We start from the raw sequence: 72,089 nt of genomic DNA, 5'->3' as shown, positions 1-72,089 counted from the left end.
ATAAAAGATACTTTTATATCAAACTTTTAAAACGATAAATATTTTAATTTTAATAAGAACGATTAGTATTATGGAGAGGGAGAATACTATCAGTAATATCATGAGAGTATAATAATACTCCCCAAGTATACTTTTAGGGTTTGTCTTCTTTCTTTTGGGGATTTCCTTTACTGTCTTTATATACCTTGTGTCTTCCAATTTCCAAAACATAAAACAACACCTCATGTCTCTCGGTAAAAACAGTGTTTGTACTTTAAATTACAGAAAACACCATATTGACTCATATCCAATTCAATTCCTTGGAATCAATACATTTTTTTTTTTTCGGGGAGGAGGGTTATTAAATTTGTGAAAAAATTAAAGAAAGAAGAAGCCTGTATGATCTATATTGTCTCAACAATAACAATATTGTTTAGAGAATTATAGACCGACATTCTCTTTTGTTCCTCCCAAATGTTTCCTAAATTATAACGTAGCAAGCAAACCCCACCCAACACTTCCTCGAAGTATGCCCCAAACTGGACATGTTCCATTCACCAACAAACAGACTTGAACCATAAGAATTAAGGGGCCGTTTACATCGTTTGGTGTGGAGTGTGTTGGAAAAAAAATAATGTACGTAATGGTGTTGTGTATTATTTTTGTATCTTCTTTGTTATATTTTCGTTTAGCTGTATAGTATTTTATTTGATATTAAGGCATGTATAACTAATAAATGAAAATTCATGATATTCGTAATGCAATGAGTTTTAGTGTATGCATTAGTATAGTTAAAGATATAATTTTCTATTAAAAAATTTTCACATCTTTGCACCATATTTGTGGAGAGTGTTTTGTAAACAATTTTTTTTTTTAAAGAAAATTATGTAATGCATGTTATTTTTCATACACCAAATCAAATATTGATACGAAAATTCTCAGCATAACTGTATTGAAATGCAAGTATAATTAATACCAACATCAATAATGCATCATATATATATATTCTGCATTATTCTTATACACCTAATTGGCAAATAACCTCGTGAAAAAGGATTTACAGTGTGAAAATTATTTATACAATTAAATCACTAAACATATAACTTTCTTATAAATATTAGTTACGAATACGGTAAAACTAATATTCTATGATACATTTTACTTTTTAATTTATCTTACATCTGAGTCGAGGGTCTTTTAAAAACAATCTCTCTATCTCTACAAGGTAGTGATTATAAAATTTGTATATTCTATTCTCTCCAACCCTCATTTGTGGAATTTCACTCGTTATATGTTGTTGTCGCTATAATTTATTCTAGCAATTAACATGTCACATTTTCATAATCTTTAAAATATATGGTGATCGAAACACGTACTACAAAATTAAATTCATCGAACTTAAATCATAAATGAGAAGCACATCAAACACACATTAGTGCGTGCGGGAGAGACTAGGCATATGGATCAAAACAATAAATAAAGGCCCCTCTTACTGCATTCCAAAAGGTATAGCAGTACATATTATTGTCATTTAATACACGTCCAAAACTATTAATAGAGAAAATAAAATGCTTCCCACTTTCTCCAAAAATTTATTTAATATAATACCACCCCCATGGTCCCCTTGACTGATGTGATGATCAAAGTACCTTTCATCTGCCCATGCACGTAACTTACTCATCCTTCCATGATCAAATCTCTTATTAAAAGTTGTTGTTGCACCTACATATTATTAGATAATATTAGTATATGCATGTTTGTATATGATGGTTCATTAACAGTCACCACACGGTTACAATAATGCAGCTGTGTTACACCCAAATCTTCCTCTGGTTAAAAGCAGCAATCATGGCTAAACCCATGCAGGATGATGCAGTCAAACTATCTTTTCTTATTGACGCAACTGTGACGTACGTCTTTTATTACAGTAATCCTACGGCCCTTATTACGCCCCCTACGTTTTCTTTATATTCTTTGAGATCATTTATTCCATTAATAATTAGTATTCTTTGTTTTAATTTACGTGATATTGTTTGATGTTGTTATAAATTAGAAAAACAAGACTTTAAAAATTTGTAATTGAAGATATATAGAGCTCATTTGATAGAAGAGATAAGGAATAATTAATTTTAAAATTATTTTTTAAATAAATTATTTATTTTATTATTATGATGTTATTTTTATTCTACATTAAAAGCGAAGTAACAATATTCAAACAATTATTTTTAAAATAATTAATTTCAAACGAGTCAATCATTATGTTAAGATAAAAATTAAATTTTTAAATTAAATTATTTTTAGTTATAAAAAAATTACTACATTTATTTTAGGATAAACCATAAAAAAATTACTACATTTATTTTAGGATCAACCAAACAAAAGTGTTACACGTAAATTTTGGACATAGGGAGTAATGCCCACCCCGTTTTATTATTATGTCCGTATCTGATTATTTCGTATGAGTCAGTTTTCCCACAACGACATTTAAGTCCCTGCATCAGATTTCCTACTTATTCAAGTCACATTTTATACTATACTTAATGATATTTTTAGTTCAATCCGTGACAATAATATTTTGAAAAAGATTCTATTTAAAAAATTTTATTTCATTGATACTAATACTCTGTTCTAATTTTTTTTTTTTTTTTAGTTTGCTTCAAAAAAATTATATTATTATCATTATTATTTAAAACCAATTTGATACATTGAACGCTATAAGATTCATAAACATTTTTTTTAAATTTATATTCACTAAGCTAGAATTAAACTCGTAAACTTGAGAGGAAGTATAATTCATTAAAAATTCTACAAATGTATTTGTTGGATTCATCCCTCCTTGAAGACTGTTTTGATCCAAAATTTGGTTAGATGAGAATTGACGAGTCACCCGAGGAGGGGCTTCAATGGCAGTTTGGTCCTTTTAACAAGACAAGAGGTAATATATCCCAACCTCTGCAGCAAGCTAAGTAAAGACAGGGTCATTACAGTGATAATTAATAAACATGACCGATTGTTGTCTTATCCTACTTGCTTCATTTCAAATTATCCGTTTCAAATTAACACACATAATTTATCATAATATCTTTATTAAATAATATTTATATTTTAATTTATAAAAAAAAAAATTACTATAAAAGTTTTTTATTTCTTTTTAATTAATAACAAAAATAATTAAAAAATTTAGAACGAATAATTTAAAACAAAAAGAATATTTGACACCCATATCAATAAAATCTAACACCCCCTAATAATCTTTCCGTTCATTTTACTTCCCTTTTTAATCCTTCCTTTATTTTTACTTATTTATTTTTTTATTAATATATAAATTAAAAAATAATAAATAATAAAAGTAATCTTATCATATTACTCTTTAAATATATTAAATTTAATATTTTAAAATTATATTAGATAATAAATTATATTTAATATTGAAAATAAAATTAAATAAATTATCTAATTTTATAAACTTGATAAATATTATTAAAAATTTCAAAATAAAAAAATAAACAAAAAGAATTAAAAATAATTATTTCTATTTGTTAATACTTTTGAAAAATAAAATTGCTTTATTATCATTTTCTTGTTACATCTTCAGTATCAAGTAATTACCTAGCAGTTATCCAATTTAGAATTTTAACAATATATCCTCAGTATTAAGTAATTATGTAGTAGTTATAAAATTTGAATTTTATATCATTGTTAAATAGTGCATCAAGTAATATAAAATGAAGGAGTGATAATTTATCTTTTTTTTTCTTATTTTATGTGATTTAATTCAATTGAATACAGAATTTAAAGAATAAAGATTTAACTTGAAAATATTTATTATATTATCCTTTATCATTAAAAATATATTTATATTAATGTTTATTTAAAACATAAAAAAATAATACATTCACTTTTTAGTTAAATAAGATCAATAAAAATAAAAGAGTAATTATGTATTTAAAAAGTTATTTAAGAAAAAGAGAAACGACATTATTTCCACCCTAAACTATATTCGAAAATTTGAAGTCATACCTAAACTATACTAGTGACCTATTACACACCTAAATTATAAAAAAGTGAAACTATTTACACCCTGTCAGGCTATCATCACTTGCATGTGGTGTAGTGTTTTACACGCGCTGCCACGTCAGCACCACCTCAGTAAAAAGTATCACTTTTTTATAGTTAAGGTGTATAATAGGTCACTTATATAGCTTAGTTGTGGATTCGATTTTTCAACTATAATTTGGGGTGGAAACGATGTCTTTTTCCTTAATAATTTTTAGCCATTTACATTTGTTATTTAATAGGCTGGATGCGCCTAAAATAAGTGTAACACATGCGTCTTAGAATGAAAATTGCGGGGAGGTAATAATATCATTTTTATATAATTGAGGTGTGTAATAGGTCATTTATATAATTTAGATATGACTTAGGCTTTTCTTGTATAGTATGAGGTGAAAATAATTTCTTTTTCCCTTAAGAAAAATGTTACTTACTACATTGTTTTGGGAAAGATTAAAACAGAAATGGAGGGAGTATTATTTAAAAAATAAAAATAAAAAGGCAATGTCGTGAGATTATAAATTGTTGAACTGGGAGTTATGGTCATCATTATAGTTGTAAAATCTCGGTTTTTGTCTTACTCTTGTGCACCTTCCATCTTTAGCACAATACAATGTATAATTCCCATACCGAATTCCTTCGAAAAGCTGACCTTTTCTTCCTCCCTACTACTCAAAAACCCCATCACCTAAATGAACCAACTGATCACCAATTCCCCCATAATTATTTCTACACTGATGATAATACCGCTAATCCCCTCGACTCCTCATTTTCATCAAAAGAAGAAAATGAAAAATCCCCTGTTCTTGAAGGTATTGCTGCGGTTGTTGGTGAACATGTTCTTTTCGGTAACAACAATAAAAATAGTGAAAACAAGAATCATGATCAAATTTCTGAAGAAAGTGGCCATGCAGTTTCAATTCTGAAGCGCACGTGTCCTGCTGAAAAATGTAATAATAATAGTAAAAATGTGGAGAAGAGCTACAGAGGAGTGAGGAAGAGGCCATGGGGGAGGTGGTCAGCGGAGATACGCGACCGTATAGGGCGGTGCAGGCACTGGTTAGGGACATTCGACACCCCGGAGGAGGCGGCGCGTGCATACGACGCGGCGGCGAGGTGGCTGAGAGGCTCAAAGGCCCGAACCAACTTCCAAATTCCTCCAGTTGTTCCATTGCCTTTAGTAGGGGCTACTTCAAATACATCCACAACGTCATCATCTTCTAATTCATCTGATGCTGAAATGAAGAAGAAAAAGAAAAAGAAGAATAGTACCGGAGCTTCGTGTGTTAATAATAAAAGGAAGTGTTCAGTGGTAACTTCAACTGCACATCTATTCAGCCCAACTGAGCACCAGGTGAATCATGAATTGAGTAAAGGGGTTAGTGTTACTGTGGAGCTTGATCTCAAGCTCGGATTTGGGAAGAAGTAGTAATAGCTGGCTCCGAAAGGTGGTCTGATGCATACACTTCACTGAAAAATTAGGTGGTCCAGAAGTAATTTTGCACACAATTAGCGGGCTAGTTCTAGTTTGGTGTTGCTTATGTTCGTGTCTGGTTGTATAATTACTATCATAGTGCTTCAATATTAGTAGTAGTCATGTGTAAATGAAACATTGTCATGATCACTGAATGACTCTGTATTTTGGTGCTTAATGCAATGCATATGCGAGAAGAAGTAGTGTTTTTATTTTGTTGTAAGGTTGAGAGGGAAAAAGGTTATGTTAATTGTAGTTACTAGTATCTTCTTGCATTCCAGGTTTGATCGCCTGTGGAATGACTTGTTTTGTTTTTATCGGTTACAATGTTCTAGCTTAATTAAGCACTAATTCGCATGCATATGTGTCACTAAAGGCCCCGTTGTTTGGACTTCTAATCATCATATATTGTGTATGTTAATTATGCGTTTCATTAGTTATTTCTGATGGCTGATTGAGGAAATTACATCTTCTGATCAAGCATGCGCATGTAAAGACTTGGCTTGTTTAATTTCATGGACATGAGATAGGAGTAGGGTTTGAGTTCTATATATCCTTTTTTCTATCTTATTATTTGATGAATGGAAAGGATTTCACAAAGACAATTACATTCCGAAGCAATTGTAGGGAGGGAGAGTATATATGTGAATGTGATTGTAGCAGCGGATGGGATGAAAATAATGGAGGAGATGTAGGGGGACTGATCGACTTCAATTTGCTTTGCTACTCGATCTGTTAATAAATGACGTACGTTGTTAACGCATAAAATGATGCCCGTGAAACACGGGGTTTCTGATCAACTGTAAGTTGAGAACGATGATCATTGTTAGTACTAAAAACAACTTACCTGCACTCCAAATTAATGTAGTAATTTACTTTTACCCTACTTGCTTGTATGACCTATGTGAAGTTTTTATTTTATTTTACATTGGAAAGGAAAGGAAAGGAAAAAACTACTAACAGCCTGATAGGATTGTTGTATTGTATTTGTATCGTATGGTTGGTTTTAATTGTATTATAATTGTCACTAACATTCACATCTATTTCGTTTCGGAATTAATTATCTATCGATTAACTTAGTTATGCAACAAAATGGTGAGTTTGATATATATTGCGGGTATGCATGGTTTCGAACCTTAGGCATGGACTAGAAGTATAATGGCTTCTAGCTAGTTTATAATGCAATGCCGGAAGCCTCTCCGATTGCATTGGAAGATGGGAAAGGCGCTTCTAACACTTTTGTCTCTCTACCGTTGAGTGACATCCATTACAATTCCTCTGCTATTACGCATAGTTTGTGGGAAAAACTGATTGAATACAACTTTGTAGGGCTGATTGTCTTTCGGCAGACAAAAATTTATCGTTATATTTTGAACACTTGATTTAATGTGATTACGTCCTTGTCTATTTGTTTTTGCTTATTATTTAATAACCTCATTTTAGCATTTTTTATCGTACATTTTTATGATAACTTTATTCCAAGCCTTACTTTTCTTTATAATAATACTATAAGTTAATTTTATAGATTGCTTATGTCATAACAACGAAAAATGTTAACCCCCTCGCCTCCCAAAAAAAAACAAAAAAACGAAACAAGATTTAATCTATATAATTTTTACATTTTTTAAAAGAGATAATACATCAAAACACCCCTTAACCTGCCAGCAAAGCTTACTTTAGACCCTAAACTAATCAGACAATTATTTAACCCCCTTAACAATTTTCATGTGAATTAATTTCAACCTAAAATCAAAATCTCACTCTCACAACGGAGAGTGCACTACACATGCGCCATGTCATTGCCAAATCAACGCCACATCAGTGTTATGTCATTGCTATGTAAGAAATTAGAATTTTTTTAAAAAAAAATAATCCCACACACATACTATTTTTATATATATTTTTTTAAAAGTAAAATATATACTATATATATATATATATGCCCCCCCTCCCCCTTTCTTTCTTCTTCACAACCCCATCCCCCTCCAACACAAATCGACAATCTACAAATCTTGAAACAAGAAAATCAGCCATACCACATCAAGAAAATCAATCAAAATTTAATCTTGAACACTCCAACGATCACCCAAAACAACAAAACAGATCAATACCCAACAAAACAAATCAAATTCAGAATCTAACTGAAAAACACATAACAAAACATACCCAAATCAAGAAAAACGAACTCAAAAATAAAAAGAATATATATAGTGGAGACCCGTTTGATTAACTGTTTATGGTTGAAAATTGATAGCGGTGATGAAAATTAATTGGTAGTGATCGTCGATTTGTGTTGAAAATGGGGAAGAGAGAAGCCTATGAACTAAAAAAAAAAAGTTTCAGTTTGGAAAATAGAAGAAGAAGGGAGTGACAAAGACTAACGGCATGTGTTGTGCTTTACACAATGACTTTTATGTATTTTTTGAGTTTATTTTGTTGATTCTTGGTTTTTATATGAAAGTTTATTTTTGTATAATTTATGAATTTTATTATTGTGTATTTGATTGAAGATTTTGGCGAACAGAAGTGAAAAAAAAAAAGAAATAAAGGAAGAAGAAGAAACGGGGGAGGTGGGGTGTGAAGAAGAACAAGAAATAGGGGTGTTGGGGTGTGAGGAAGAAGGGGAAAAATAATGTTTAAAAATATTAAAGTAGGCTCCACTAAAAAAAAAATAAAAAAATTTATACTTTTTTTTTTACTAAAACGCACCTTTATTTATTTATTGTCACGTCAGCTCTTAAGAGAGTAAAATAATACATTTTTAAGTTCATAAGGGATAAATAATTACTCAATTAGTTTAGAATCTAAAGTAAATTTTGCTAACAAGTTCAGGAATGTTTCGATATATTATCTCATTAAAAATATAGCATAATATAACCCGAAGGAAGGTAATAAACATAGCAAATGGTAGATAATAAACATCCAAACAAGCAGTAAAAAATTTTTATGTGTGTATTTTTCATGACACATAGGAAGTAGAGAAATTGTGTTAAAGAGGCGAGAGGAGAAGTTAATGATGAAGAATTTGTTGTTGATCCGATGGTTAGATACTCACAAATTTCAGAGTGTGACAGACTGAACAAAAGGGGAAAGTACAAATTGGTGGATGACCAGAGACTACTTTAACACTTCACAGTGAAGTACGATGGAGAACTGTAACTTCAGTCTTCTGTCCGAATGTACCTTTTCGATTTGATTCAATATTTGTACCCTTCTCCTCCTCTCTATGTTACTTTGCTTCGACATTCGATGTATACATCAAATTAATATTTTTTATTATAATTAAATTAAGTAAAATATATGTCAATTAATCATGATTAAGTAACATGAACTCTAAATATAAATAAATGACTTGCATATATTGACTTGTTGTATATACCTAATTCATGTAAGTTTTAATCCTACAAACTTTAGATTTTTGTGGTACTCCATGCTACTTTTCGTTATCTAATCTTGCTGGTTTAAAAAAAAAAAAATTTATGAAAATAAAAAAGTTTTAAAATTTTGTGATCTTAGGTTCAAATATATCAAAATGTCCCTTAATTTTATGGTTTTAAACATCTCATGTGGAAAATTAAAATTAAAGTACTATAAAAGAAAAAATATTCTTTTTTAAACGGACTACAAAAAATAGGTCCTTTTTAAAATTATTATATTTATGTGGCATACCTTCTTTTTTATTTGTTCCTAAAAATATGTCATTTTGCCATAATGAAAAACAATTTACCTTTAAAATTTCTTTTTATCCTAAATGAAATGAATTACTACAATTACACAATATCTAAGCATTATTTTCGACAACAATTTTTAAAATTCTTCTTCTCTTCCTTAAATACCGTGTAAAGTTAAATGATACCACATAAAATGAGATCGAGGGAGTACATCATTTTTAAACGACCCTAGATGTTTGTATGTTCATAAATTATTTCATTAAAAATAAAAAAAATATTAAAGTAATTTTTTAAAAATTATATAAGTAATCTTTTTTAAGGACAAAATACATGAAAGAGAGATTTTGTAATGTGTATTTTTAAGTCTCATAATTCATGTGGTTATAAAAGCATGTCATGAATAGTAAATGAGAAATTTAAATTAGAATTTCTTTCATAATATATGTCATTTTTCTTTGTGGACGAGCAAATAAGAAAACAGATTCACCTAATAAAACACACACTTTTCTTCTTAATTTATCCAAAAAAAAAAAAACATGTTATATCTAAATTTTAAACTTTTTATTTGGGGAATCTTAGTATTTAGTTGGTTAGTTACCTGAACTTTCACCTTGTTGGTGAATGTTCGATTCCTCGCATTATAATCTCCTCCCCCGTTCCCCTTCCCCTACCCCCATTTTTTTTTTTTTTTTAATAAAAAACTTCTTATTTTCCTCTTATTCTCTTAATGATACGCATAGCATCGTAGAGCCACGCCACTTTTTATGATTAGTGTAAGTGATAAAATTTTAAAAAGGAAAAATCTTAAATTTGGTGGCCAATTAAACTCTTCAACACTATATTGAGATGGAGTGAGTGGGAATATCAGACATAACAGAAAAAAGGAGAACTTTGTTTGCTTACCATTTCGAAATCCGTATTACCAATATCATCTATTATTTATTCTATACTATCAAATTCTTTACAATATTGAATATGTACATGATTAATTAGCTATTATACTAAGACAACGAAATATAAAACGATCCAAATGACAACCACATTCCTTTCCTTATACATTTGAATAACAAGATTTCTTTATCCAAATTTAAAAAAAAACACATGTTAGCGATGTGAAGATTTCACACCATACGTTCCATATTTAATCCAAAAAACCTAACCCTCCGCGAAGAAATGCATCTATTCACAAAACACAAGAATTATTAGTTCTTGTATTACAATTATATGTATTGCATTAACTTGACTGTCAACCAAAAAACCCCTTATTATAATCGGAATATATTTTCTATTAATTTTCGGAATAAGATCCTCAAAGTACAAGTGTGTAACTGAAAATTCGAGACAAACATAATAATATATGCTCATCTCTCTTTCCTAATTTCTTAGTTCAAACATGATCGACGAGTAAAACATGCCAATGTATCTTGGATTATCCATATCTCAAGATCAGGCGTCGATATGTAGCCGATAACCCACACAGTCCATATGCAAAAACGCAATTACCATAGGTGCCAAGGAAGAACGAGAAGAAACCTAGTATTACATTATCAAATGAATTAAAAATAGATAAGAATCAAAATTTCAAGTAGGGTTGTGTTATGAAATGACAGACTTGTTTTCTTCTTAGGTAATAGTTATGAGTAAACAGTGATAAACAGAAGATATGCAGCAGAATCCAAGCATGATATCCCGGATGGATTCATCATAATCTACTGATTGAGCCACTTTCTGATATATTCATGCTACCTCCACTTGATTGATACATATTTTGATTCCTTTCTCTTAATTAATTCCTTACTAAAATATATTTGTGCATACAAAATACTTTATCTTCTAAAACAACATTCAAGTGCTTTTTCTTTGACAGAAATTGTTCGAGAGGCGCTTATTCGAGTATTTTTTTCCAGGAGAATCTTAGTAGCTTAGTTGGTTAGTTACCTGAACTCCCACCTTATTGGTGAGAGTTCGATTCCCCACATTATAATTCCCTCCCCCATTCCCCTTCCCTTACCCCTAATTTAAAAAAAAAAAAAAAAAAAAGAGTATTTTTTTCAAGAAAATTAGTGGACATAAAATGAAACTTTAAAATAAATAAACAAATTTTGTGTTATTTTCACATTTCTTAGGTGTAGAAATAAAGATGTATAGTAAAAAAGACAAAAGATTAAAAACAAATTTGCTTAGGACTGCAAAATCAATTGAGTTGCATTTTTGTGTGAGAAAGCAATGGCAAGTGCAAACGTAGGCTTAGCTATGCCTAGTAATTGTGATTTGATATTTTCTAATTCACTTAATTTATTTTTATTTTAGAAAACTAGATGGCTCGAAGGGGAACCTTGGAGTAATTGGTAAAGTTATTGTCATGTGTCTGGAAGGTCACCGGTTCAAACTTTAGAAACAACCTCTGGAAGAAATGCAAGGTAAGACTGTCTACAATAGATCATTGTGGTCGAGTCTTTTCGCGGATCCTGGCCATAGCAAAAGCTTTAGTTCACCGCATTGTCCCCCTTTTTTTTTTGGTATAAATAACATAAATACCAACCCTTTTGAAAGTAATTACACTACTATATGACCCAAAGAGATTGGGCCGTTGTTTTTTCCTAGTAAATGACATTTTCTATCGACTTGCTTAGTAAGCCTAAGCCGAAGGCCCATCTAATCCACTCATATTAGGCCTATTTTTGGTGGTCCAATAGTTGTTCCGTCTCTTGAACTAATTTGCTATTTCGTGGTTGTCTCAACAAAACTCCCATGCTCAGGACAATGTTTATTTTGTGAAATCAAAATAAAAATGGATTTGTTTATTTTGATTTTTTTTTTCTTTTGCAACAAATACAATACTTCACCAATCAGTTGTAGTTTGTCACTTGCGTAAATTACAATAAAAATTTATTTTCGTTACTATAAAAAAATTGTTGGAAACAAATTGACACGCCTAGTGGGACCAAATCTGCCCTTCATCTCTTCTCTCAGAAATCAGATCTGCAAATTTGTAGCCGCCGCATAAAGATGGAAGCTCTATTGGTACTTCAAGACTCGTTATCAAATCTACCCTTCGACAAGCCTTTGAAGTGGGGGTATTTGTAGACATCTAAAAATTTGTGGGACTCTTTAAGAAGAATCCAAATTCTGTTAGAGTTCCAGGAGGCTACTTTATCCTAAATCCCGCCTATTTAAAGGGTGACATATTCCATGAAACAGACATCTTGAATATCCCATAAACTGATGGGTATTCGTAAAAAAATCGGGATCTCTAATATCCCATAAAATCATGGATATTCATAAAGAGATTATCTTATGTTATACGCCACTAACGGCCCTCAAATTACATCGAGAGAAGAATCAGGGGAGGAGAAGAACCACTAACGGCCCTCAAATTACATCGAGAGAAGAATCAAGGGAGGAGAAAAACAAAGGGAGGAACAGATTTATAACCACCTCTTTTATCAATAAAATTGTTGTTTCTTCATTTTTTTTAATTTGTGGTTGAAATTAATTTTCCATGAATTAAATTATGTTGGAAACAAATTGACACGCCCAGTGGGACCAAATCTACCATTCATCTCTTCTCTCATAAATCATATCTGCAAATCTGTAGCCGCAGGATCGTAAAGATGAAAGCGGTACTTTAAGACTCATCTTTGAGTTTCATCAAGTCTATACTCTGACAAGCCTTGAAGTAGGGGCATTTGTAAACATTGAAATTTTCTGGACTTTACAAAAAGAGTTCAATTTTGGTTAGAGTTCTTGGGGCTACTTTACCCTAAACCCTAAATTACGCGCCTATATAAAGGGGCAAATATCTTTTAAAGAGACATTTCCAATATCCCACAAATTCACGGAATAATCACAAAGAGATCAACGATCTTTAAAATCCCAATAAATTCATGGGATATTTATAGATCAAAATCCTTTTTTCTTGATAATCAAATACATTAAGAAGATCCACAAAACCTCCTAATTACGGAGAAATCTATATCAAATCCTATGTTCGAGAAATACGCTATCGAGAGCCCTCGAATTATGGAGAAAATCAAGAGATCGAGAAGAAGGAACAAATTTGTAACCACCTTGTTTATCAATAAAAATTTTTGTTTCTTCATATTTTATTTGTGATTACAATTTATTTGTGTAACTCTGAAAAATTTGTTGGAAACAACGCCATGATTTATTTAGTATGAGCAAGAACGAAGAACCAGGTTGAAATTATGTGTAAAGATAATGATCTCATAACATAACCCGTCACTTGTCCATCTGTATGTTTTTTTTATGCTAATCGGAATAATTAATAATTTAAGGTGGGGTTATAGGGGAAAACAGGTGCCAGTCAACACAACCATGGCAACCAAAATAAAGGAATGTGTTTGTGGCTTTGCCCCACTGGTCGTTGCTCTTATTAGAAGACAAATACATTAGCTTTTAAGATTAGTATTGCGATCGAATATGAGAATGAACAGTTTCACCGTTGTTTGATTTTGAAGGCTACGAAGATGAAACTATTGTTGTTAGGCCTAAAAAGCCTGTGTAATTTCGTTTGTAACACTATCAAGACTCCAACACAATCTCATGCTAGCACTATTATAGCCAGTACGTATGCTTATAATGATGCATAATACTAAATAAATAAAATTTTATATTCCAAAAAAAAAAAAAAAACACTACAATATCCTGGTTCTCCTCTATTTCACAACACAAGAAGACAATATAAATAGGATGGTGCCATATATAAACAGATTCATTGACATGTACTCCTCCTTTCTGAGTTTCATCACAAGGCAAAAAAGGTCAAAATATAAGCTATTGGAACAATATATTTCCTGAAATGGTTCATAAATTAACCATATACTCTATTTCCTGCTATCATTGAAGATGAAAAGGTGATATTTTGGGCCACCAAAAAGTATAAATTACTATATAAAGTATATGACGTGGGCCAACATCTGTGACTGCGTCCGCCACAACGAAATTCCTTTGGGAATATTACAATGTCTCAACGAAACTTCCAGGTTTAGGTGGCTAAAATGCACCTCTTCACTTTCTGTTTTCTTCTTCTCGACTACTGATCATATCATCAACAACCCTTCTTATTTTATTTTATTTATTGCTTTTTGCTTCTTCTTTTTTAAAACTTGTTTAAGTCATGAGATGTTAGTATAAAATTATGGTTCAAACAGGGATGACTGCCTTAGAACCTACATCTCCCGTTAACCGTGTCCGGGTAATTAATTGCAATATGCTTAATATGTGGTTTAATTAATATAACTAATTATACTTAATGAAGAACAAATCTCGTACATTATATAGACTATTTGATAGACGATTGGATGTACCAGATTAAGTCACATATATTCTCTATAAACTGATCCTCCCTCCATGAATGATGTAACGAATCATAATTCTCTAGTAGTGTTATATAATCTGATAGCCAAGTTACAATGACCGCACTTGGAACCACTGAATTATAATGGACATATTGAAATGACAAGTAACTAAACACGGAGATAAGAATGGGATGATGAAAAAAAACTAGATTCTCAGAATTAAGATGAGAAAAATCAATTTCTTTACTCAACAATACACATAAATTCCCGAACCGCAGACGCACCTCTTTCGTCCTGCTAAACATGAATTCCAAACAAATCTATTGATTGGATGTCCAACTCTGGAGCCTCTTCATGGTTTATAACCAGGCCCAACAACTTGGCTAGCCTCCGCCCCCCGTGCTGTTTTCACAATAGATTACAGTATAGTCATGTTTTCTAATTATTATATTTCTCTCTTATCTTATTGTGTTCAAGATTTCAATATGCATTAAATTCATGTCCACAATACTATCAAATTAAATAAATAGACTTACAACAATAAGTAACTTTTCATAACGACTTGATAACGTCCTCTAGGAAATATATTGTAAACGAGTAACCTCAATTATATTGAACGAATTGTGTAATATCTTTTTTAATTATACTACAGTTCCTTTAAAGTAATAATAATAGCATTAACGAAATTCAAAGTGTATACACTATGGTTCTCAACTAAAGCGAGATTCGCTCGGCTCGTTTCCATATGCTTACTTAAATAATTAACGATTGTGGAGAAAAATAGGAGAAAATGGGGAATACTAGTCAATATATTCATGGATTCTTCCCAATCTTTTCTGTTGCAAAACAATACAATGAGGCTATTGCCATATTACTCCCAATGCCATTGACATTTTCTTTTTCTTGACCTGGGCATGTGGAGCAGTTGACAAACGTGTCGTTAATTAAAATACTATATCTTCAGTCCAGTTGTCTTATTTCTTACCAACCTAGATGTTAATGGACCTTCTTTTTTCTTATGTTTATTACAATAGGTATTCGAAATCCACATATACTTTTTGTGCTTTATTGACATACCATGAAGGAAGAACGCTTTTCTTAATTTCAGAGTTCGAACTCGATAAGTCTCAAGGCTAGTTACATTTGGCATCAAGCTACAATTTAACCATGGACTCTTTCACTGGCATTTTAATTGAGGGGGTTTAAAATTAAAAAATGTAAACAAAATAATTAGTCGAGGGGGTTCAGCGTTAATTATATATACATGAAAAATAATTTTAAACTTGTATACATATTATGATTTTCCGCCGAAAGGGGTTCATCCTGAGCTGGATCTGCCACTGGACTCTTTAGCCATTACGCGTATAGAATCTTAATTAACTAATGATGTCAGTAGGATATCAGTTGGGCCATTAATGGCTCAAAATATACCTTGTGTGAGTAGAACTAAAAGTACTTAGAAGGTGAAATAGAAGTAGAAAATATACAAATTTCAAGGTGCCGAATTAATTTGCCAAATACAGAAACAGTACGTACGAATGAGTCCTCGGCGGCACCGAAGAACTTAGTCACGCGTAATGATTGACTATTTTGGATTTTAAAAAGTTTTCCTCACGCCAATACTATTTCAAGAGCAAGATTTTCCAATTCACAAGAAAAAAAATGGTGTCCAGAAATGGCACTATATATGTAAACTAAATTCATATTTGGCCATAAATTTTGAAGTTCAAATTTGAAATATTGAAATTTGAAATGTGTGACATGCATAACTTGAAAAACAATTGAAGTTATTAGAAACTTTAATATTCGAAGATCAAATTTATGACAAAATAAGTATTTAAAATCAAATTTACAATACCTAATTCGAAATCTATGACCAAACATTAGCTAAAGCATTGTGTCCGCTTAGCTAAAGTTCCTCATCACTTTTAACAAAATACAAAAAATATTTGCTTTTATCCAATATTTATACCCAATCTATCGTTTTAATTTTTAAAATTGAAATAAAATTGCATATGATTTAATTATTATTCAATAATATCTATGACACATATATCATATTTATAATTTAATGTAATGAGCTCAATAAAATTTTACCGAAAGAAGCAGCGGCGGTGGAGCGGGTAGGGACGGAAGGAGGAGACAATGATTCACGCGTTAGTTCATAAAGGGGAACCATATTGAGTAATAATATCTTGATGAAATATAGGAAGTGCCCATAAGTATTAATAGACAAATAATCACACACACAAAAAATAAAAAAATGGATGGGGCTCCTAATACGTGGAGACGCATGAAAAGTGGGTGAATATAATTTCAAATTTTATCTCAAGATTAATATTTTTATCGCATCGAGTAAATGATTCCTTATTTCTTTCAAGTCTTTATTTTCACCTTATCACAAAACCTGCCTTTCATTTTTAACAATTCATTAGTCACTTGTCTTGCTTTCTTTTAGCAAATTTTAGCTTATACATATCTTAGCTTTGCTAGTTACTAATACTGTTTATTTTGATTAAGTGTTAAGAAAAAATAAATTCTAGGAGTTTTTCTTATAGTTGAATCTAGAGGTCTGAACATTCTATTTGGACAAAAAGAGGAAGGCATACATATGTAGTGTGAAATAATGAGTCAAAGTGGAGAAGAGTTGAATAACCAGAAAAGTTTGAAGAGAAAACTAGCTAGCAAGCAAAACTAAAAACTAAAAAGTTTACTATATTCTCTCCACTTCACTTTGAGGTAGTGGTATAAATTGTGTACATTTTATTCTTATTCAATCTTATTTTGTGGAAATAAACTAAGTATGTTGTTGTATGTTTAAAGCGATATATATTTGATTGTTCTAATTTAATGAGCCGTCGTCATAAGATTAATTTTCTTTGATACTCCATCTATTTATTTTTATTTGTCGTATTTTGCTTTATGAAAGTCAGTTTGATTAAATTTTAACGTTAAATTAAAGTAGATTATTTTTATATTTAAAATTTAAATATTTAAAAATTCTATAAAAAATATTATAAGTTACAATCTTTCTCATATATATCTAATTCATGTGTAGTCCTAATCTCTTGAGGGTTAAAGGGGAATTCCTCAAATCAAACTTGCATGGAAAGAAAATAGTAAAACATTATTGGAACTCTTTACAATTTTGTTGGCCTAATAACTTTGTGTTTGTATTGAATGACTATACTAGTCCGTATTAGTTAAAGACGACTTTTTTGCCCTCTTCATCATCATATTAAACTTTTATATTCTGTTACATAAGCCAGCTATCACGTGAAACGACATTATGCTTTGGTTAACAATTAACTCTAAGGTACTATATTTAAAAGGTAAACTAAAGTAGGTAACCCATCTTTCATAAAGGCAAGTAACATGCTTATTCTTTTGCCTCGCGCGCGCGCGTCATCACCCCTTACATGCATGTCTTTCTTTCTTTGGATCACACTTTGAAATTCATCCCTTTTTGTTTCAACAATTTCCTCGGTATTTGAAACCAATTGATCATATATACATATATCAATGTTTATACTTATCCTTTCACTGAAGCCTTAAGGTGAAAATTTTTCACACTAGTAGTTTGAGTAACTTGCTCCTTTTGTCATGCAACACGTGTTTATCGTGAATTTGATACAATTAAATTTTATAAATAAATTAAAAAAGACGTTATAATATAATTTATTTTATATATGATTTGCTAATAATCTGATTACCAGATGACAAAGAAAAATAGCTAAATATAAAATAAACAGAATAAGTAAGTAAATCAGATAAATCTAGACAAGCTAAGAGCGTATATGAGTGCAATCGAGAACATATCAGAGATATGCGAGACATCTACAAAGCTTAACCAACAATTAGCTAGGTAAATGACCCAGAACAAAAGAATAATGCTTGAAGATCAAGTCAGAGCAGTTGTACTGAGCAAGAGGATGAAAGAGCAGATGTCTTTGTGAGTGAGGAAATCCAATTTATTTATAGGGTACAATGCCGGGCCTTGACCAATCTGATTTTGACCCTAAATAACTAAAACCTATTAGGTTTGGCCACACATCCGGTCTATTAGAGATGGTGCTAGCTATCAGTGGTGTGTCATTCAATCTGATACAAACTTGTTCACGTCTCTGATTATTCTGACAGAGCCTGTCTTCCACTAGTCCTTATCTGGTATTTCATCAAGCGGACACCTTGTCAAATACTCCTACGTGCAGGAGGGGGGATCAAGGTGCCTCGGAGACACCTCTCGGGACTCCTCACCATGTAACAAGGGTCACATGTTCTTAAGCTAATTTTTTTATCATACATACACCTGTTATTTAATTAGGGCAAAATGGTTCGGTAGACCCTTGTGTTATGTTCGTTTTGTAATGTGGATACTCTTACGTACATGTTTGTCATTTGAACCCTTAAACACATTAAAAAACAATATTTTAAACCCTATTTTGGTGTGTGAACACATTCGCCTCCACGTCAGCTGCCACGTCATTTTTAATTATTGTATTAAATTCCACATCAGCTTTCACGTTATTTTAAATACTACATTAAGTGCCACATAAGAAATTAAACATTTAAAAAATCAAAAAACTAAATTTACCTTTTTTGAAATAATTATAAATTTAATAAATAAATAAATAATTTTTCACCTTTTTCTTCATTCCCCCTCTCCGTCCTTCATCCACCCCAGCCCCTCTCCCCCGTCCCATACCCCAGCTCCCCCACCAGTTCCCCAGCCCATTTACCCTGTCCCCACCCCCCACCCCCGCCTCCACCAGCAACAACAACCATCCCCGACTCTTCATCGTCTTCGTCCATTCAAACAAAACAACAAACAACCACTCTAACTCCTATCTTCCTTCCTTACCTCTGTAACACCAACAACATACAAGACAACAATTAAGAATTTGAATTGAGAGAGGACAACAGAGAGAAAATCAGTAAAAAAATAGGAAAAAATAGGTTTCTTCAGGTGAGATTTTTGTCGAAATTATAGCTCCGTCATAAAATCCGGCTACTATCTCCAAAATTCGATCAAAACAACCACTAAACAACCACCGAAACACCATTAACAGCCTCACTCCCATTTGCACTATTAGAACTTCGCCGGAAAAGCTCACCTAAGCTGCAGTGAAGCAAACACATATTGGTTCCATCCAAACACACTAAGATATATACCACAAAAAAATATGTTCCCACCATGGCTCTTTCAAGAACTTACAGCTCCAAACGCAAAAATTTCTAACCAACAACCTGTTGACACCCAATTTTAACTCGTCCTTTTTCCTCGAATTACTTTTCCGATGCTTCTTGACCCTAAATAATTTTTAAAAAATTAAATAAAATAAGATTCGTATTTTTGTTTCTATTTCTACAAGTTTTAATAAAAAGATAATTTATTTTTATTTATAAAATTACTTTAATTAAATATTTTGACATCAAAATCACAAATATATATCTTTGATCGTCACATTCGGATTCTTTCTAAATTTATTTTTTGAGGGTAATATTGTGACCATATATGTATATCTTTACTACATAAAATATATTTTAAGATGTATATATACTTTTTATATTCTTGATCTTTATGTATATTTTGTTACATTCTTATTTCTACACGCGTATATATATTGTTAATATCAAATCACAAAAAAAAAAAAAAATATTAAATTGGACACTTTAAGAATTACATTTGTAATTTATTTACGTTAAAACCAAAAATAATTTTAGGGTAGCAGGAAGCATCGATAAATTTAATTTCAGTAGAAAAAGAATATTCGGGTTGATAATAATCCAATTTCATTTTTATTTCGCCCGAGCCCAACTCTTATTTTATGGATTTCAGCCAAGAGCCTGAATATCAGTCCGAACGTAGTATAATTTATACGTTCGCTTGTCATTCCACCTTAGCAAATACGATTTAATCTGATCCATCAATTTATTTTGAAAACCTAAAAGGTCCTAAAATGTTTGTTTAACTGTCTATTTATTTGTATATTTGTTTTTCTCTTTTTTCCTTCTCTTTAAATTATATTCGAACCGTTCAATCGAATATCGAACGGATAAAAAATAGTCGTTTTGAAATCGACCTTTCTCATATTTATCCATACGTACATACATTGTATTTTATTTGTTGTATTATTATTATAAGGATAATTTCCTCAAGATCGTCTGATCAAAGATCAAGCGGATCAAGATCAGTCCAAAATGCCCGACTGACACAAATTGATCCAGTTCGTTAATTCTTCTTTCTAATCTAAGGGTTCTGAATTTTCAAATATTTATATCTCTCTCTATATATATATTGATATTATTATTCCACTTTATATATATATATATATATATATATTTGAGTTTGAACTGTTTCGACCAAGATCGAACAGATCAAACAAATAATTAAATTTAAATTAATTTTTTTTCGTATGTTTACATATATGTATGATTTTTTTAATTTTTTTTGATGTATTATTTTTAGAAAGATCGGACGGATCAAAATTGGTCAATATCTTCAAACCAGGGCATTAATTGCTCCTGCACCACCTAGCATCACAACCGGCTTTAATTTTTCTCTTTCCAACATACAGATGCTTAGATCACGCGTATCTTATCCTCTTCCCCAAAATTAGCTCCCATTAACGTCCAATTTCCCCCAAAAGAGCCAAAATCATCGCCCTTCTTTTCTCTCTTTCCATCCATCTTCCCTTTCATGCCAAGGACGACCAACTAATAAACCTAGCCGCATCAGTGTAGTCTGCTGCTAGTCTATTCAATATTCGCCCATTTTTGTCCGTCCAAGCCCGTGAATCCGCAAAAATCAGAAAAATCAGCCCCTAAATCGTGATACAACGGAAAAATCTTTTGGATCCGCCATTATTGGCTTCTCAGAAGTTGTTTGTTTTTCAAAAATTTGAGATTCAAATTTTAAAACTCCCCCTCATTTCTTTAAAAAAAAACTTGTTTCAAATTCGGACTTTGAAGTCCGAATTTTGGGCTATAAGTAGCCATATTTACGTACCATTGAGGGGAGGGGGGGGAGGGGAGGGAAGAGATTGAAAAACAAAGGGGCTTAATTTTCAAAGCAAAAGGGAGAAGTTTGAAAAAAAATTGGAGAGAAAAAAGAAAAAAAAATCGTGTGAGCAAATTCGTGAGAAGAAACTAAAAAAAATCTAGCAAAACAGAGGGAAATTTGGATTGAAAAATCTCGAGTTCGCTATTCTCTTTTCGATTCGGTCCAAATTCGGATCTCAGTGGTTGAGTGCGAAGTCGTCGGGAAAACATTGACGTCAACGCACAATTTAGCTGCACCAAACAAGGTGCGAACCCACCCCCCTGGCTGCATTTTGCCTATTTTTTCTTCATCTTTTCTTTTCTCTGTTGAATATATTTATTGAATATGAGGCTTGCTTTGATTTCGAATTGTGTTGTTACTGTCTTGGCCTTGCAAGCAGAAGTTGTGGGTCTCTAATCTGAAAAGTCAGTTGGTTTTGAATTTATTAAATCCATACATGTGGTTATCTTATTTGTTTATCATAGACTTCTGGGAATTTCGTTGATAAGCATAATTTAGATATGGAGGTTTATTTCGTGTGTACGAGGATCTGTTGACACTTCTTATCACTTTTAGTTTCTTTTCTTAATATATAGCTGATCTGAATTTTCAGTAACCACCCGTTGGTGTATAATGTGTGGCTTGAATTGAATGGATCTTGGAGGAGAAATTAATTTGTTTATTCGGGAGGTATATTAGGTAAGTCAAGAATACTGTGTTAGACTTTCATTTTCTTCTTACAAGCAGTCAAAGTATGCTAAAATGATGTTTTCTATTTTCCTTCATCATCTTGAAACCGTACGGATCGTCTATTTTATTTTCAGTCTTCCTCGGGTGTGCAAAGCATAGTGTTCGGTCGAGTTTCGTTTAAACTTGTTTGTTACTGTTTTATTCTAAATAGGTGGATTATGTTTCGGTCGTAAGTGATTTTCGATTAAAATGATGCTATTATCGATTTTTGGAATTTACTCGAAGGGAAACGTATGGCATTATTGGTATTTCGTTTGGTTATTATATCGTTGCTCCTTAGTCGTAAATTGATGTCCCAAATTTAGATTTGTTTCTCTCCTACTTTTTACAAGAGTATATTATATATTTAAGTTTGATCAAGTATTTTCTCAAGTTGTTGCGAGTCAAAATATTTTCTTTAACCCAAATAGTCATTCGTGAATTTATCTTTGACCAAATTCTTGTTTGAAGTAGAACTTTTCTTTTGCCTCAAGATGCCAGTTTATGTTTTTTTTTTTTGTTGTTATGATAAAACTTTAGTTAGACTTTCTTGCATTAACTGGGCATTTGGCTAAATGGATCGGAGAATGCGCACACTTTAATGTTACCTTCTCTACTACATGTGTGTGCCTTTGCTATGTGTACATGAGAATGATGAGCTTTAAAAGTCAAGGTTGGAAAAGGTGCAAAAGAAAAAAAAAATAGTAACTTTGTTGGATTGCATTATGGTGTGAATATATGTTGGTTTCCTATAATAAAGGAAATGGCATGTTGGTAGAGTAAATGTGCAGGAGAGGAGTTTGTGACAATTAAATTGAATTCTTCCCATGCTTTTGTCAAATTTTTGTTTATGCTTGTTACTCTATACTTTGTTTGTCATACCAATAGTAGGTTGTTTGATTTAATGGCTCGAAGTTAGGATTTATCTCTCGTGATTAACTCTATTACAATGGAGATTTTAATCACGACATGACCTTAAATCATGTATCATCTTAATATGTTATTTACTCTCATTGCTTAAATTTGAGTCTCTAATCCTTATTTTTTGTGTTTCATGTGATTTTGAGAGTTGGAGTTTCAATTGAAACTCGCCTTAACCCAACATTGGATCAACCACATAGGATTACAGAGCTTCGAAATTCCGCAAAATCAGGAGTCTAAACCCCCGAGGAGTCTAATATTCCCCATCTCCATTAGATTTAATTTATATCTTTACTATATTGAGTTTTTTTTTTCTGACCAACTCTTGTTGTCTATTTCGCTTAAGATAGTTTTATTTGATGTTTATGATGCCATATTACTTGTTGACCCGTTCACATACCTTTAACCTCTCAATTTTCGCAAATAGCGCATGATTCGTACTAGGTAAAAAATTCATTTTATATTCGGTTATTTTGAAAACTCATCACAAACATTTTAAAACGGGCATAGCAATCATCCATGTTTTTAAAATAAATAAATCCATAAAATAATAAAATGAAGTTTCAATGTAATTTATTCGAAAAAAAAGTCGCCAAACTTAAACTTTTCGGAATCACCAATCTTAATTTATTAAATAATATCAATGTTCTGCTTCTTTATTTTTCAACATCCGCTTCGGTTTTTCTCCAGATTTCAAAGGGACATGAAAGTCGTGAGGTATATATTTACATTATTATACATGAGGTATATTCTACCGCTATTAGAGTCATTTACTTATTATATCCTGATACGCACATACATTCGGTATATTATATTGGTATATTTTATATACCTCGAACCTTCCCCTCTCAAAGATAATAAAAGTTTTCTTATCATTGTTTTAAGCAAATAACAAAATTAAGTTTTTCTAATATTTTTTCTAAACTAAGCGTAAGGATTATCTTCGGATAGGTCCTGAGAGGTGCCTAACTCCTTCCTCTCGGATAACCAGAACCCTTAGAATCTCTAAAACATTTTTCGATTGACTAAAATAGAGTTTTTAAAATAAAAAAATAATTTTTCCTAATTTTTCCTAAAAGTTAGGTGGTGACTCTAAATATAAATTTTTAATCCCAAGATCATGACATACCACCATACGTCGTGTCCTGTTTCGACCGGTTCGAAATAGGCGCGACAGAATGACGACTCTGCTGGGGATCCTTTGAACTTAGGTTTTAACCTTAACATGCTTAGTTTAGGATTGCGTGCTTTACTGTGTTATTTGCTTGCTTATTTTTCATATCATGCCTTCTGTGAAAGGATGCGAGCCAAATCCGAACTCGCGTTCCTTATTTGTTTGTATAACACTACTTGTTATCGCTTTATCACTTGCATTATTCCTATCGATTCTTAGTCGTACACAATCCACACATTGAACATGCTAGGGGTGTACCTGCACTCCTCCGAAACCTCTTTGGATTCCTTAGTTTCAGAGTTGGAGCAGTTAGGTTAGTGTACCTTCTCGCAGCTATTCAGTTCCACTCTTAAACATTTAGGATAAAAAGATCCTACTCTAGTGATAGGTCATATTGCATACACCTTAGGTGGAACGGTCCAGTGTATCATTCCGCAGTTAGGAAACCACCCTTAGTGTCAACGAGTCCTTCACGAACCCAACGACGGTATATGTATGGAATGATTAATTGATCCAAACATTAAAAACGTAATAAATTCAGGATGTTGAACTTACCATACCCTTTTCTTTGCACAGATGGAAATCAACCAGAATCTCGCCAACATCTATATGCTGATTGACATTCCCCATATCCTAAGACACTGGTGGGGAAATATTCGAGTGGCCATGGAGGAGAGTTGTTTGCGCATTTGGGATCTTTGATGGATCTAATGTATATAAGGGTAGATAGGCTACTGATTCGATTCCTAGTCAAGTTCTGGGACCCGACTACAATTACTTTCAGATTCAGGGACTTCGAGATCACACCCACCTTAGAAGAGATCAACCAAATGGCTAATTTGCCATTGACAAGACGGGTACCTTTGGCCCCCTGTATTACTGCAGGTAGCCGTTTTCTTCGCGACATAGGGTTGAAAATTGGCACAGGCTTGAGAAAGGTTGAGGCAGACTGGGTAAGCCTGGTTATCTCTTCGAGAGGTTCGATAGAAGAGAAAGTTATGATCACTTTCGAGAAGAGTTTTCCTTCACCAGGGTCTACTGGGAGAGGCATAGAGCCATTGTATTTATGATGGCTTTTCTCGGTATTATGGTGTTCCCAATGAGAGGGAACTGGATCAGCATTCACATACTCCCCATGGTCTTATTCATGTGTAGGGGACCAATCAGGACCACGATCGTGCCGATGATTCTAGCGGAAAACTTTCGGTCTTTGTCCGCACGCTCTAGGGGGCACAATTTTTCAGAGGCTGTAACCTAATGCTCCAAGTTTGGGCATTAAAGCACTTTTATTGTAGGTATGGTGTCGGAGAGGCTGGCTCTAATCTGATTCGCAGCCACATACTTAGAGTGTCCATGTGGGAGATGCCAGTCAATGAGGAGCAGTGGCGCGACTTCCTAATCCATCTCACCGGTAACCTCATCCAGTGGAGGCTACCGTGGGTTAGTGGTCGAGTAAGGCTAAGAAGGCATTACACTTACTTTCTTGAGTTGATTGGGTTGGAGGGATTCCAACCATATGCGCCTTTGATAGTTCTAAGACAATTCGGCCTGATTCAGAACGTGCCTCTATGGTCAAACATGGCATTGTCGGAGATTGATTATAAGGGAAGAATCCCTGTAGAGAGGCTTGACAACCTAACCCATGGGTGGGGATAGATTTTTAGTTTAGGAATGGGGGGTAACCCATACTGCACTCCCGATTACTACACCTGGTATAGGTTGGAAATGATTCTAGCTCAACCGAGTTTTATGTCACTTCAAGGGCTTGTCGACATTTATAGAGCAGACCAGATTCGAGAGTAGCTGCTTCATCTTAGGCCGGTAACCACAGCCATGTATGAGAAGCTGATTCCTGGATCTATAGATCACCTCATCCCTGCTGTAGATGATGAACCCGAGGAAGAGATGAAGGAAGATCCTGAGGAAGACCCAGAGAAAGATCCCAAGGAAATGGAGGAAAATCCTGAAGAGGACCTAGAGGAGGATCCCGGGGAGGACCCGGAGGAAGATTCGGAGGAGGAACCAATGGAAGAGCAGGATGGGGAGATGACAGAGGAGATGGAGGAAGACCCTGAAGAAGAAGAGTATGGGCCTATAGACTTCAATGGAGCAGACGAAGACTTCCAAGGGCAGTAGTTAGATGGATCCCCAGGGTATCACCCTGGCCCTATTATGACCTCGATGATGATGATGATGATCCCCCCAGCTGGACTTAGGATCCATCTTGTTATTATAGAGGATCTTGTACGACCTATTTGTACTTTTGTCTTACATTTTTGTTTTTTCTAAAAAGGGTTTTGCATGACCTCTATCGATATTGTCATAGGCTACCATGATGTAATCTTTAGTTTAAAACTTTTCTTTGTAACCCATGACTTCACTCCTTGCCTTTTTCATTAATCAAAATCCCTTTGTTCTGAATTTAATTACAATTTAAAGCTTTGGATTAATTAATCGTGTTTGCAGCGTAGGCCTACCACTAGCAAAAGGAGGCTCTATATAAGAACGCATTTGAATGTCGCCAACTTGGTGTATATATGTGCTACTTACTTGTTGCATTTACGTTATCACCCAAACTAACGTAGTTTCCTTTTTCTTTTTCTTTCTATCTTTTTTTTTGCCTATTAATTCCCCGAAAAAAGAAAAAGTTGATTTGTGTCGACTTGAAAACTAGCGGAATCCCAATACAACCTTCGATCAAAAGACAAAATGACTAACAGAGACAAGGCCGCGATGATCCCAGTGGAGATACAGAGAGCTCTCAAAGGCCTTCAGATACTCAGAACGATGATCAAATGGCCAATATGGCACAGAAAATTGAGGTCCTGAAAGAAGAAATCCGTTAAATGCGGGATCTAACCAAGCTTACAATAACTAGCTTTCTCGCTCAGCTGCAGGCTCCAAGTATTGAATTACCTCCAGGTGCTTCCGCTAACCAAACAAGTATACCACAGGCTCAAGCACCGCCTTCTTTCTAACCCACTGTTGGAACGGCGCCTGGTTATCCATTTCCTACTCACAACTTTACTGTTCTAATCTATCCAGAGATGCAGCACATACCCGAGGCACATGTCACTTGTGAGATACCTGTGCCACCTGTATACGCTATCGAAGCTCCTACCTTTGCAACATCTGTGATTTTTAAGGTTCCATATAAGGATGATCGGTATACGGGGCTAGGAAAATATGTCTAGTTAAGTGAAGAAGGGTCGATAGCAACCCAACTTGAGAGTCTAAAGAGAGCATTCAGAAATATGCAAGTTACCAGAGGGACTGAAAGCTTGGACTACGATGACTTATGCATTCATCCAGACATCGACATACCAGCGGGATATAAACCACCAAAGTTTGATATGTTTGACGAAAAAGGTGACCGACATGTACACCTGAGGGCCTACTGCGATAAGTTGGTTGGAGTAGGAAGAAAAGAGAAGTTAAGGATGAAGCTATTCATTCGAAGTTTGTCGGGAGAAGCTTTGACTTGGTACACCCGACAAGAACCCTGTAAGTGATGTGACTCGAGGGCAATGGCTGAAGACTTCATGAGTCGCTTCAGGTTCAACAATGAGATTGCCCCAGATAGGTTTTCATTGGCCAACATACAGAAGAAACCATTAGAATCATTTCAAGAATACACATGGCGTTGGAGAACCGAGGCTGCTAGGATCCAGCCTCCACTAGATAAAAGTGAACTCTCTAAGTATTTTATCCGAGCTCAAGAGTAAGTCTACTTTGACAAGATGATGTCGATGATGGGCCAAAGGTTCGCAGAATTGGTCCAAATAGTAGATTTCATAGAAGAAGGCATTAAGTTGGGGAAGATCCAATCTATGGCTGCATTACAAGCTGCGAGTAAGGCCATGCAGACTGGTTCCATTAATGGTAACAATAAAAAGAGTGAAGAAGTCTCAGTCGTCACACCATACTACCAACCTGGAAATCCTTCTTACCGTTACCCAAACAACCCCCAAATTATTGCACATGTCCTAGTATAAAATACTCAACCACATTATAATCCACCTTGAGCTCCATCATACCAGAATCCACCAAGACCATACGCCCTTGTCCAAGCTCTAGCTCACCAAAATAGACCAGTCTATGCACTCAGACCACGTCCAAACTTTGAAACCAGAAATACCCACACCTACACACCGATTGCAGAACCTTTAGCCCAGTTGTTCGAAAGATTAAGGGCTGTCGATTTGTTACATCCAATTAAGGGAAAGGCCCCTGATCCGACCTCTTAAAACTTTGACGGTAGCAAGCGGTGTGCCTATCACTCAGGAGTCCAAGGGTACGACACAGAAGACTGTTATAGTTTGAAGAATCAAATTGAGTCTCTGGTAAGAAGGGGTATTATCAAATGCACCGTCTCAACTCCCAATGTGAACAATAACCCCTTTCCAAATCATAGAAATTGGGAAGTCAACATAATTACTCTAGAGGAGGAGTATGATGTGGATGAAATAATTACACCCACATGGAGTGCAAAGGAGATCGCCATTGCATCACCAGCATAACCATTTATCACAGTTCAGTTGAGGAAGCCTATAACTATTTAGACCTACCTACCGAGAGTTGTAGTGACCACATTAGCCACTGGGAAGACCGACTATGACACCAAGGCAGTCCCATGGGACTATCAATCTTAAGCCAAGGGAAAAATGATAGACGCTGCTGCAGCTTAAAAGATGACCAGGTCGGGAAGGTGTTATGCACCAGAGGAACAAAATTGTAGAGTTCTCGGGAAAGATCAAAACCCGAGGAGAAATATCATAGATGCTGAAGCTGCAGAATTTTGGAAGAAGATGCAGCCCAAGAACTATTCAATCGAAGATCAACTCAAAAAGACACCGGCCCACATATCCGTCATGTCCTTGCTCATGAGTTCTGAAGCCCATAGAAATGCTTTGATGGAATTTTTATCTGGGATTAGCATACCAAAGGAGACAACTAGCAAAACTTTGGCTGCAATAATCAGGCGAGTGGTAGAGGCAAATAAGGTCTCTTTCCATGACGATGAGTTACCATCAGAATGGGCTGCACACAATAAAGTGCTCCATATTGCGGTGAGATATCATGACAAGATTGTGAAAAGGGTCTTGATCGATAATGGTTCGGGTTATAATATTTGTATATTCTCCACTCTGAGGGATTTGGGTGTGAATATAGAAGATATAAAGGAGAGTTGGGTTAAGGTTAGAGCCTTTGATGGGTCGCAAAAGAGTGTCATCGGGGAAATTTACTTAACACTACAGATAGGACCAGCAGAATTTCCTATCCTATTTCAGGTCATGGATGTGTCATCTAGCTACAACTTATTGCTAGGGAGGCCATGGGTCCATATGGCAAAATTCATTCCTTCCACTCTCCATAAGTGCGTGAAGTTTGAATGGGGTCGCATAAAAGTTACTATTCATGGAGAACTCAGTCATCCCATTTATTCTGTCAATTCAGTCCCAGTCATCGAAGAGTTAGATGGAGCCATTTTCCATACTCTGGAGATCATGCAAGCTGCAAAGATCAATGAGAAGGCAATGCCAGCTGTAGTGAAAATGTCGAATGCTGAAAAGATGGTTGCGTCGGAGATGTTGAAATATAGGTATCAGCCCAAGATAGGACTAGGACCCAGAGCCGATGGTATAGTCTAGCCAATTCAATTAAAGCAGCAGAAGGCTACTACAGGGCTTGGATATGAGCCTATTTTTGGAGCAGCCTGCGGTAAAGGATTTGGAATGAGGATATTTGTGCCAGCCCAAGTCCTGGTTTCAAAACAAACGGATGATGAAGATATCACAGATGGAATAGGAAATTTATTTGTAGCTGTGATCGAAGAAGAATCAGAGATGGCTTTCCAAAAGCTCACCATCCGTGATGCCGAGCCTGGAAAAGCCTTGCAGAACTAGACCATCAGCCCATCCCTGTTTCGTCAGGAGTCTTGGTAGTGAGGAGTGCTGTTTTTTTTTAAAAAAAATTATTATTTTGTTTGCATGACCAATTGAGGCTTGAGTCATGCCGAATTTCTTTTGCCACTTACAACTTGTCAGAGCCCAATGCTTTTGTTAATAAAAGTCCTTATTTTCAAAACTTATTTCCCTATTTTCTATATCTATTTACATTACTCACTTTTTATACTTTTAGCACAAATATTAATAAAAATCCTCATTCAACGATTATGACATGTAACGAATCTGTTGAGCAAAATGCAAGCGATGAACAAGATTACGAGGATTACGATGAGAGCATGATGCCTGAAAACTTACCGTAGGAGATCGAACAACTTGAGAGTCAGAAAAATCCTAATATAGATGAAACTGAAGTCGTCGATTTGGGCAATGAAGAAACGGCAAATGAAACACGAGTCAACATTCACTTGGAGGCTAAAAGAAAGCAGGAATTGATAAGTCTGCTTAAGCAATACATTGATGTACTTGCTTGTTCTTACGACGACATGCCTGGTCTAAGCACTGATATCATCTCACATCGACTATCGACTAACCCCGCATGCCCACCAGTGAATCAAAAGACGAAGAAATTCAAACCTGATTTGAGTTTGAGAATCAAGAAGGAGGTGAACAAGCAGATAGAAGCCAACGTTGTGAGGTTCACAACTTACCCCACCTAGCTAGACAACATCATTCCTGTACTAAAGAAAGATGGAAAGATAAGGATATGCATAGATTTTTGGGATCTCAACAAGGCTAGTACAAAAGATAATTTTCCTCTCCTAAATATTCATATTCTCATCGATAATTATGCAAAACATGAGTTACTGTCATTTGTTGATTGTTTTGCGGGATATCATCAAATCATGATGGATGAGAATGATGCAGAGAAGACAGCCTTCATCACTCCATGGTTAGTATATTGCTACAGGGTAATGCCATTTGGACTCAAGAATGCCGGTGCGACGTACATGAGGGCCATGACTACTCTTTTCCATGATATGAATAACAAAGAAATCGAAGTGTACGTGGATGATGTCGTCATCAAATCAAAAAGGACTTCAAACCATTTTGATGATTTACGAAAGTTTTTTGAAAGGCTGCAAAGGTATGACCTAAAGTTGAATCCAGCTAAATGCGCCTTTGGAGTTCCTGCGGGAAAGTTATTGGGATTCATTGTTAGAAGGAGATGTATAGAGTTGGACCCATCCAAGATAAAAGCAATCCAAGACTTACAACCTCCTAAGACTAAAAAGGATGTAATGAGCTTCTTGCGAAGACTCAATTATATCAGTCGGTTCATAGCCCAGTCCACTATAATTTGTGAACCAATATTTATGATATTGAAGAAAGATGTCGCCACTGGATGGATTGAAGAATGTCAGAAGGCTTTTGACAAAATCAAGGAATATTTTTCTAACCCACCAGTATTGGTTCCACCAGAACCTGGAAAGCCATTGTTGTTATATCTATCTGTTATAGATAATGCCTTTGGATGTGTGTTAGGGCAGCATGATGATACGGGGAGGAAAGAGCAAGCCATTTACTACCTGAGTAAAAAAATCACACTGTATGAAGCTAGGTATACATTGTTGGAGTGAACCTATTGTGTATTGACCTGGGTTGTGCAAAATTTAAGGCACTACCTTTCCGCATATACCACGTACCTAATTTCGAGAATGGATCCACTCAAGTACATATTTCAGAAGCCAATGCCTACTGGAAAGTTTGCAAAATGGCAGATCTTGTTGAGTGAGTTTGACATTGTGTAGGTGACACAAAAAGCTATTAAAGGACAAGCTTTTGCTGATCATCTCGTAGAAAATCCAGTAGACCAAGATTACAGGCCGCTCAAGACCTACTTTCCTGATGAAGAGGTGTTGTTTGCAAGAGAAGACATCTCAGAGTCATATGATGGATGAAGGATGTTTTCCGATGGAGCAACGAACTTCAAAAGAGTCGGAATTGGAGCTGTCCTAGTTTCAGAAATAGGTCAACTCTACCCAATCTCGGCGAAGATTAGGTTTCCTTGCACAAAGAACATGGAAGAATATGAGGGTTGCATTCTCGGGCTTAGGATGGCAGTAGACATGGACATTAAAGAGCTATTGGTGATAGGAGATTCAAATTTACTGATCCATCAGGTGCAAGGAGAATGGACCACCAAGAATGTCAAAATACTTCCTTATGTACAATGTGTTAAGGAATTGAGCAAAAGGTTTACGAAAATCAAAATCAAGCATGTCCCTTGAATTCAAAATGAGTTCGCTGATGCCTTGGCGACACTATCTTCAATGATTCAACATCCAGATAAGAATTACATTGATCCCATCAAAGTGGAGATACATGACCAACAAGACTACTATTTCCATGTAGATGAAGAGCCAGATGAGAAACCGTTGTACTATGACATTAAGAGGTTACTTGGAGTAGGAGGATATCCAGAAGACGCTACTGACAAACAGAAGAGAACTTTAAGAAGGATGGCCAATCACTCCTTTCTCAATGGGGAAATCCTATATAGGAGGACTCCAGACCTAGGATTGCTACGATATGTCGATTCCACGGAGGCCACGAGATTGTTAAAGGAGATACATGCAGGAACTTATGGACCCCACATGAATGGTTTCATGCTCGCGAAGAAGCTTTTGAGAGCTGGATACTTTTGGATGACCATGGAGAGGGATAACATTTGATTCGTACAGAAGTGTCACTAATGTCAAGTTCATGGAGACTTTATACGAGTTCCGCCAAATGAACTCAATGTGATAGGTTCTCCTTGGCCGTTTGCTGCTTGGGGCATGAATGTTATTGGGCCTATAGAGCTTCTTGCATCCAATGGACACCGTTTTATCTTGGTCGCTATTGATTACTTCATAAAGTGGGTTGAGACCTCGATACATAAGGCCGTAACCAAGAAGGTGGTATTAGATTTTGTTCGCAACAACTTAGTCTATCAGTTTGGAATTCTAGAGTCAATCATAACAGATAATAAAGCCAATCTTAATAGCGCCCTGATGAGAGATATTTGCAAAAAGTTTAAGATCTCTCATCGAAATTCCACGGCTTATCGACCACAAATGAATGGAGCGGTTGAAGCTGCAAACAAGAATATCAAGAGGATCTTGAGGAAAATAGTGGACGATAATAGGGAATGGCATGAGAAGTTGCCATATGCTTACTTGGATATCGCACCACAATCAGAACTTCTATTGGGGCAACTCTCTACATGTTGGTTTATGGGTCAGAAGTAGTGATACCTACAGAAGTAGAGATACCTTCATTGAGAGTCATTCAGGAGGTTGGTCTAGACGACGCTGAATGGATTCGTAGCAAGATCGAGCAGTTGATGCTCATTGACTAGAAGAGATTGGATGCAGTCTGTCATGGTCAACTCTATCAAAATAGAATGACCAAGGCGTTCAATAAGAAAGTCAAGCCTAGTCGATTCACACCGGGACAGTTAGTATCGAAGAAGATATTCTCTCACAAAGGTGAAGCCAAAGGAAAATTTGCGCCAAATTGGCAAGGTCCTTACATAGTCCACCGAGTACTCTCAGGATGAGCAGTAATACTCGCAGAAATGGACGGCGCAGTAAGCACGAAGCCGATCAACTCAGACGCCATCAAGAAGTACTACATTTGAAGACATTAGGACTAGTTGTTTCTTTGTACTTTTTGCATTTTTCTCTAATATAACAGAACTACGTATTAGCCTGATTTCCCATGGCGGGACACGTAGGCAACCCATATAGGGTTCGGTTCTCCTTAGAAAATCCAAAAACATCATCCTTTCATGTATTTAGAACCACGCTCGACCTGACTTCCCACAGCGGGATACGTAGGCAATCCACATCGGATTCGATCCTTACATATTTTTACCTTTTCATTGTACTGAACTACGGCCTGACCTGATTCTACTTGGATACGTAGGCAGCCTGAGTCAGGCCGGTCATTGCATTATTTTACTTTATCTTTTATATCGAATTACGTTATGATCTGATTCCTATTCTTAGGATACGTAAGCATCCTGAGTCAGGCTCGGTCATAACACTACATATCTTCACTTTTCCCATTGTAATTGAACTATGTACAAACCTGATACCACTTGGATACGTAGGCAGTCTGAATCAGACTCGATCGCTGCATTTCATACTTTATTCTTCACCCTCGAACTACGTATAGACCTGATTCCACTTGGATACGTAGGCAACCTCAAAGGTTCGGTCTTACCTTTAGTAAAATCCCCTTTCGCTCGTAGTGTAGCCCCAGAATATGAGCGATCTCACCTCCCAAGTCGTCCTAGCATCGACAAAGTCAGAAGAGTTCCATCAGAAGGATAAAGCTACGAGAATCACAACGAGGAGCTGAGGCCAACGGATTTCGAAACATGTCATAATCTAAAAATGACAAAGCATTACTATATATATTCAATATATACATAATATATTTGTGAAAGCATATATACATAGATGTATTTTTACTATACTTCCCAACTTTCCCACCTACGGAGACTCCAGATTTGGGATTGATTGAGCAACCGAAGAAGTGTTGGAGGATTCCAAAAACAAAGCCAGGATCCCCACGTCAACACAAATCAACACCTCCTCCCAACTATGAATTTTTCTTTGAGCGCAGGAAAACAGGAATTGGAAGGCTACGTCAAGTCAAGCTTTGGGATAGGATCAGGGGCATCATGCAACTTTCCACCGCGACAAGACCCAAATATTCTTCCCTTTCTTTTGTTCACTTTACATATATTTATACTAATCCTCACAAGCTCTAAGAGTTTTATTAAAATTCTTTTGTAGGTACATTTTGAAGACCTGGGTCGGAAACTAAGAAAAGAGGATCCTTATAGGAAGATTAGGCTATTTACTTCTCCCAACAAAATCCGCAAATCGGAGAGTGTCGTCTGACTTCAATAAAGTTGAGATTCCGCAGGGCAAGGACTGTATATAATCAAACAAAGTCAAGCTTCCACATTCCAAAGGACTGTACATAAGCAAATAAAGTCGAGCTTCCGCATTCCAAAGGACTGTACATAAGCAAACAAAGTCGAGCTTCCGCATTTCGAGGACTATATATAAGCAAACAAAGTCGAGTTCCACATTTCAAAGACTGTACATAAGCAAACAAAGTCAAGATTCCGCATTTCAAAGGACAGTACATAAGCGAACAAAGTTGAGTTTCCGCATTCCGAGGACTGTATATAAGCAAACAAAGTTGAGTTCCACATTTCAAAGATTGTACATAAGCAAGCAAAGCGATCCTCTGCCATATTGAAGGATGCAAATGAGCAATATAACTCTCCGCCATATCAGAAGTTATGCACCAGCAAGGGGGATGCCCCACCATAAATCAAAGAATGTATATAAGCAAAGTAACACTTCGCCATATCGGAGAATCGTATTTCAGAAAACAAAGCATGGACTACCAATCAGAGGCCCATACCATAGCAAGTGCGCAAGAAAGCCACTATCACAACAACATTAAGTTCCAGCAGCAATACCGTCATCTCGTTTAGACTGAGGGCCGCCTTGACAAATACGAGGCAGTCTACCTTTGGGCAAATATCCTGCCGTCAGAGTCTATTTATATTTCAGCCGACAGAGGCTATTTGCATTTCAACCGACGGAGGCTATTTACATTTCAGCCGACGGAGGTTATTTACATTTCAGCCGACGGAGGCTATTATATTTCAGCCGACGGAGGCTATTTACATTCCAGCCGACGAAGGCTATTTATATTCTAGCCGACGGAGGCTATTTACATTTCAGCCGATGGAGGCTATCTACATTTCAGTTATTGGCCCCGCCAGTCGAAGGCCTCCAAAAATGGAGACAATACTAGTTTGAATATTTGAACTCTACTCTTTACATTACTATTTCAATTTACAAATTTTCAAACAAAAGGTACTTTTCACCCTGTTATTTGTTTTGTAGGACCATGTAGTACAGCGTGGAACTACCCTCTTAGCAGCAAACTGGAGCAAGCTAGTGGAATGTCAAGCATCCCCAGCTACGTCAAGGATTCCGACAAAGAAACTCAACTCAACTCGACTCAAATTTTTATTTTTATTTTTGTCATCACTTAGTGCCGTATTAATTTGGCACTGGGGCAATTTTTGAAAATTTATTATCACCTTTTCTCTCAAGATCCTCAGCAGATATCACTATCCAACGTCTTCTCATCCCTAACTACTTCTAACAGTCCGTTTTGGCCTTGCACCCATATCCATTTCATTCGTGCTAAAAGTTTGTTACCATCCCAAAGTAACCAGTGTTACCATAATTCTATACTGGGTCAAATTTTGATGAATATCAAAATTTTGCTACAATTCAAACTACAAATGGCCTAATTTTTCACGGAGCCCGAGATATGTAGGCAGCTCAAAAATCGGAGCCCGGTCATAATCTTTCAAACATTTTGTTTTGCCTGAGACAAAATTGATTACGTTAACGTGAGTGCCCAAAGATTTTCACACAAATCTTCGGTCCCTCAGGGGCAACAGTTGACACCCAATTTTGACTCGCCCTTTTTCCTCTAATTATTTTTCCGATGCTTCTTGGCCCTAAATAATTTTCAAAAAATTAAATAAAATAAGATTCGTATTTTTTTTCTATTTCTACAAGTTTTAATTAAAAAAAAATTATTTTTATCTGTAAAATTACTTTAATTAAATATAATTAAATATTTGACATCAAAATCACAAATATATATCTTTGATAGTCACATTCACATCCTTTCTAACTTTATTTTTTGAGGGTAATATTGTGACCATATACGCATATATTTACTACATAAAATATATTTTAAGATGTACATATACTTTTTATATTCTTGATCTTTACGTATATTTTATTACATTCTTATTTCTACACACACATATATATATTGTTAATATTAAATCACAAAAAAGAAAAAAGATATTAAATTAGACACTTTAAGAATTACGTTTGTAATTTATTTATGTTAAAACTAAAAATAATTTTAGGGTAGCAGGAAGCATCGATAAATTTAATTTCCGTAGAAAAAGAATATTCGGGTTGATAATAATCCACTTTCATTTTTATTTCACCCGAGCCCAACTCTTATTTTATGGATTTTAGCCAAGAGCCTGAATATCAGTCCGAACTTAGTATAATTTATACGTTCGCTTGTCATTCCACCTTAACAGATACGATTTAATCTGATCCGTCGATTTATTTTGAAAACCCAAAAGGTCCAAAAATGTTCAGTTATTTTTTATATATAATTTATTTTTGTTGAACTGTCTATTTATTTGTATATTTATTTTTCTCTTTTTTTCTTCTCTTTAAATTAAATTCGAACCGTTCAATCGAATATCGAACGCATAAAAAATAGTCGTTTTGTAATCGACCTTTCTCATATTTATCCATACGTACATACATTGTATTTTATTTGTTGCATTATTATTATAAGGATAATTTCTTCAAGACCGTCTGATCAAAGATCAAGCGGATCAAGATCAGTCCAAAACGCCCGACTGACACAAATTGATCCAGTTCGTTAATTCTTCTTTCTAATCTAAGAGTTCTGAATTTTCAAATATCTATCACCCTCTCTCTATATATATTTTGATATTATTATTCCACTTTATATATATAGATATTTGAGTTCGAACTGTTCCGACCAAGATCAAACAGATCAAAAAAATAATTAAATTTAAATCAAATTTTTTTCCGTATGTTCACATATATGTATAATTTTTTTTTATGTACTATTTTTAAAGATCGTCCGATCTTTGATCGGACAGATCAAAATTGATTAATATCTTCAAACCAGGGCATTAATTGCTCCTGCGCCTCCTAGCATCACAACCGACTTTAATTTATTTTTCCAACATACAGATGCTCAGATCACACATATCTTATCCTCTTCCCCAAAATTAGCTCCCATCAACGTTCAATTTTCCCAAAAAGGGCCAAAACCATCGCCCTTTTTTTCTCTCTTCCCATCCATCTTCCCTTTCATGCCAAGAATGACCAACTAATAAACCTAGCCGCATCAGTGTAGTCTGCTGCTAGCCTATTCGAGATTCGCCTATTTTTTCCCATCCAGGCCCGTGAATCCACAAAAATTAGAAAAATTAGTCCCTAAAACGTGATACAACGGAAAAATCTTTTGGATCCACCATTAATGGCTTCTCAGAAGTTGTTCGTTTTTCAAAAATTTGAGATTCAAATTTTGAAACTCCCCCTCATTTTTTTTAAAAAAAACTTATTTCAAATTCGGACTTTGAAGTTCGGATTTTGGGATATAAGTAGCTATATTTGTGTACCATTGACGGGGGAGGGAGGGGGGGGGGGGGAAGAGATTGAAAAAAAAGGGGCTTAATTTTCAAAGCAAAAGGGAGAAGTCTGAAAAAAAAATTAGAGAGAAAAAAAAATCGTGTGAGCAAACTCGTGAGAAGAAACTAAAAAAATCGAGTGAAAAAAAATCGAGCGAAACAGAGGAAAATTTGGTTTGAAAAATCTCGAGTTCGCTATTCTCTTTTCAGTTCGGTCCAAATTCGGGTTCCAGTGGTTGAGTGCAAAGTCGCCGGGAAAACATTGACGCCAACGCCCAGTTTAGCTGGACCGAACAAGGTGCAAACCCATTCCCCTGGCTGCATTTTGCCTTCTTTTTCTTCATCTTTTCTTTTCTCTGTTGAATATATTTGTTGAATATGAGGCTTGCTTTGATTTGGAATTGTGTTGTTACTGTCTTGGCCTTGCAAGCAGAAGTTGTGGGTCTCTAATCTGAAAAGTCAGTTGGTTTTGAATATATTGAATCCATACATGTGGTTATCTTATTTGTTTGTCATAGACTTCTGGAAATCTCGTTGATAAGCATGATTTAGTTATGGAGGTTTATTCCGTGTGTACGTGGATCTGTTGACACTTCTTATCACTTTTAGTTTCTTTTCTTAATATATAGCTGATCTGAATTTTCAGTAACCACCCTTTGGTGTATAATGTGTGGCTTGAATTGAATGGATCTTGGAGGAGAAATTAATTTGTTTATTCGGGAGGTATATTAGGCAAGTCAAGAATACCATTTTAGACTTTGATTTTCATCTTACAAGCAGTCAAAGTATGCTAAAATGATGTTTTCTATTTTCCTTCATCTTCTTGAAACCGTACGGATCGTCTATTTTATTTTCAGTCTGCCTCGGGTGTGCGAAGCATATTGTTCGCCCGAGTTTCATTTAAACTTTTTTGTTACTGTTTTATTCTAAATAGATGGATTATGTTTCGATCGTAAGTGATTTCCGATTAAAATGATGCTATTGTCGATTCTGAAAATTTACTCGAAGGGAAATGTATGGCATTCTTGGTATTTCGTTTGGTTATGATATTGTTGCTCCTTAGTCATAAATTGATGTCCCAAATTTAGATTTGTTTCTCTCCTACTTTTTACAAGAGTATATTATATATTTAAGTTTGATCAAGTGTTTTCTCAAGTAGTTGCGAGTCAAAATATTTTCTTTAACCCAAATAGTCATTCGTGAATTTATCTTTTACCAAATTCTTGTTTGAAGTAGAACTTTTCTTTTGCTTCAAGATGCCAGTATATGTTTTATTTTGTTGTTTTGATAAAACTTTAGTTAGACTTTCTTGCATTAACTGGGCATTTGGTTAAATGGATCGGAGAATGCGCACACTTTAATGTTACCTTCTCTACTACATATGTGTGCCTTTGCTACGAGTACATGAGAATGATGGACTTTAAAAGTCAAGGTTGGAAAAGGTTCAAAAGAAAAAAAATAATAACTTTGTTGGATTGCATTATGGTGTGAATATATGTTGGTTTCCTATAATAAAGAAAATGGCATGTTGGTAGAGTAAATGTGCAGGAGAGGAGTTTGTGACAATTAAGTTGAATTCTTCCCATGCTTTTGCTAAAGTTTTGTTTATGCTTGTTACTCTATACTTTGTTTGTCATACCAACAGTAGGTTGTTTGATTTAATGGCTCGAAGTTAGGATTTATCTCTCGTGATTAACTCTATTACAATGGAGATTTTAATCACGACATGATCTTAAATCATGTATCATCTTAATATGTTATTTACTCTCATCGCTTAAATTCGAGTCTCTAATCCTTATTTTTTGTGTTTCATGTGATTTTGAGAGTTGGAGTTTCAATTGAAACTCGCCTTAACCAAACATTGGGTCAACCGCATAAGATTGCAGAGCTTCGAAATTCCGCAAAATCAGGAGTCTAAGACCCCCGACGGAGTCTAATATTCCCCATCTCCATTAGATTTAATTTATATCTTTATCATATTGAGTTTTTTTTATGACTAACTCTTATTGTCTATTTCGTTTAAGATAGTTTTATTTGATGTTTATGATGCCATATTACTTGTTGATCCGTTCACATACCTTTAACCTCTCAATTTTCGCAAATAGCGCATGATTCGTACTAGGTAAAAAATTCATTTTATATTCGGTTATTTTAAAAACTCATCACAAACATTTTAAAACAAGCATACCAATCATTCATGTTTTTAAAATAAATAAATCCATAAAATAATAAAATGAAGTTTCAATGTAATTTATTTGAAAAAAAAGTCCCCAAACTTACACTTTTCGGAATCACCAATCTTAATTTATTAAACAATATCAATGTTCTGCTTCTTTATTTTTCAACATCCGCTTCGAATTTTCTCCAGATTTCAAAGGGACATGAAAATCGTGAGGTATATATTTACACTATTATACATGAGATATATTCTACCGCTATTATAGTCATTTAATTATTATCCATACTTGATTCTAACTATACTTGTACATTTTATATTTTTATGTCTTAATATCTATTTCCACCCATTTTTCATTATTATATCTTTAGTTTCATCTACTACTCAAAAAATTTATTTCGACCCACTTTTAGTTGTGATATTTTATCTATTATTTGTGCTTTTAATCCACAAAAAAATAAAATTATATATATATGTGTGTGTGTGTGTGTGTGTGTGTGTATGGATATACATATATAAGCTAACATGTGTGATCCCTTTACGATTTCATAGGATTTCATCTTATTTTAACAAGTAAATTTTCTCATATTTTAAAGATTATATTTTCTTTATTTTTCAAAGGATACATTTACCCAATTTCATACATATGTTCTTGTAAAATTATAAATCTCTTATTTTCCCACTCAACATATACATATCACTTTCTAGATTTCTTCTTTCCTATTTTTATAACCTGATATGCACATACATTCGGTATATTATATTGGTGTATTTTATATACTTCGAACCTTCCCCTCTCAAAGATAATAAAAGTTTTCCTATCATTGTTTTAAGCAAATAACAAAATAAAGTTTTTCTAATATTTTTTCTAAACTAAGCGTAAGGACTATCTTCGGATAGGCCCTGAGGGGTGTCTAACTCCTTTCCCTTGGGTAACCAGAACCCTTACTCAGAATCTCTACAACATTTTCGATAGAGTAAAACAGAGTTTTTAAAATTAAAAAATGGTTTTTCCTAATTTTTCCTAAAAGTTAGGTGGCGACTCTAAAGATAAATTTTTAATCCCAAGAGTCACGACATACCATCATACGCCGTGTGTTATTTCGACAGGTTCGAAATAGGGCGCGACACAACCCACTATTTCTTTTAATCATCATCACTTTCAATCAATTTCGAATCACCCGAATCAATTCAAGCCAAACACCACAAATTGAGCAATTCCAATATCTCATTAACCAATTATCCACACAATTCACATGGAATAAATGTCCACAATCGAACAATTTCCTTATAAAATTATCATCCTTAAAGCACTGCAAACAAATCACACAATGTTGCTCCTTTTGAGACCACGACAGTTATGACGGCGACGGTGACGGTGGTGGAGGTGATTAAGAATTTCTCCATTGTTTCTTGGCAATTAGTAACCTGTACTTGTTTAATACTTAATCAATAACAGTGAAAGAATAAACTAAGTTTTTTTTTTTTATTAGGAAAAAAAAAAGTTTAAATGGAAAGGAAAATCTCAATTTAAGAAAATGAAAAGAAATAATGTCAATTACCATTTTGATGCATTTCATGAAAAGGAAAATTAATTTTTTCTTCCTTTTTAATTAATTTTTCTTTTAAAAAGTCGAATGTTGGGGTCTGGACATGCCTTTTATGCCTGCATTGCACGCTCCTATGTGGTTTATGCCACATAGGATGCCATGTCAAAAAAGGGTTTAAAATATTCGTTTTTTACTGAGTTAAAGGGTCCATATGATAAATGTTTAAGTATAAGTATCCACATTACAAAACAAGCATAGTACAAGGGTACATCGAATCATTTTGCATTTAATTAGTCTAAAAATAATGATATATTTTTATAGTTAGTAATAATTTATTTTTAAATTAAATATAAATTTCATTTTTAATGAGATAATTTATACTGCTATTGTTAAATTAATAGAGAAACATACCACAGATTCACATAAACCAAGAACACTAAGTAACGGAATATGAGGGAGGAAAGGTGCGTACCTTTGTCCGCCATTGCTTACACATAACTGAAGACGAACTAGCCTGAGTCTTACTCTCCTTTGCTTATAGCGGTTGACAGCTTATGGAAATGTATCTTACATGTTAAAATCTGGAGAGGGGACCTAACCTTATATTTATAGGCTTAACATCCTTAACCTAGTGCACCCCCATTATGGGCTCACAGGTCTACTACAGGCCTACACTATTGCCAACCCACACCAATAATATGAAATGGATACAAGCCCATATGGAATCCGCATGAATACACGGTCTGTGTCTTGTCCACCAACTAATAACATCAGCCAATTTTACTTTAATGTAATAATAAGTTAATGTTAAGTCCACATAAAATAAATAATTTTAACATTCCCCCACTTGGACAACGTTAACTTTTAAAGAAAAATTTTGGAAAACTTATTTTTTATGAAAATGACCCTCGAGCTGAATAGACAGTGGCCATAAATACTTAGTGGTGGAACGCCATTTCCAACGTAGTTCAGTCAAGCAAAACATCACTGTTGAACTGCAGCGGTATTTTCATCAAGCAACGATACAAGTCCAGTCCACAATTACTAACACTGAAGTTTTGTAGACATAAACCAAATGATGTGGTAGTGTAGCACGAAATAGTCAACATGGACTCCAAATCGAGGCTATTTCATTGTTAGTCCTTCAAATGATTTTTCATATCAACATGTACACTTAAAATCAACATGTGTACCATAGAAAAATCGTCACCGCGATTTTCTGTTATAACATGTGTGAGCACTAAAACAACATGTGCTCCACCAGAAAATCTTGATTTTCAAGATTCAACATGTGCAACATATTATATTGTGCAACAACTAGAAAATCCACAAGATAGAATGATATACCATATATGTCTCCAAAAGAAAGATCCAATAAAACAATAATATGATCTTATCAATATGAGACAAAGCCAACACGTAAGGCAAGAAAGCCTTAATATTATAAAATAATATTAAAGTGTGCACAATAATAAGCAACAACATAAATGATAGAAAAATCTACCATAGCATAAATGTCAATTCAAGAGATAATATCACCATACGCCCGAAACAATAAGGTGAATAGTCTAATGACAAATGAATAACTATATTAAATACTCTCTCTAACCCAACAAATCAAATGGCTCAACAACACCCATATTCTGAACATATTGCATAATAACTATGGGTCTTAGCCCCTTGATTAGTAGATCAGCAAGCATCAAATCGGTAGGTATATGTTCAATCACAATATCCTCCCCTTAAATCATATCTCTCACATCCAGGTATTTTGTTTCCATATGCCTAGAAGCTGAAGAAGATTTATTATTTTTTGAATAAAACATAGTTGCCTTGTTGTCACAATAAATCTTCAAGGGTCTAGAGATGGAATCAACTACCACAATTCCTGAAATAAAATTCTTAAGCCAAATGGCTTGTGTAGCGCTTGTGTAGCTGCACCATAACAAACCATGAATTCTGCTTGCATAGTGGAAGATGTTGTAAGAGTTTGCTTTATACTCTTTCAAGATATCGCACCCCCTGCAAACATAAAGATAAAGCAAGAAGTGGACCTCAAATCATCAAGACACCCAGCAAAGTCTGAGTTTGTGTAACCAATTACCTTAAGATCGTCAACCCTTTTGTACACTAACATATAATCTCTTGTCTTTTTTCAAGTACCTCGTTACTTTCTTAGTAGCAACCCAATGACTTCTTCCTGGATTAGTTTGATAACGTCCAAGAGCATTGACAATGAAAGCAATGTCAGGACGAGTGCAAACTCGTGCATACATAAGACTTCCAACAACACTTGGATAAGGCACATCTTTCATAGAATCTTTCTCAAGATCATTTTTGGGACACAAGTCTAGGTTTAACTTATCACCTTTCACCACAAGGACATCCCTGGTCTTACAATTTTTCATTTAAAATTTTTTTAAAATACGATCAATATAGGATTTTTGTGAAAGCCCCAATAACTTACGAGATCTATCTCGTTGAATTTTAATGCCCAGAACAAATGATGTCTCTCCTAGATCTTTCATATCAAATATTTTGTTCAATGAATGCTTAGTTTCGTGTAACAGCCCCAAATTATTACTAGCAAGTAAAATATCATCAACATAAAGAGTGAGAATGATAAACTTACTGCCACTGATCTCGAGATCAATCTTGTTCTCCACAAATTCCATAGAAGTGATAATTTCCTCAAACTTCAAGTACCACTGTCGAGAAACTTTCTTTTAGCCATAGATAGATTTCTTCAATTTACACACAAGATGTTTACTGTCTTTACCAACAAATCTTTGGGGTTGTTGCATGTAAACCTCTTCATTAAGATCACCATTCAAAAAGGTTGTCTTTACATCCATCTGATGTAGCTCAAGATCAAAATGGGCTACCAATGCCATAAAGATCCTAAAAGAATCCTTAGATGACACTGTTGAAAAAGTCTCATTGTAATCAACCCCTTCTTGCTGTGTGAATCCTTTAGCAACTAATCTTGCCTTGAATCGTTCAACGTTTCCATTTGAATCCTTCTTTGTCTTAAAATTCCATTACATCCAACAATCTTCTGTCCTTTAGAAAGCTCTGAAAGCTCCCACACATCATTTCTACTCATGGATTTTATTTCTTCACACATAGCATCAAGCCACATCTTTGATTGAGCACATGATAAAGCTTCAGAAAAGGTTACAGGATCAATAATGTCACCTTCAGCTAGGTATACTAAATAATCACCCGATAGCGGCGATCGTCTTGGTCTACTTGATCTCCTTAAAGTCTGAACCTCTTGATCAACAACAGCAGGTGCCTGAACCACTTCTTTAATAGTAGGCACCTGAATTTCTGCAGGTACAAAGTCATCAGCTTGCCCATGTATATGAGGTTCATCATGTATAGGTGTAGAAACAAATGATTCTGAGGTAATAGTAAAAGGAATTCTGACAGCTTCAATACTTTCAGTTGGCTCATGAGCAATATGCTGAGAACAATCCTTATCTGCAACATCAAATTCAAAAAATTTTGCATTTTGAAATTCAACTATTCTTGTTCCCCTTGTAGGACAGTAGAACCTGTATCCTTTAGAATGAGCTGGATACCAATGAAAAAACAACGCGAGGTTCTATGTTCAGTTTTTTTCTGAAGGGTTATATATCTTTACCTCTGCAGGACATCTCTAAACTCAAAAATGATTTAAATTGGATTTTCTATTGGTCCACAACTCAAAAAGGGTTTTAAGGATTGACTTGGAAGGGACACGATTAAGAATATACATGGAGGTTTTAATAGCTTCACCATAAAGGAACTCAGGTAAGTTAGATATACTCATCATACTTCTCATCATATCTTTTAAAGTACGATTTTGCCTCTTGGCTACACCATTTTGGTTAAGACTTCCAGGCATGGTGTACTGGGAAACTATGCCACAATCTTGTAGATATTTAGCAAAGGATCCCATCTGTTGCCCAGTCTCAGTGTATTTATCATAGTACTCACCTCCACGATTAGACCTCACAATCTTAATAATGACCTTTCATAGTTGTTTCTCTACTTCAGTTTTAAACACTTTGAACATTTCAAGAGAATCTGATTTTTCTTTAATAAGAAAAACATAACCATACCGAGAAAAGTCATCAATAAAGGTGATAAAATAACTTGAACCATATATTGTGGTAGAATACAGACCACTTCTGTCTGTGTGAATGATTTTCAACAAATCAGAACTACGAGTAGTATTCTTTTTTCTTGTTTTAGTCAACTTTCCTCTAATGCAATCAATACATGTTCCTATGTCCCCAAAATCAAGAGAAGGTAAAATATTAGACTTAACCAATCTATCAACTCTATTTTTAGAGATATGACTTAAACGCCTATGCCACAACATGCCCGATTGTTCATTTAAAATTGGTCGTTTAGACCCAATAATTTCAAAATTAAAAGAGTTGTATTCAAAATCAGAAGTCAAGGAAATTTTAAACAAACCATCAGATAGGATTCCATGACCAACAACTCGGGAGTTCAAAAGAAAATTATTTTTTCCATTAAGAAAATTAAAACCATAACCAAATCTGTCTAAAACTAGAATAGAAATCAAATTCCATCTAAAAGACTGTACATAAAGACTGTTTTCAAGAACAAGCTTATAGCCAGTTTCTAAGTCTAAAACTACAGTTCCTATGAACTCTACTTCAATTTGAACATCTGTGGCGACTCTAATTCTTGACTCTGTTTCCTTTGACTTCCTTTTGTTTTTGAACCCCTACAAAGAAATGGCAACATGAGCAGTAGCTCCACTATCAAACCACTAAGAATTAATAGGGACATCTACAAAGTGTGACTCAAAATAAATAAGAGTTAGGTGATTACCTTCTTTTGACTCCTTATTTTTTATCCAAGAATAAAATTTGGTGCAATCTCTCTGCTTGTGACCAGGTTTCTTACAAAAGAAGCAATTGTTATTTTTCTTAAAATCTATGTTATTGATCCCAAGATAATCAGTCTGATCTTTACCATGCCTTTTCTTGTCCTGACCTTTCCTAAAAGTATGATTATTAGATCTTTCAAACTTTTCATGCCCCTTGCTAGAGCTTGCTTTGGAATCATGAGAAGCTAACATGGCAACCTCACCCTTCTCCTTTTTAATTTTTCCCTCTTCAACAACACATTTAGAGATGAGATCATTGATTGAACAAAATTCATCTTGAGTATTATAGATAGTTTTCATTTGGCTAAACTCAGCAGGCAAAGAGTTAAGATCAGAGTGAACAATGTAAGTATTAGGAAGAGTTATTTCAAGAGTTTTCAATTTGGACTGAATGTGGACATCTTACGTATGTAATCTCTAACACCCCCAGTAAAGTCATACCTCATTCCTGCAAGTTTATTCATTAGATTTCCAGTCTCAACCTTATTGGATACAAGATACCTTTCTTCCACGTGGGCAAGAAACTTTTTGGCACTGGTAGTTTAAGGCAAGCCACTTTTGAGGTGTTCAACAATTGACCTCCTAAAGGCAAGGATGCATAGCCTATTAGATCTCTCCCACTTAGCATAAAGTTCTTTTTCAGCAGTTATACTAGAATCAGTGAGAGGTGAAGGCTCATCCTCACAGGCTTGATCTATGTCAGACATGTCCAAAGCAAATTCAAGATCTTCTTTCCATCGCTTAAAGTTAGAGCCCGACAAAACCACAACTCAACATTGTTATTGTTCAAATAAATGGTAACTGTTCACAACACAACATGAATGAATTTGTCAAAATAGCAAGGCATAAGAATAATAATCTTATCACAATGATGAGTCCCACAGCATAGACAAGTAGCCCCCCTTTGGGCAGGGCAAGAAAATATTTTCAATATTAGAAATCTATCCCCTTTGGGCAGATAAATTTGCTAAAATCAAAATATTTTCACATAATAGGGCTCATTACAATGCTAATTTAAAACACACAATAAATCTCCTTTGGGCAGATCATTGTATGTTCTAACTTAGTGATATCCCTCAAATGGATTAAACAAGTTTCATAAAGCAAGTCAATAGGTTCCTTTGGTGTACACTATTTACCCTAATTTATAAAACAAATTCAATCTCAGGGATTCAACATGCCATTTCTTAATTTACTCATGTGATACAGCACGTAACCACATAATTAAAAATATTATAAATAAAATTAACACTTTATCACCGAGAAACGCAGCGAAAAAGAAAAATAAATTAGTGATAATATTAAACAAATTTCAAAACTCAATCATGTTGAGGTTCTCGAAAAATACATCATAGTATTCAGTCATAGGGTTTAAGATCTATGTGAAAATCTCTGATACCAAGTGTTAAATTAATAGCAAAACACACCACAGATTCACATAAACCAAGAACACTAAGTAACGAAATATGAGGGAGGAAAGGTGCATACCTTTGTCCGCCATTGTTTACATGTAACTAAAAACGAACTAGGCTGAGTCTTCCTCTCCTTTGCTTATAACGGCTAACAATTTATGGGAATGCGTCTTATATGTTAAAGTTAGGAGAGGGGACCTAGCCTTATATTTATAAGCTTAAAAGCCTTAACCTAGTGCACCCCCATTATGGACTCACAGGTCTACTACTGACCTACACTATTGTCAGCCCACACCAATAACATGAAATGGATACAAACCCATATGGAATACGCATGAATATACGGCCTGCGTCTTGTCCACCAACTAATAACATCAGCCTGTTTTACTTTAATTTAATAAAAAATTAATATTAAGTCCACATAAAATAAACAATTCTAACAGCTACAACATCTATGACTTACGTTAGATTACAAATTGTAAAAAAACTTTTTTTTTTTTTGTCAAAACATGTGTCAAATCAGATAACATTAAATAAATTGAGATTTAGAGACTTTTTTTTTTTTTGTTAGTATTCTGCATCTGTATTAGAGTATGATAGATTTTCATTGACGGTGCGTAAAATTGACTTAGAGAGAATATCTTACAATAAGATCTCCTCCCAAATTTCTTAATTGAGATCTTTATGAAGAGAGAAACAAGTGGTTGATAAGTTAAATGAGAATAGTAAGAACAGATAAGGTAAGTTTTTACTAATTGGATTGGAAGAATCGATAAGAAAAAGTGTCATATGCGGCACAATGTGTGCATAAAACCAGCCAATTAGGTCCCCACATTCAACTCTCAAACAGACAACATCACCATTCTCCCATCCATCTCTCTTACTTCCGAGTCTCAACCACTCGCATCCCGTTAGCGCGTGTGTTCCACATACACACTCTCAAAATCCCCGATCATCAAAAACAGTTGATCACTGCCACGTTTTAAAAGTGGGTCCCATAAAGTCCTCCTATAAACAAAAGAGAAAAAGATGTGTAATCCCATTTCCAATTGTTGCCTTCCATTCAACACCAACACTGAAGTGTGTATGTGTGTGTCTATTGGCATCTCCCCATCAACATTAAATACATATTTATAAACCTATGGTTAGTAAAGATTAAAATATTTTACACCTTCACAAATTCACTATAAAAACAATAATAACTGGTAAACTTCAGAAAAATTCAAACTAATAGGATTTTTCCATTTCCTCTTAAAACTATTAGCACAAAAAGAAAAAATTAATTATTAATCAAATTCTTAAATTTTATCTCTATCTCCACTTTTGAAGTAGAGGAGTTAGAATTCGATACATAGATTCGATGAAACTTTGTAGTTTTAAATCAAAATTTATATTTTTATTAAGAACTATTCAACAATTTAGAATTTAATTTCTAATATCTTAAAATTTACTACTTATTCCACCCATGTTTTCTTATTTATATATATTTTAAGAAGTAATAATTACTAAAATAATAATTTTACTACTCTATTATCTGGAATGGATAGTTGTAAATCTTTTTAAAAGTTTTGAATACAGATTAGTATAAGGACACATCCACGCACTTGGATAGTGTATAAATATAACTACTTCATGTCATCCTGGCCATTTAATATTTTTAATTTAATGTAAGCTCTACCCTTGCTCTTTCCCATTTTTATTTGCCTTTGCCACCACTATCCCCACAATCTCATTCCACCCTTTCCTCTTTCATCTTCCTTCCTTACACCTTTTCCCAACCCCTCTCCTGTACTCTTCCTTCTTCATTCCCTTTCCACCGCCATGACTGAAGAAGAGTGGCTTAAAGCAGCAATCATGGATGACACTGTCGTTGCTGAATTACTGCTGGGTCTCAACCAGGTCAATCCGTTACCCTCAAAGTCTGACAACAAGACGGATTTAGTACCGCTTGAGTGGAGTGTCCGTCAACGCAGGTCTAGACCGGTTTCTTTTAATGCTAAAAAACCGGCTCCACGTGCTAGTCCTACTACTCCTTTGTCATGGAGTGGGGCTACATCTGTTAGTTGGGGAGCTGGTGGTGGAAGTGGAGGTGCAGGTGAGGGTGGTTGTGAAGAGTCCAGCGGACTTACACCTCCGCCGTCTAAAGCTCCAAGCAGCACGAGATCTAAGGTTTGTATAATTGTTTCATTTTGTTCTTCCTTCTTCTTCTCTATTTGTCGATGTGCGTGCTTTTTGTGTATACGGTTATTAGTTATTCCGTCGGGTACTTCGTTTACGGTGAAAACCGGATTCTGAGTGGTGTGTGGTGGTTATGGCGAGTTGTTTTGTATTGCATGTCATTCGATTCGCTCCTGGTGACTCCTCCCAAAATTTGAATATATTTTTTCCCGTTCATTTTTATTCGTGACGTTTAATCTATTTTTGAAATATCGAACGGAGCAAGTAACTCTTTTTCGAGTTTCAAGCCGCCGCGGTTTCATTGGTCTATCTCACTCATACACCTATCGCTGTTTTTTCAGTTTAATAGAAAAACCAAACTTACTCTTATGGGATTTAGCTGCTGTTTTTCCGAAGGTCTCCGGTGAGTGAACGGTGGTCGTCGTTGTTTGGCGGCTCCGTTTTATTGGACGCGTGTTGACCAAAGTACCCTGCTATATTTTTATTAAAGTTACTATTAAATGAATATTTACAAAGAGGAAGAAAGTGGTGACTTTACTTTCAACGTAATGTTGTCAGACGCACAAGATTGAATGACTCTTCACGTTTTCCTCTCCCCACCCCAAAACCCACCCATTATTGTATCGCGTCTTCGTGTCACATTTTCTATTATTTTTTAAATAATAAAGATATTTCACAATTTAGTCTATTATTTTGATAGGCTGTATAAATTTATGTCATGCCAGTTTGAGATTATTTTATCACAAATAAGTACTTTCTAAATGACGAAACTACCCTTTATTCTCAAGGGCAAATTGAGTCAATTTGGCCGACCTGATGAAGTGACTAGACTAATAAAATGTCATCAATCGTTGTCGGGGTTGGTTCTCTTTTTGAACCCTTGGATTTGGTACTGAATTGCAAAAGAAGCATTAGCTTGACCCCACTAGCCACCTCCTCCACCGTTGGTCAAACTCCCTTTTGTCCTCACTTTTCATTATCCTTGCCTACTTCTCTTTTGTGTCCAGGTGTGATTAGTGGGGGCATTTACGTCATTTTAGTTTATTTGAGAAAAAGGCAAGTAGTTTGGAATTTAGATGATGAGTAAAGACTAAAGAGGATGGCGTGTGTTCGTGGCAAATAGGTCTGCGTTCAGTTTGGTGGTAGTGTTTGTTAGTGGTCATGCACTTTATTTATTATTACTATTGCTCCCTCTTTTTTAATTTATTTTGTCTATTTTTTAAACCCGTTTAAATAAATATTTTTATTCTTTTTAATTTAAATTCTCCATATTATATATTTAGAATTATAAAAATTAAAACATATTTTGATGCATTTTTAATCTAAGACTAGGGTGTGAAGATCGGTTAAGCTGTGGTTTCAGGGTCCCAGAATCTAGTATCTACTATATATCTAGCCGTATGAGCTCTGTCCCACAATTTAAACGCCATTTGGTTGACAGCAAATGGGAACGAATATTTTGGGGCACCCCACAATAGTACGTAGTCAATTGTTTCATGTGACTAAAAAATTACGTCTGGAAAGACAAATATTTGTGATTGTTAGAAATTTAGAATATTGTGCACCCTCCACACATCCCTTTTCTTTTTGTATACTCATCGCTCTTGGCTAGTCTCTTGTTACTCAGAAGCTGAGTTGGGTAGGGTCGAGGAATATACCTCACTGAAAAAATATAACATTGTATATAATTAAAATTATTTTTTTAGATATAAATAATTGATGTTGAACCTTCTCATTCTTGCTACTCTTACTACAGTAAACAGCAGCTTAATAACTACTCATCTTCTGGCACAGTCAAAAAAAAGTTGAACGACAAAGATTTTTCTAGCTAATTATTTTAGTGTAATACCTAATCTTGACAGCTTCTTTTTGTTAGCATAAATGTTATACCTTTAGTACAACAACAACAAACTCAATGTATTCCCGGTCCATACCGCTACCTCCGAATAACTAAATATATCTTTAGTACTCTTTGGTAATATAATCAAGAAGTGGCAGCTGTAGAAGTGAAAGTATTTAGTCAAAGAAGTATTTTTTAATGCAGGGGTTTATCAGAAATGCATGTGTAAAAAGTCTTCCTAGGGGTGATATCTATGACAAAACAGGTGTATGTTTGTCAAAGCAAACTTAATTTTGTATCTCTCTCCGTCTCATTAAGAAGTTACTGCCCCTACTTTGAAAGAGGCGTTTATCATGCTACGGATATTGTTAAAAATGAGATATGTTAAAGTATAAACTGTTGTTGTCTAATTACCTACATTTCTTGTGCTTTTTGCCTGGGAAACTTTTTTTTTTTGTCCCATGTATGTGTTCAACTTACTTTTGTCCCTAACCATTTTTTGCTTATTTTGTTAGAGTCTTGATTAATATTTCAAACACACGATATAATCTTAAATATGTATGCAGAAAAGTTGTTTCCTTTGACATGCCTTTCATATATACACTGTTTGCAGCAAGTCATTATGCACTACATTTTCTTGAAAGGCACCACGCTTTTGATGGGACATCACTTATCTGCAGATTTTGCTTGACTTTCAGGTTAATGGTTCTAGTGATGCTACCACCAGCAAGAGATCAAGGAAGAAAAAGGTTAGTTTTTACATTCCTGGAAAGCATAATGTATAAACCCATTGCTCCTACAGACATTTTTAATGCAAAAAGTTTGTAGTTTGAAGGAAGACCCCTTGCTTCATCGCTTCTACTTTGATTTTTTTAAAGTGCCTGACCCTAGAACGTTAAATGCTCCATCTTACTTATTTTTCCCTTTCCCCTCTCTGTGATGAGCAGACACTGACAGAACTGAAAGAGGAGGAGATCATGCTAATCAAGGAAAGAAAGCAATTGAAGAAGGTATTCTTCTTGGCTATTGTGATAAGTTATCCTTATAGTTGAATTGTGTTTAAGTTCCTGAATTAATACCACTCTCTATGCAGGAACTAGCTTTGGTACAAGCCAATTTGGAGAAACAGAGGGATACAAATCAAAACCTGAAAAGAATGAAGGTAATATGGCTAATCCATTTGGCTGCCTGGCTGGTCTATTTTGTACTGTATGATACCTTTTTCTAAAAAAAAATAAAAAATTTAACCTTAGCCAACCTTGATGTTTCATGCACATTTCTCTTAGACTGGCTTTATCTTCAAAAGTGAATCAATAGCACCTAGTTGTAGCACAAATGATGAATATTAGCTTGAGCAAATAGATGGACTTTCTTGATGAATTTTCTTAGAACTTTTTCAACAGTACTCAAACTTTTTCAAAAATAAGAGAAAAAAGCCTTGCCACTTGAGACTGGGAAAAGCAAAGCATTACCTACTTTTTTCCTCCTCTACAAATCAAGAAAGAATGAATGAATTGAAGTTTTATACTAACTTGATGTCCTTTTCTCCAGCTTGATTTGCAGACTCAACAGGCAAATGAAAGAGGTACAACTGTTGCATATGATGGGAGTTTGAGTCAGTATCAGCAAGAGGTCCTACCAAGTAATCCATCCATTCCCATCTCCCTGGACAAAGTTGCAGTAGTGCCATCATCTCCGGAAGAGCAGCAAGATTGTCTGGAGTCTAAATTTGTACTCCCAGACCTCAATCTTCCATTTGGCGAGGATTCCAGCACTGAAATTCTATGTGGGGTGAACTGAAATACGTCCGCATAACACGTGCATTCTCCAATGAGGAAAGACAAGTATAATGAGAAGCATCTATAAGTAGTAAGGGCTAACCCTGTTATAGGTTGAATTATGGAGTCAGTTGTAACATAAGGACTTTCCTTCACCACTTGCCACACCGAATGTGCCCAAGTGGATTTTTAGTCATGAAGGTACTGAGGGTAGTTAGGATCTGTGATATTTCTTTGAAAAGATGTCAACCATAGGTTAGAGATCCTAACTCGCTAGTTGCAGTAACATTCTTTTCTGACAGGTTTCTTCAGTGTCCAATTCTTTGGGTCCAACCCTCATTCCTTCTGAGTTTCTCTCTGGAAATATTTACAGATAAAATGTAACTATTTTATATATTAGTCGACATATTGCTTGAATACCATAATTCTCTTTTCTCAATTGATGCCTACACTTGCATTGTTTGAGTACATATAAATTTCAGACCAGACCAACCAGACTTCTGCATATCAAGCCAACTGAGGCTTACTTCTGAAATAATGGCATGATGTTTGAGCATGAAGGTGAAGGATGTGTTTATCCAAACAATTAAACTTGATACAGAATACTACTTGCAAAAATTGCTGTAATGCATATCCAGCATTATATATAGAAGTGCAGGAATGTCAAGGGAGGGTCTTGGATACAATATGTATAGCAGCTCCGCAGTGCAATGTCCCTTGAATTTCTGCCCGTTTCAAGAAAGAAGAAGAAAAATAAAAAAAATGAGCACAGCAACAGCAGTGTCTATTTTTATGTAGTTATCTGGTGATTAAAACGGCGAATATGTTCATATCAGAGGCCAGCCAAGAACTAGCAGATTGGGTTTGATTAAGAAGTTGGGAGAAAGAAGACGACGGAGATGTCATAATAATTTATTACATAAGGTTTTGAGAAACTAACTTGGACTTTTGAAAAGGAAAGAAAAAGTTAGCAGAATGGATGAGGCCATGTGTTTTTAGTATGTTTATTATAAAATGGAGAAGAGAACTGGAGTTAAGAAAGAATTGGATTGTATGTGGGATCTAGTTTTAAGCTAGTTTCGAAAGACAGCTTACATTTTTACTTGTGTTTCACAATTCACATGCCTCTCACCCCACTTCTGTTTCAGCATAGGTGACGTAGGAGCTAGACATTGGGTCTCCATGGATGGGGGCTTTTACAGTTGATGAATTTAATCAACTTCCAAACGCTAGCGAATTGGGCGTTACTGATTCTGGGATTGAGGTTTGATCGGTATATTTGAGTATGATTAGTGTTTCTGGCTATTATTCTCCTTGTTGCTTCGTCTGAAAATTGTTCGCAATTAGAAGCCATTGAGGTGGAGAACACTTCGGTAACTTTGAAAGGGGTGCTCTCTATATAGCGTGCTTGTGCTTCTTTGAATTGGATTGCAGTGTACAAGGTTCACAATGGTCAATCAAGTTCTGGTTTTTAATGTTTTTGCTACTTCTAGCCGAGCTTTACAGTCGCTCAAAGTTTCTAATTCGACTATTTCGGATGAATTCCTTTTCTTGGTGGCCAATGTTTCTCTCCCTCTGAATAGGCTTTCACATTATCTAGTATCTCTTTGCTTCTATGTGCGTATCGGACACTTCAATGTTTATCTCTGGTTGGAGACGATTCACTGACTGTCCTAGGAATGACTTATCTCAATATTTGCGAAATCTTGTTACTATTGATCTCAGCCATAGTGAGGAATTGACTCTTTCCACGTTCTTCCCGCTTGCGAGAAATAGTCCTTCACTGGAAGCAGTTACTATGGACAATATTGGTTTTGGGAGGAAAAGAAGATTATTTTCATAATGGTGTGAACAACCCAAGAATCAGGACTGTTAGTTTGGAATTTAACGATCATTTGAATGCTGACTCTCTCACATATGTTGCTTCAGTGTGCCCCAACTTGGAGAGTCTTAAATGTGTACTCATGTGAGGCTCTCACAGAGGCAGGTATTGCTTGTGCGATCATACCAGGAATTTGCAATTTGGTGATTGTCAATTGATTAAACGTATCAGCAACGGCCCTAAACTGCCTAATCTGTAGGTAATCATCCATGCAGCTGATTCAGCAATAAGTGATAAAGGCCTGGCCATCATTGGGAGCAGATGTTCGCGCCTATTGAAGTTAGACTTGGAGAATTGAGAAGCAAAGGGAATACAGGCAATAGTGAGAATTAGTACAACATTGAGAGATAAACTTGAAAAGGTGTCATCAAGTCAGGGACGAATCTCCATATCATATAGTGCGTTCATCTTAATCACTGAAATGGCGAAATGAATTGGCAAGGAGGAAGAGAACTGGAGTTGAGAAAGAATTGGGTTGTATGTGGGATCTAGTTTTAAGCTAGTTTCTAAAGACAGCTTATATTTTTACTTGTCTTTCACAATTCACCTGCCTCTCACCCTACTTCTATTTCATGAGCCAAGTGCATTCGTGCATAGGTAGACTTGGAAACTTGAATCCAAAATCTATGGGAGTATGTTGTTAGACTCACAAACCGAGTCTACATTCTAGGTGTGACCAACACTTGGAGCCACAAGTAGCCCCCGGCGGACCCTGAGCATAGCATATCTACAGAATAATATATGTTTACGAAAACTAAAGCAGAAGCTGTGAACTAAAAATCATGTCTAGATTCTGAAAATCAAAAGATGTCTAAATACAAAACCAAATACTTATGTTTGTCAAGCCTCTAATTACTGAAGGAAATAAGTTTGCCGGGACAAGGCCCCGGTCCTACCCATAAAACAAAACAATGTCTGAACTGAAAGAAACTAGGAAGCCAACTCTGCTACGTCCCCGGACGAAGAGAACTCGCAAACTTCTGAGAAGGAATCTGCCACTATCTAGCCACGAGCTTGAGAATGAGCACCAGAATCTACATCAATGAAAGGATGGAAGGAAAATTTGTGTCAGTACAGGAAAGGTATTGGGTATGTAAGAGTAAGGCTAAACAATTAAAAGTCATATCTTTGACATGCTTTGGAAGAACTTAATAAGATTTTCACAAGTATAAAAACAAGATAAGAGTAATTGCAGCTAAAACCAAAAAGTAAGGACTTCTGTGAATGATCTTTCATGAACTAAAACATATCTTAAAATCATACTATCTATAACTGAACAATGGATCACATCACACAACTTTCAAAATAAAGTAGAGCCTTAAGGTGAGAGTTTCTTATCATCGACATACATCACGTGAGCTCGTGAGGTCCAACATCTAATTCAATGGAAGGGTTGTCCCATACCTTGCCAGTGTATAGGACCTGTCTATCTATATTTGGATCCACTAAATTAGCCTTTTGGGCTAAGAAAGATCAACCTACTAGCAGTACAATCACAAATCCTATGGTGAAATGTAGTTATGGGATTTGAATTTTCTAAACTCGTATCCTCTCGGTGCAATAATACTTCCAAAATCAATTGTATAATCATATGCTCATAGATGGATAAATTTTTATCTATCTAAAGGTAAAGTATAAATCTATACTCAAATTATCTTTTCAAGAACTACACTCAAAATCAACTCTTTGGACTTCATGATAACAAAATATGTCTTAAAACATACTATGACATCAGATTCAAGAAAATTTCATGAAAAGCATACCCACTTTCAAAAGAACTATAAGTGAGCTATCTAATTTAATAAACTCTTTCAAACTCGTACCGGAATATCAACAGGTGATAAAGATCACAACTTTCACGCAGTTCTACAGTTTTTTCAAGATTAAATGCCAATTAAATCAAACCAATTTGTAAAACAAGGAAAATTATAAACATTGAGTGTAAAAATCCTAACTTTTTCATAACAGGCTTTTGAAATTCTTGGCCCGAGGATGGAAGGAATTCCCCATTGAATTCTTACATACCTTAATTTCTGTCCAACAAATCAAGGAGGAACCCTAACTTGAGGAAGAAGCTTCAAGAATTCAGTTCTAGGAATCTTGACTGAACATTTCTTGAAAACCTTAAGATTATGATGTAGAATTTGTTAAGAATCTGTATTTGGATGTTAGAATTACTTGAAAACGCTTAGAATTACATGGGAGAGACTCACCTTGATGATGGTGGATGAGGAGAGGAGAGACACGAGCTGATGGGAATGAAAAATAAAATGGAAAATCGGAGAAAACAACCTTTCAATGACTTCCATCGGCCCAACCGCGTCTGAAACGCGGTCAGCACATGGTGAAATGCTCCCAGCTTTTCCCAGCCATTCCAAGGCAGAATGCCTGGAAGTTTCGGGCCAAAACACTGCCCGCGCCTTGCGAAACGCGGCCAGTGTTCCGTGTTTCGCTACAGTCCACTGCACTGCATCATTGTAGTAAATGACCATAAAATTTTTACTCAGAGCGCGGATGGACAAGCGGTCGGCGACGTTAGAAAGAAGACTCAAAAACCTTTAATTTCATAGGTATTGGGCCACCTAACTCTTCATATTCTAGGAGTAATGCTCGTTTGAAGTTGAACCTAGTAAAAACTTATATAAAAACTTAATCAGTAGGAAGGCTCTCAACTTAACTTTGTGCTAGAGGTTCCATATTACCTTAATTCAGATCCAAGGCTCCTCCTACTTAAAGAATTTATCTTAACACCTAGGTAAAAAGGAGGTTTTACCAAGTTTTAATCTAGTTACACACGTAGAACGGTTCAGCTCTTAACTCAGAAGTTCGAGGTGTTATAGTTCTGCAATGTGGAAAGACTGATATACAAGAAATGATTTGAATAGTTAGTGTTATTTGCACTTATAAAAAACCTATTTGTACATGCTCATAGCAAATCATATCTGATCTTATAAGTATACAAGAATATTTTGAAACTATATCTAATCCAGAAATAATCTGAAGAATCAAAACTCAAATCATAAAATTATACTCTATAAAAAAGAACATCCATCATGATAGCAGGTTGCTCCTCCACTTCCACTTTCAACGAATACAGGAGAATTCAACATTTGGCTAACAAGAACGAAAAAACTGGATTACTCATCAATTGAAACATCACACAAGAAATAAGAAAATGGAAAATGTTTGAAACCAAAGGGACACAATGTATAATATGTGCTACATACCAAGAAAAAACTAACCTGAGTACAGATATCCATGGTGCAAGTAAAATCCCCTCAAGCTATCAGTAAAAGCAGAGCAACAGGGCGGAATAAATCCCCTTGGTGCTGAAGACAAAAACACCAAACTATTTAGAGAATGGATACTAACTTGAGGACCTCAAGTTTATCTCTCTCCATGATCTACAATTTTTCACGATTGCATGTAAGCCCTCTGCTGTCACTCCTTCACAGTTCTGCAAGTTTAATTTCATCAGGCGAGAACATCTGCTTTCGATCATGACCAGGCCTTTATCATTTAATGCTGAACCAACTGCACTAATAACCTCAAGATTAGGCAATTCCGCGCCTTCTCCGATATGTTTAATCCCTGGACAGCCATCAAATCTCAAATCCCTTATCTGATTGCACACCTCAAGAGCATAAATAATACCTGCCTCTGAAAGACTACCACAATATCGCACAGCAAGACATTCCAGGTTGGGGCACATCAAAGCAACCATCATGAGAGATTCATCATCTAGGTACCAGTAACTTGACAAATCAACAACCCTGATTCTCGGGTTCATTACACCATTATGAAAACAATCCTTCGTCCAAAAACCAGTATTTTCCATGTAAACTTCCTCTAGTGAAGGACAGTTTCTTGCAAGTGTGAAGAACGCCAAATTGGTCAATCTCTTACAACCGCTGAGACGAATGGTGACAAGACATCGTAGATATTGGGATATCTCATTCATACACTCATCTGTCAAAAATTCTACTTGAAACAAAGATATGGACTTTAGTGACTGGTATGCACACAATAGCTTAGAGATACCCGACAATGTAAAATCTGTACACCAACAAAGTGAAAGTGTATTCAAAGGGAGAGAAGCATTAGCCAACATGAAGAGGAATTCGTCCGAGATACTCGAGCTGGAAACCTCGAATTTCTGTAACGTTCGTCTAGAAGTAGCCAAACATTCAAAACCAGAGCTCGATCGACCAATGTGAATCTTAGACACTGAAATCCAACTCAACGCAGCACAAGCACGCAATATAGAAAGGATCCCTTTTAGTGTAACCAAACGGCAATTTTCCATCTCAATCGCTTCTAAATTCAAACAATTCATAGAAAGTGCAACAAGAGACCTATCCGTAATCAAACAATTCCCAGTAATATTAATCTTCCACAAGCTACTCATTTTCATCGACAAAACCTCAACCCCTGAATCAGTCACCGCCAACTTACCAGCCTCAGAAGCCATGCGAAAAGAATTAAAAACAAAAACCGAGTGTGGATTACTAATATCTAGCTCTTCCAAATATGGAAACAAATCAGCAATAACATACAAATCGGAATCATCCAAAAGAATGACATTACTACATGTTAAAACCCTCAAGCCCTTTAATTTCCGACCCAATTCCTTCAACCCTTTAATGGGTAATTTTTTCCTATTCGAAACACAAAGTTGTTCGAGATTGGATGTATACGAGATCGAATTAGCAAGATCAACAAGAACAGGGTCAAGATCACAGCTAAGCTTACTAAGATCAATGGAATTAAGATTCGGAAAACGATGAATGAGTTTCGATATGGTACCATGGATGAGCAAAGTGGAGTCGATAACAGACAAACTTAGACGGAGACAATTTGTCAAAGCAAGAAACGGTTTGCATACAAGAGAAAATGATTCCAAATCGGATTGGTCATGCAGACGATTGAATATCATTTCCCAGCATTCTACTGGCAAATCCTTCCACTGATTCGCCATGGTATTGAGCTAATTAGGGCTAAAAATTGCAAAGGAAAATTGAGTTGGAATAAAGAGAGGGGATTTTGAGTTCAGTTAATATGGAATTGTTTTCTTTGGCAAAACTTGGAATTTAGTAAGTGACCACTTTGTCAAATTGTTGAAGTGGGGTCTATACTTTTACGTTATTGATGGACCAGCCAAGAACTAGTAGATTGTGTTTGATTTAGTCCATTTCAAGATTCAAATTTGAGATGCGAGGGGAAATAGCTCCCTTCTTATCATAAGGGCCAGTTTGAATTTGAAGATGAAATTTTATTTATACATAAAATTTACAACAACAACAACAAACCCAGTGTATTCCCACCAATTGGGGTCTGGGGAGGGTTATACATAAAATTTAGATTTTTAAAATTGTATTTTTTTCTCATAAACTGTCAAAACTATCTAAACTTGTCAATTCTTATATAATATTACCAAATAAGCAAATCATATTTTATTAAAATTCTAGTATTATGCTAGTTTCTAAAGAGAGTGCACATTTTTACTTACAGGCCTAATTCTGTTTCCGAACCAAGTATGTGCAAGTGACGCTGCAACTCGAATCCAAAACTTCTGTATGTTGTTATACAATGTGAAAAGATTGATATAGAAGGAATGATTTGAATGGTTAGTGTTATTTTCACTTATTAAGCACCTAATAAACATGCTTATATCAAATCAAATCTAATTTATAATTATACAAGAATAATTTGAAACCATATCTAATCCAGAAATGTTCTGAAGAATCAAAACTTAAATCGTAAAATTATACTCTATAAAAAAGAACACCCATCATGATAGCAGGTTGCTCCTCTATTTCCACTTTCAACGAATACAGGAGAATTCAACATTTGGTTAACAAGAATGAAAAAACAGGATTACTTATCGATTGACACATCACACAAGAAATAAGAAAATGGAAAATGTTTGAAACCAAAGGGGTGCTACGTACCAAGAAAAGACTAGCCTGAGTACACTCGACATCCGTGGTGCAAGTAAAATCCCCTCAAGCTATCAGTGAAAGCAGAGCAACAGGGAGGAATAACTCTCCTTAGTGATGAAGACGAAAACACCAAACTATTTAGAGAATTGATACTAACTTGAGGACACCTCTTCAAGTTTATATCTCTCAATGATCTACAGTTTTTCACTATAGCATGTAAGCCCTCTGCAGTCACTCCTTTACAGTTCTCCAAGTTTAATTTCAGCAGGCGAGAACATCTGTTTCCGATCATGGCCAGGCCTTCATCATTTATTGCTGAACCAGCTGCACTAATTACCTCAACATTAGGCAATTCTGCGCCTTTCCCGATATGCTTAATCCCTGGACAGTTATCAAGTTGCAAATTCCTTATCTGATTGCACACCTCAAGAGCAGAAATAATACCTGCCTCTGTAAGACAATTACACGATGAAACATCTAGAAAATCCATGTTGGGGCAAATCAAAGCAACGTTCATGAGAGCATCATCATCTAGGTACCTGTTACTTGACAAATTAACATCCCTGATTCTCAGGTTCTTTACACCATGCTGAAAACAGTCCTTCGTCCCAAAACCAGTATTTTCCATGTAAACTTGCTCTAGTAAAGGACAGTTCCTTGCAAGTGTGAAGAATGTCAAATTGGTCAATCTCACACAACCACCGAGATGAATGGTAGCAAGACATCTTAGATATTGGGATATCTCATTCATATACTCATCTGTCAAAAGCTCTACCTCATCCAAAGATACGAACTTCAGTGACCGGTAGGCACACAACAGCTTAGAGATACCAGATAATGTAAAATCACTACACCAACAAAGTGAAAGCGTATTCAAAGGTAAACAAGCATTAGCCACCATGAAGAGGAATTCATCCGAGATACTCGAATTGGCAACCTCGAGTTTCTGTAAAGTTCGGCTAGAAGTAGCCAAACATTCAAAACCAGAACTCGTTTTATCAATGCGAATCTCAGATACTGAAATCCAACTCAACGCAGCACAAGTACGCAGTATAGAAAGTATACCTTTCAAAGTAACAAAAGGGCAATCATCCATCTCAACGCCTTCTAAATTCAAACAATTCATCGAAAGTGCAACAAGTGACCTATCAGTAATCAAATGATTCCCCGCAATATTAATCCTCCGCAAGCCACTCAATTTCACCGATAAAACCTCAATCCCATCATCAGTCACAGCCAATTTACTAGCCTCAGAAGCAATATACCCCCTATCCACAACATAATCCATACTCGGATAGCTAATATCTATCTCTTCCAAATACGGAAACAAATCAGCAATAACATACAGATCATAATCACACAAAACACTCACATTACTACAATTCAAAACCCTCAACCCCTTCAAGTTCCCAGCCAACTCCCTCAACCCCTTAACTGGCAACTTCTTCCGATTCGATACATCAAGTTTCTCGATTTTCGATGTATACGAAACAGAATTAGCAAGATCAACAAGAACAGGATCAAGATCACCGCTAAAATTACTCAAATCTATGGAACTAAGATTCGGAAAACGGTGAATGAGTTTCGCTATAGTACCGTGGATGAGCAAAGTAGAGTCAATTACCGACAAACTGAGTCGTAGCCGATTTGTCAAAGCAAGAAACTGTTTACACACCAGTGAAAATGATTCCAAGTCGGATTGGTGAGTTAGTCGATTGAATATCAATTCCCAGCATTCCATGGGTAAATCTTTGCTCTGATTCGCCATTGATGAATGAAATTGAGTTGGAAGAAAGAGAGAATATTTGGAATTCGGTTAACCGTTTATGGAATTCATTTTTTGTTTTCCATTTTTGGTGAATTTTGGAATTCTGTGTAGTGAATCTTGAGTTGAGGATACTTTTTAACAAATTGTTGAAGTGGGGTTTGTGTTTAATTTAGTCCATTTCAAAATTTAAATTTGAAATCCTGGAAAAAAAAATGCTATTTGAAGTTAAAGAACTTTTTAAGTTGCATTTTTTTGTTTTATGAATATAAAAATATTAGTACTATAATCACTGTACCACCTTTTTAAAAAATAATAATCCAATTATAGCCCAAGTTTGGCATTTGGACAAATAATGTCCAGTCGGCTAAACAAATGTTATTTTATAGCCATTTCCTAATCTTTCTCAATTTGGGTCATTTTGATTCACGTAGTCCATATACAATACTGATACAGTCTATATACAATACTGATACAATATTCAACTTGGGCAATTCTGCCCTTTTAAAAATATTTTAATTTTTTTTTTACTATAAATTTTTAACTTGATCAAATATTCTGTTTTTTTTTATTGTTTAGAAATAATAATTAAATTATATAAAAACGATATAATTATTAAATAGAATATAAATCTATATGGATATATGTATAGAAATTGTATAGTTCTATCAAATATGTATATGTACAATATTTAGAAAGTGTATACAAATTATATAATTGTTGTATAAAACACGTAAAAAAAAGCACAGTTATTATATAAATTATGTATCAAAACTGTATAATTTCCATATAGAATATTTATGTATAAGATTTGTATAAAAGTTGTGTAAAAATGGTATAGAACTAGTCAGTAAATTAAAATGGCTAGAAAGTGGAATTTAAATTCTATGACCATTTTCAAGGAAATAGTTTAATTTGAAGTGCAAATGTACAATTATTATATAAATTATGTATCAAAATTGTATAATTTCCGTATAGAATATTTATGTATAAGATTTGTATAAAACTTGTATAAAAGTTGTGTAAAAACAGTATAGAACTAGTTAGTAAATTAAATGGCTAGAAAGTGGAATTTAAATTCCATGGTCATTTTCAAGGAAATAGTTTAATTTGAAGTGTCGTTTCTGTCTTTTCCCCTAATTTATAAATAAAAGATATCGAAAAATATTTTGATTCTTACTTAATCTTACCAAATGAGCAAATCATAATTTATAAATAAGGTAACACAATATTCTACGGTAGCTTAGTAACAAATTGCATATCTCAATGTTTTTTTTTAAATATATATATGTGATTATATGTAATTATAAAATTTCAAATGTTCGATAAATCAATATAATAATAATAGCTAGTTATTTTTTAATATAATCTTCCCTGTAAGTACACAATCTATTCACATTGAGCATGATTTTTTTAAAAAAAAATTAAAATGTTAGTAATTTTTATTTACGAAAATATGAACTTACGAGTTGAGCCTTATGTTTCAGAGGAATTGGAATCACAACTTAAAAATTGAAATTCTGCTTTTTGTTACTCAAAGGTAAATAGATATGATATAAATATATTAATAAAGTGAGTTTGATTTGGAACCATGGGCAATATAGTTTGATTAACAAAACAAAAAAAATATGAGAATGCTTTCAATATGGGTTCTTGAATTTGAGCCGTGAGAATCAATCTTTACCGTCTAATTTTTTTCATTTGCCAATAGATTCTATAAATAATGAACTTCTTGCCTAGAAAAGAGTTTGCGACATGGATGTCCAGTGCAACTCTTTCGTCACTGACTCACATAGGTAACAGATGAGGAAATTTTCGATCAATTTAATTAAATCTCGATAAGTCCACTGTAATGAACCAATTGTCCTACGTTAATCTTTTGAGCCGTACCACAAAATAGTCCTCCAATTTTCTAGTCAACTTGAGATTTTTATTCCATCTACAGATCGATGAAAGAGGGACTCGTAGCAAGGACAAAAGAGCAGAGTTCACCGAAAGCTGTTATAAGTTCAGTAAAATTAAATCAATTGTTTAAATCTTATCTGAATTTGCAAAGTGAAATGAACTAATGTAAATTGATCTGAAGATAAAATGTCCAGCTGATAACCGAAAAGATCATTATATAGTTATAGTAGTAACAAAAATTAAAGAACGCAATCGTTTACACTAGCATGCACTTGGAGTCTTAAACCATTAAAATGGATAACCGAAAACCAAAAGCATGCAGTTTCACTTGTGGAGCAGCTCCATCACCATTAAAATGGATCGGAGATCGTGAACCATTAACTATTACGTTAATGGTGTCGAGTCTGGCTGTGGCGCGGAAGCTCAAATGGCGGAATCACTGCAACTGGTGGAGCTTCATCCGGAACCAACGGTGAAGGTACAAACGTTTCTGGCGGTTGATCAGGGATCACTGGAGATGGCAGAAAATTGTTTGGTGGTTGATCAGGAATCAAAGGTGATGGCAGAAAACTGCTTGGTGGTTGATCAGGAAGAAAATTGTAAGGTGGTTGCTCAGGAACCACCGGTGATGGCTGAAAATTGATAGGTGGTTGATCAGGAATAAATGGCGAAGGCAGAAAACTGTTTGGTGGTTGATCAGGAATCACTGGCGGGTCATCTGCTGGCGGAAAAATGGGGACAAGTGGTGTAGCTGGAGGTAAATTTTGTTCGGGTGGTGGAAGAGTGAAAAATGGAGGTGGAGAAAATATGGGGACAAGTGGTTCAGCAGGGGGAATATCTTGTTCTGGTGGAGAAAATATGGGGACAAGTGGTGTAGATGGGGGAAAATCTTGTTGTGGTGGAGTAAATATAGGCACAAGTGGAGTTTCTGGTGGAAAATCTGGTGTTTGAGGTGTTGCGGGAGGGAAATCCGGTACCAATGGCGCCGGGGGAGGAGAAAATATTGGAAAATCGGGAGTGGGGTCTGGGTCAGGAGGGGAGAACCAAGGGAAGACAGGTACTGCTGGTGGAGGTGGCGAAGGAACTAGTGGTGGTGGGAAGACAAAGAATGGTGGAGATACTGGTGGAGGTGGAGAAGGAACTAAAGGTGGTGGTGGTATTGGTGGTGGCGGAGATGGAAATAACGGAGGAGGTGGTGAGGCTGGTGGAGGGGAGGCCGGTGGTGGTGATGGTGGCGGAGAAGAGACTACAGGTGGTGGTGATGGTGTTACGACCGGCGGAGGAGAGGAAACAACTGGTGGAGGTGATGGTGTAACGAGTGGCGGAGGTGAAGGAACGACGGGTGGTGGAGATGGAACAACTGGCGGAGGAGACGGCACTACCGGAGGACGATATGGCGGAGATGGGCGGCGAGGTGACGGAGAAGGAGAAACCGGTTGTTGAAATGGATTGTTTGGTGAATTTCGAGGGAAAGGCCATTGTCCACAACTTCCAAAGAGATATGAAAATAAAGGATCACAAGTACCCGATGAAGACGAAGACCTTCCTCTTGATCTTCTTCCCCCACTGCTTCTTCTTCGACTTCCACTTCTTCCTACGCTGCCACTGCGGCTTCTCCTTTGGCTTCTTCTCTTCTCTTCTTCATTATTCCTACTTCTAGCCTCCACTAATAAGGTTGAAGAAATCAAGAGGAGGGCTATCAAACTCAGAATAACAAGGTTGATTTTCATCTTAATTAGCTTGAATTATTCAATACGTGTCCTTCATTTTCTGTACAAATTTTTCGATATCCATAACATGCAGATTCATATATAGAGAGAGAGATATACAGGTTTGTACACTTATTGAGGAAATGTAATCTGTTAGTGGCACATCGACTGATGATCATACGTTAAATGCACCCCATGCAACAACTGGAGCAACAGTAAATTAATGCATCACAAATATCGATGCATGGAATGTGAACTTGGCCGGAGTCTATGTCTATCCACTAAGGTTAGCATATTAAGGTTAAGCTTGTGTTGAAGATGTTTTTTTTTTTTTTTTTTGCTAAAGATGATTGAGTAGAGTTTAGTGTTATTTAGTTGTTGAACGTACTGCAAATGTGGAAGTAATTGGAAGGATGATTGATCAATGATCATATTGTAGGGGACAGTTTAATTTGCTGTAAAAGAGTTGGCAGAAAAGGCGCCAATTATTGAATGTTAGAAATGTCTTGTTGTATGTGCCACTCTTTTAACAAAGAGCTGACCAAAAACAAGATTGAATGCAAAAGAGATGCTATCTAGAAACGTTCTGTAATAAGTTTACCTTTCCCGCGTCATACATTTAATTCTCTCGTGCAGGCTATGTGCAGAGTAGAAGGACAAACCATGACTTAAACAACAATTCGATAAGGATTCAGACATACAGCAGAAACAAACAATCAAGTGTTAATAACTGTTGGTCTGGGTTGTTTCTCTACTCTGTGTTGAGAGGCCCGGGCATGTCACATGTGCCTGTGTTAGGCCCAATCAATTGGATTGGCAAGAAACAAAAAGTTGAACTTCAAACTGCTAACTGTTTAGCTCCCAATTAGTCCTTGATGGGCTTTTCTTTCTACACATTTTGTCTCGGTTTTTTCAGTAAAAAAAGAAGCTCCAGCTCCCTTGTTGTCATCAAGGGAAGCTTCTAACATATGTAGCTCATAAATGGATGTAAGTGGAGACTTAGCGTAAGATCTTAGCCTTTTCATTTGCCCTTGCTTTCTTTTTGTACGGTCATGATTTTATCCACATAAACCAAATAAAGCAATGCAAGATATGCGTCTTTCATACACTCCTTAAATTAATTGGTCTGGTGTAAACATATCTATCGCGGAAAACAGGATAAGATAAGGTGGATTTATATACTGTTTGTGTGTAAAACTGGTCTATAAGACTATAACAAAAACTTCAGGCATTGTAACTAAAGACGGTATGGTGAATAATGGGTACTACTACTACAGGAGACATTAGATAGACCCTGCCCATCTTGGAATGAATGCACAGTACTAGAAGCCCAAATTCATAGCCCATGTGTGTTATTGGTGATCAAACAAAAATTGGAACAGTTGGGAGTTGTATACTGTGGCTGTGGGGAATTGACAGTTCAGAAATGCGCGCGAGTGGGGTCTGAATTTCTTTTTCTTGTTGTTTTCTGTCGAAAAAGTATCGTATGATTTGAATTTTGAATTTATCAATGAAAAATCTAGAATCGAAGCTTATGATATACTACTACAATATAGAAATACATTGACTTACTAAAGCATTATTATGCAAGACTTCACAAACCAATGTAGTAAACTGACAAAATAACTGATACGCGCATGTTTACAAAGCCATACCCGACGAGCATGCGCCCTGTGCTCTCTGTTTGTTTTGTTTTCTTCTTGTCTCAAAAGAAGGTCTAGTAGGTCATCTATTGTCCATCTTAATTACTACTGTTACATTTTTGTCCCGTGATAATTTCACAATTATTAGTGGCAAAACTAGTACTAGTGTATAAAATTGATTCGACAATTATTGTCTAGTTATTATGAGGTCTAATGACTATGACTCTATATGAATCACTCTTTCCAGCAATTCAGTTAATAATAATAGAGTAATACTATAATAGACAATGTGATTGGGTGCAAGGACTCTCCTCCTTTCATTTTACTTAGCTTCTATGTCAAAATTAGATACTTATTTCATTTTACTTGTTTGTATTAGCAAATTAATACAATTTTTATTTTTTTTTTGTCATACTATCCTCTATATTAAATAAAGTTAATTTAGTGGGGGGAGTACAAAGTAATTGTATTTAATTTTGTATAGTTTGGTTAACAAATACACAGCGCACATTTAAGTTGCCAGCATTAAAAAGTTGTTAGGCAGTTACTCTCGTGGGGAATTATTTAGGCCTCTTGTCGTCTTTCTTCAAATTGCACTTAATACACTACTAATAAACAATAACTCATAATTAGTCATCCTTCTTCTTTTTTATTTTTCTTCTGGCTGAGGGATGGGGCCAAAGTTCAGGATAAGGGAAATATATGGAAACTGACTTATTTTTTTACACCTTTTTGAAATTTAGAATTAAGGAAACACTCAATTTTATTTTCCTAATATTGGGGTCAAGTAATTTATCCCTCTTGTTCATGGAGAAAAGATTCATGTGAAACATTTCCCTCTAGTCCACATTGACTTTGAAAAGAAATAAAATAAAATTGTTTGTCTTTGGGAGAATAATGAGGAAAGGTGGAACAAAATATCATGGTAAAAAATTGAATCTATATCTATATCACTTTTTATCCTTCGTTAAAAATCTTCTTAATAAACAAAATTATCTTTTCACTAATTTTTTTCAAATTATTATTTAATTTTATTAGGTTAACTAATTTAATTTATGAAGAATCCTTTTAAATGTAGGATTCATTAGGAATAGAATTAGTTTGGATATAAAATTCATGTAATATTATTCAATTTAGGTAAATTAATTTTCCTTACCTATTTTAACAAGGCATTAGTTAGTTAGATTTTTTTTTAGGGGGTGGGAGATCGTTTACTTATTTTATTATTTCCCTACGTATTTTAACATTACTAGTTTAGGTGTATGCGTCTTGCGCGTGTACCTCACTTTATTCAATTCAAACATTACACTAAATAGTAAATTGGTTTAAATAATAAAGATGAATACAATAATTAAATTTAACATTTTTTGGAAAATTTATTTAATTAAACCTAACCTTTACCCAAAAAAAATTGTCAAAGTCGATCGACATTTATCTACCACCAGTAAACTGCAACAAAACAATACGATGATAGAGATATCAAAACAATATAATTAAATTTAACATTTACACAAAAATTTCCTCAAAGTCATTTGGCAATCATCTACCATCTGTAAACTATAATAAAATAATATGATAATAGAGATATCAAAATAATACAACTAAACTTAACCTTTACACAAAAAAACTCTCAAAACAAATATAAATACAATACAATTAAACCTAACCTTTATCTAAAAAATTTATCAAAACAAACCGACATTCATCTACCACTTGTAAATTCATTTACGATCTGCAAACTACAACAAAATAATACAATAATCATCACAAAGCTTCAATTTTGATGAAAATAATTCCTGTCTGAAGAAAAATTTTGATCCTAAAGAATGACTTGAATGAAAATAAAGAAAATACATATATATATATACACACACGTTGAATTCTAGTATATTGACAAAAATAATGAAGATGTTGAGTATTGAAAAATTAAACATCCACCAATCTAGACATGCAACTGAATCAAGTTAATTTTTTATATAAGATAAAATTCTAATTAATTTTAAATTGTTAAATATTATAATTTTCTATTTATATCAAATAACCAAACCTAAAACAATAACAAACCAAATTAACTGCAAAGAGAATTTCACCCCCCAAAAGAATACACACGTGTGTAGCGAAAAACAGACCACCATAGATTTGTTGCCTATTACTTTTAGGATTTATATAAGGAAGTGCATTTCAATATTTATAGAAGAATTTTTGTGATAGAATTTTATTTTAAAAGTATTTTTCTAATTGATCAATACAAAGAAAAATATTAATTGATTCTCCTTTCATATATTTTAGGAGTCTCATATATTTTAGGATTCTAGTTAATATAATAAAAATAATTAAATAATAAATTAAAGAAAATAGTAAAAAGATAGTTTTATTTAAAGGAGGATCTTTTAATGAAGGGCAAAAAGTTCAAATCACATTTTTAAGTCAGTAACTGTATTTCTTGTTTAGCCCGAGAGAAAGCGTATTTCTTTATTTCTTTTTTAGTCGAAAAAAAATGTACTTATTTTTTTAACTCTGTCCCTTCCTCTTATAGTATATTTTAGAGCCCTACAAATATAATTTTCTTAATAATTCTTACCATATGTTTTAGTACTCTTTAATTTGTAAAACTTACCATATTTTTGAGATTCTTTACTTTAAAATATAATAAATATACTTAATTAATAATTTTAAAAAGTAAAAATACGATTTTGTCTATTGCATTATATTTTAATGAAGGGCAAAAAGTTCAAATCACTTTTCTAAGAGTCTTCACACTTTTAATATATTTT

At 34.8% G+C, this 72,089-nt stretch overlaps 5 protein-coding genes across 15 annotated transcripts; 3 read left to right on the top strand and 2 right to left on the bottom strand.

The window, feature by feature from the left end:
* Positions 1 to 4,531: 4,531 nt before the first annotated feature.
* On the top strand, positions 4,532 to 5,736 carry LOC107865857 (ethylene-responsive transcription factor ERF084). Its single transcript, XM_016712051.2, has one exon. The coding sequence runs from the start codon at positions 4,646 to 4,648 to the stop codon at positions 5,459 to 5,461; it is 816 nt and encodes a 271-aa protein (XP_016567537.1). The 5' UTR covers positions 4,532 to 4,645; the 3' UTR covers positions 5,462 to 5,736.
* A 26,252-nt stretch (positions 5,737 to 31,988) lies between these two features.
* Positions 31,989 to 33,005, top strand: LOC107864748. Its single transcript, XM_016711178.2, has 2 exons — positions 31,989 to 32,061; positions 32,620 to 33,005. The coding sequence occupies exons 1-2, from the start codon at positions 31,989 to 31,991 to the stop codon at positions 33,003 to 33,005; spliced, it is 459 nt and encodes a 152-aa protein (XP_016566664.2).
* Positions 33,006 to 50,168: 17,163 nt separating this feature from the next.
* Positions 50,169 to 54,908, top strand: LOC107862011. Of its 2 annotated transcripts, none has more exons than XM_016707444.2 (5): positions 50,169 to 50,842; positions 53,390 to 53,440; positions 53,639 to 53,701; positions 53,785 to 53,853; positions 54,243 to 54,908. In XM_016707444.2, the coding sequence occupies exons 1-5, from the start codon at positions 50,495 to 50,497 to the stop codon at positions 54,489 to 54,491; spliced, it is 780 nt and encodes a 259-aa protein (XP_016562930.2). In that variant the 5' UTR covers positions 50,169 to 50,494; the 3' UTR covers positions 54,492 to 54,908. The 2 variants fall into 2 exon arrangements, with proteins under 2 accessions (XP_016562930.2, XP_047265881.1); XM_047409925.1 differs by having other exon boundaries at positions 50,316 to 50,842; positions 53,372 to 53,440.
* Positions 54,909 to 57,106: 2,198 nt separating this feature from the next.
* Positions 57,107 to 64,284, bottom strand: LOC107862009 (F-box/LRR-repeat protein 3). Of its 10 annotated transcripts, XR_007053921.1 has the most exons (5): positions 62,833 to 64,284; positions 62,303 to 62,743; positions 59,594 to 60,782; positions 59,383 to 59,465; positions 57,107 to 57,385 (listed from the first exon to the last, which is right to left on the bottom strand). XR_007053921.1 is itself a non-coding variant. In XM_016707441.2 (2 exons), the coding sequence occupies exon 1, from the start codon at positions 64,059 to 64,061 to the stop codon at positions 62,313 to 62,315; it is 1,749 nt and encodes a 582-aa protein (XP_016562927.2). In that variant the 5' UTR covers positions 64,062 to 64,282; the 3' UTR covers positions 57,107 to 57,385; positions 62,303 to 62,312. The 10 variants fall into 10 exon arrangements, 1 of the variants encoding a protein (XP_016562927.2); XR_007053920.1 differs by lacking the exon at positions 59,383 to 59,465; XR_007053922.1 differs by lacking the exon at positions 59,383 to 59,465 and having other exon boundaries at positions 59,594 to 60,332.
* A 2,068-nt stretch (positions 64,285 to 66,352) lies between these two features.
* On the bottom strand, positions 66,353 to 67,693 carry LOC107864745 (leucine-rich repeat extensin-like protein 3). Its single transcript, XM_016711177.2, has one exon. It carries the CDS (start codon positions 67,691 to 67,693, stop codon positions 66,353 to 66,355), a length of 1,341 nt encoding a protein of 446 aa, XP_016566663.2.
* Positions 67,694 to 72,089: the final 4,396 nt, after the last annotated feature.

The sequence above is a fragment of the Capsicum annuum genome, chromosome 3 (genome assembly GCF_002878395.1).
Source record: "Capsicum annuum cultivar UCD-10X-F1 chromosome 3, UCD10Xv1.1, whole genome shotgun sequence".
Taxonomy (NCBI): Eukaryota; Viridiplantae; Streptophyta; class Magnoliopsida; order Solanales; family Solanaceae; genus Capsicum; species Capsicum annuum.
This window is presented reverse-complemented; position numbering and strand designations above follow the sequence as displayed.

Bases quoted from the DNA above. Each gene is read 5' to 3' on its own strand.
- LOC107864748 (XM_016711178.2), top strand. From the start codon at position 31,989: ATGGATCCACTCAAGTACATATTTCAGAAGCCAATGCCTACTGGAAAG. The intron at 32,062-32,619 runs GTGAGTTTGACA...TTCAACATCCAG, and splicing joins AAAATGGCAGATCTTGTTGA to ATAAGAATTACATTGATCCC.
- LOC107864745 (XM_016711177.2), bottom strand. From the start codon at position 67,693: ATGAAAATCAACCTTGTTATTCTGAGTTTGATAGCCCTCCTCTTGATT.
- LOC107862011 (XM_047409925.1), top strand. From the start codon at position 50,495: ATGACTGAAGAAGAGTGGCTTAAAGCAGCAATCATGGATGACACTGTC. The intron at 53,702-53,784 runs GTATTCTTCTTG...CTCTCTATGCAG, and splicing joins AAAGAAAGCAATTGAAGAAG to GAACTAGCTTTGGTACAAGC. The intron at 53,854-54,242 runs GTAATATGGCTA...CCTTTTCTCCAG, and splicing joins AAAACCTGAAAAGAATGAAG to CTTGATTTGCAGACTCAACA.
- LOC107862009 (XM_016707441.2), bottom strand. From the start codon at position 64,061: ATGGCGAATCAGAGCAAAGATTTACCCATGGAATGCTGGGAATTGATA.
- LOC107865857 (XM_016712051.2), top strand. From the start codon at position 4,646: ATGTATAATTCCCATACCGAATTCCTTCGAAAAGCTGACCTTTTCTTC.